Consider the following 65,465-nt stretch of genomic DNA (forward strand, 5'->3'; position numbering starts at 1 on the left):
ACGCCGGTTGCCCAGCATCGCTCTCGGTTCCGCAAGCTCGGCGTGTCGCGAACCTCTTCTTCGCAGAGCCTTAGTAGAATGGTCCGGCCCTCTCTCTCCAAGCAAGCTAGTGCCGCTTCGGGCATCTCTCAGCTAGGAACCCCTTCGCCACCGCCTGCTCCGGCCCAATCTCTGAACCCCGAGTTCTTGAGCCCTGAGCAGGCCATCGCCGGCGCCGGCGCCGACACGGCCGATATTGAAAGCGACGACATTCACTTTTTGGATTTCCAGTTGCCCCTCAAGATGAAAGAGGCCGACAAATGGGAGGCCAAGCACAGCCCGACGCTGTTCGTCCGCGCTAAATTCGTGACCTACCCGGCTCTGCGACAACAGTTCTGGCGCTCCCTGTTGCGACAGTACGACACGGATGAGAGCGGCCGTATCAGCAAGGTTGAGCTCACGACCATGCTGGACACTCTCGGCTCGACACTGCGCGAGTCGACAATTGACAGCTTCTTCCAGCGGTTCCCCCACAAGGCCAACGATGAATCCGGCGAGGACGTGTATGATTTGACAATGGATGAGGCTGTCATCTGCTTGGAAGACCAACTGGAGGCTAAGAGCCGTCCACAAATTAACCTTGCAGACAAGGTCAAGGGGGTCCTCGCCGATGCGGACAAGGCGGGCAAGAACCTTCTTCACCTACCGACTGCAGAGGGAAAGGAGAACAACCCACAAGTCTCGGCCCAGAACCAGGGCAGCGCGGGCTTCTCCTCCGAATCGACCATCATCGTCCCTGAACTCACCAAGTCGGGCGAGGAAGGAGATATCTTTACACAGGACGACCTCGCCGAAGACCGCAGTGGCGAGGAACACGTGGTTGAGATCAGAGAGTGTCCCATCTGCCATCAGCCGCGACTTCACAAGCGCAAGGATACCGACATCATCACGCACATTGCCACGTGCGCCAGCCAGGACTGGCGCCAAGTGAACAATTTGGTGATGGGAGGGTTCGTTACCTCAAGCCAGGCACAACGCAAGTGGTACTCTAAGGTCCTCACCAAGATCTCGTACGGAGGCTACAAGCTCGGTGCCAATTCGGCCAACATTCTCGTGCAGGATCGGATCACAGGTCAGATTAATGAAGAGAAAATGAGCGTGTATGTGAGGCTGGGCATTCGTCTCCTGTACAAGGGGTTGAAGTCTGGGAACATGGAGACCAAGAGAAGTAGGCGCCCCGCTCCTCGAAGCTGCCGTCAATCATGTGCTGATGTGTAAACAGTTCGGAAAATGCTGAAGAGCATGAGCGTCAAGCAAGGCAAGAAATTCGACGACCCTGCCTCCAAGGCGGAGATTCCCAAGTTCATCCAGTTCCATCGACTAGACATGTCGGAGGTCCTCCGGCCCCTCGAAGACTTCAAGAACTTCAATGAGTTTTTCTACCGAGCGCTCAAGCCCGGCGCCCGCCCCTGTTCTGCTCCGGACCATCCTGGTATCGTTGTCTCGCCAGCCGACTGCCGTAGCGTCGTGTTCAACAGCGTGGATCACGCCACTACCGTATGGATCAAGGGTCGCGAGTTTTCCGTCAAGAGACTCCTGGGCGACGCGTATCCAGAGGATGCGAAGCGGTACGAAAACGGCGCGCTGGGCATTTTCCGTCTTGCGCCACAGGACTACCACCGCTTCCACATCCCTGTAGACGGACGATTGGACAAGCCGAAGCTGATTGCGGGCGAATACTATACGGTCAACCCCATGGCCATTCGTTCGGCCCTCGACGTGTATGGCGAGAATGTGCGAGTTGTCTGCCCCATTGACAGTCTCAAGCACGGCCGCGTCATGGTCATCTGTGTCGGAGCCATGATGGTGGGCAGCACGGTGATTACGCGCAACGAAGGCGACGAGGTCAAGCGCGCAGAAGAGCTCGGTTACTTCAAGTTTGGCGGCAGCACCATTGTGCTTCTCTTTGAGGAGGGCAAGATGCGATTCGACGACGATCTGACGGACAACTCGGCTGGCGCGCTCGAGACCTTGGTAAGTGCTTCCCGGCCGAAGTGCACAAGTGCACGAGTTGTGGACTGCCAACTAACACGTTACGCCAGGTTCGCGCGGGCATGTCCATCGGTCACTCGCCCGACGAGGCGCAGTGGACTCCTGATATGCGCAAGAATGACGAGGACATCACGGATGCCGAGAAGAAGGAGGCTAAGCGGCGCATCCAAGGCAGCATGGGAGAGGAATCATCGAGCGGAGATGAGACGCCGGCGGCACGGCCGGACGTGCAGACAATTGCGGCGTCCACAATGTAGAGCGGCGTGTGTGGCCGGCGACGGACGGCACGGCGCTGGTGCCCCCGCTTCCTCCACATCTCACGGTCCCGGTATCGCGGTTGGCGGTGACGATGATTTGGAACGGTTCATAGACGGGGAGGGGATACATAAAGAAAGGAAGGAGAGAGAGCGAGAACGAGAGAGGACAAACGTGTTTCGACCTGGGGCGTTGGGGGCTGAGTGGCCAGCTAAGGATCTGTCTTGCTTGGTTTTTTTGTCTACGCAATGAGCGTGGCTCTCAACTAGTCGACAGGGAGCGAAGCGAATAACACATGAGGGAAGGGGGCCAAACGGCCGACTGGATTTCGAGCGCGAAAGCAGCGAGTCAACAGAATACAATGACGATGCATCACCGCGTTTGTTGGACAGATGGTTGAGTAAGCATGTGGCCAGCCTGCAAGGCCCTCGTGCTCATGGTGTGATGCGGCGAGAAGATGAGGTGCGGCCCCACACGGGGCTGCGCTGAGACGGAGTTGCGCCATCGCACGCCATCGAGACGCCCGACTATCCGGCACACTGTACGGAGACGTGGCTCACGGGCTGTGGAGATGACATGACGGAGGGCAGCAAAATTGGAGCAACTGCAGTAGGAGTAATTAATTCAATTCATAAGGGTATGGCCTGATGTTGTGCCCCGATGTTGTGCCCCCGAATTTGGTTCGGAGCAACGTGTAGCTTAGGTCAAGGGGAGCGAGAGCGCAGCTACCGAGCTCTCCTCGCGGCCTGCCCGCCTTGGTACTGTGTCCTCGGCGCGACAAGTTCCAGCCGCCGCTCTGCCACATGGTTGTCAGGTGGTCAGGCGCCACATGTGTTGATGGTGTGGGGAGAACCAGAATGTCCATCCCCGCGCCCCCATTTTCGTGAAGCCCATTCTGGTCGCGTTTGGGGGATGAGGGAGGTAATGGGGAACAAGAAAAGACAAAGAGCATACATATCCTGAGCGCCTGCGTTTCCCGAGCCCCTCGATTCCATCGATCCGTGTGCTTGTGATTACCCCCGCCATGATACGCCAACGCCGTTGTATTGCACACGATTTGGAAACATGAATTAAAAAAAAAAAATCGTCAGACGCCAAAGGTTCAAAAACGAAATGCCCTGTCTGCCCTCCCGTCGGAGGACCGAGCTGCTGTGCCCCCGCCTTGGTGTTTTGCAAGACGGAAAAAAGGCCGGCCTCCTTGGTATCAGACGAAGACTGCTCATTTGCCGGCGCTACGCCAGGAGGTGACGCTCGAGGAGCGGGTCATGATGGGGGAGTCGCTCCTGTCGCTGTCCATGCTGCGCTTCTCGCGCGAGGGCGAGGGCGAGGGCGAGGGGAAGTAGGCGGCGGCGGGTTGGAGGGTGGGGGAGGTCGGGTCGGGGGAGCCGTGGCGGGTTTGGCGCCAGGAGGAGGCAATCTGCTTGCAGAGGTGGGAGGACATGGTGTAGGAGGGCGACATGTTGGCTGTTGTGATGTTGGGAAAGCGGGCGTGGCTCTGTAGTGTAGCTATTGTGCTGTTGTGGGAGCTGGATGTTGGTTGTGTGGGTAGGTGGGAGCTCAGGCGTGTAAGTGGCAGGTGGAGTGGTGGGGTTCGACGATGGCAGAAGAAGGAGGACTTGAAGTTGTGTTCTCTGGGAGCAATGATCTGTACGCAAGGACGGGTGGTTATGACGAAAGACCGAGATCGAGAAACGGAAACAAGAACGAAACCAGGACAGCAGCGCGGGAGTCCTTTAAAGAATGCAAGAACAGGGCCACCGGCTGTTTGGGGCCAGCAGGAGGGGAGTCGCGCACCCACCTGGATGGCGTCAAAAGGGATGGAAACCGTACGGTCCAGAAGGCAGCCTCGAGCATGGTGGGGTCGCACCCCGCTTCCAGGGCTGATGGCCAATGAGCCTCACGGCATAGGGATGACCATGCGGGAGCGACCGTGCCATTTGCTTTCTGTGGCTGTGCTGAATCGCACCACCAACGCGCGAGGCCCTCTCGCTGCCTGCCCTTTTGCTCAACAGCTGGCCTGGAACCTGTGCTTCCGGGTGGATGCATTCTCACACCATCTTCAGCGTCTGGCTTGTACGACGTGTCCTTCGCGGGGGGGGGGGGGGGGGGGGGGCTTGCCGTTTTTATGTACTTCTTGGGGCTGATGGAAGTCGGGGTGGAATAAGGCACATACCGCTCGAGCAGCAGGCAGATGGTGTCTCTAGCGCACCAGCCACAGCTTGATCAGCAGGGCGCGTCCAGTGACTGATGGCCCCTGTCCCCGCGTCCGAGGCAGAGGCAGCTACTGGTACCCAGGTAGGTACCTACGTAGGTACCTACGTAGTAAAGCAGGCAGCTCATCTCCCTAAATCTAGGTACTGACCTCCTCATCGTCTGGCGCTGACTGGCCCTCACTGTTGATCACCAATCCACCCATCAACTCGAAACAGGCGAGCCGATCCCCTTCTCCCTGTTTCGCTTTGCCGCCTCAGACAGGCACCCTGCCGCCTCAGCAAGGTGCCTGTCTGACTGATTGACGTCACAGGGCTGACTCACGGTCGCCATCATTCTTGTCAAGGTACTCGGTCCAAGGCCCGGCGAGAATGCTTCTTCTTGCTCTAGTTCCCATGGATATCGATCTGAGGCGGAGCTGGCCGACAGAACGTAGAGCAACAGAAGAGCCAACCCATACGACACGAACAGCAGTGCAGCGATCTGGTGCTCACAGGACTCGGCAGCATCTCTGTCTGACCCTAGTGCCAGGCCCTGTAGCTCCCAAGGTTCACTGATCACCAAGGGTTTTGGGCGATATCCGGGGCCAGGTCCGCGAACCTCTGCTTCGACCCCTGGCTCGCGCCGCTGTCGGGTGCTACCCGACGACCAGTTTCCACTTCTGGCCCATACCTTGGCCTCCTCTACAGTACATCCTGTGCAGTGCAGGCAGCTCCTTCGTGCTTCGCGTGCGCTTCTGTCGTGACATTCATGGCCCTTTGGAAACGAATAGTACGGCATACCCTCGGTATCACATCACAGCCCACGTTTTGTCACGAACGCAATCGGTCTCATCATCTGTCATGACCGCTGAGACCAGATACACTCCCTCTCGCGTGGGGTGCGTATTTCCAAGAAGCGAGTGCCTCTTGCGAGCCATCGATTCACATACCACTGAACGCAACACAGTTGTCAGAAAACCTTTGGTGCCCATGGCAAAGTCCTGACTGCAACCGTGTAGTGCTTTCCCGGCCCAATGGATCCTTCGAAGGCACCGGGACGACCCGGTCTTCACGGACCAAGAGTAGTGCTTATCGCTGCAGAGTATTGCGTGATAGCGGAGATGCACCGCGCAGAGGCCGTTGGGTGGTTCGACGTGCCATACGAAGAGGCCGGGCATCACAGAATTCGTGCCTCATAGAGCCGAAACGTCATGTTCAGACTCCACAGAGACCTGCGAGGTCTGGTCAATCACTTATGGCAGGCCGGCCGACCGGTGTATAAAACCCCGTAGGACCTACATACCATGTTGCTCCGGCGAGACCTGACCTCGTGCTTTGCTTGCGAATAGCGGCTTGAGAATATACATCCTGGTGTCGCTGATTGACTTCCACTCATTGTCGTATTTCTGTCACTATGGCTAGCGAAAAGGGTGTGCAGCCCGAGGTGACAAGAGAGACCAAACTGTCCAAAGAGACGGCCGAGACGCACCCTCAAAAGGGAAAATCAGTCGAAGAACGAAACGCCGATGTCACCCTGCGGCTCCTCGAAGAACATGGCGACAAATTCGGACCCTTGACGCCCGAGGCGGAGAAGAAGCTTCGCAGGAAGCTGTACCTCCGTGTCATGCTTCTCCTGTCTGCTGTCAACATTATGCTTTTTGTGAGATCACGCCGACTCTTTTGGTTCGGTCCCGATGTTATGACTGCCAGCTTGCTGACAAGCCCTGGTCCAGGTGGACAAGTCAACGCTCGGCTATGCTGCCATTTTGGGTCTATTTGAAGAGACAGGCATTCGTCAAACCGAGTACAACAATCTGAACACCATGTTCTATGTCGGTAAGGGGGAAAGGAACAAGCACACACGCCCTGGCTACGCTAACGGACGAGTTAGGCTACCTGGCATTTCAGTGGCCGGGTCACTACCTGATGCAGCGACTGCCGTTTGGCAAGTATGTTGCGACCACCGTCTTCTGCTGGTCTGTCATCATTTTCCTGCACTGTGTGGCTACGCGCTATGCCGGCCTCATTGTCATGCGGCTCGCACTCGGAGCGGCTGAGGCCGTCATTGTGCCGGCTATGGAGATCACAATTGGCATGTTCTTCAATCGACATGAGCAGTCCTTCCTACAGCCCGTTCTGTGGATCACTTGTCAAGCGGCGCCATGGTCACGGGCTTCATCTCGTACGGCCTGCTGTGGGCGACGGGGCCGGTGCTCCCGTGGAAGCTCCTCCACATCGTCACGGGCGGTCTCACACTCCTCCTCGCCGTGTGGGTGTGGATCGACTACCCGAGCAACCCGGCCGAGGCGCGATGGTTGACGCTCGAAGAGAAGGTGCAGGTGATCCGGCGGGTGCACGCGGCGCAGCAGAGCTCGATCGAGCAGAAGCGGTTCAAGCGAGAGCAGTTTGTCGAGACGCTACGGGACCCCGTGTCGTGGCTTTTCGCACTGCAGTCGTTCACGCTCATGTTCTCAAACAATCTCAACTACGGGCAGAAGAACCTCATCACGACGTCGATCGGTGTCAGCCCACTGGGGTCGACGCTCGTGGCGGCGGCGGGCGGGGGGTTCGGCGTGGCGTGCTGCGTCGTGGCGACGTTTGCGCTGCGGCGGTGGCCGCGGAACCTGGCGCTGCACGGGACCGTGTGGTGCATGCCGGCGGTGGCCGGCGGCGTGGCCATGGTGACGGTGGACTGGGAGCAGAAGATTGGGCTCCTGGGGTGTCTCATCCTCGCGGCGTCGACGTACGGGGTCACGTACATCATCGCGCTCGGGTGGACGACGTCGACGGCGGCTGGGTACACGAAGAAGCTGACGCGCAACGTCATGTTCATGCTCGGCTACAGCGTCGGCAACCTCGTGTCGCCGCAGATCTGGGTGGCCGGCAATGGGCCGCGGTTCTACGGCGCCTGGGCGTCCATGATCTCGGTCAGCTGGGTGGGCACGCCGATCATCTTGTGGATCATCCGGTTCATCTTGGCGCGGCGCAACGCCGAGCGGCTCGAGTACATTGCGGGCCTCAACGATGACGAGCGCGAGGGCTTTGTCGAGACGGTGGGCGAGGACGGCGAGGTGGTCCGCACCAAGGTCAGTCTGGCTGTGCTGGACTTGACGGACCTGCAGAACAAGCAGTTCATCTATCCCCTGTGAGGTATAGGGTATCCCCTACAAAGAGGGTATCCCCTACAAAGAGGGTATCCCCTACAAAGGTTGGAGGATATTGGTCGGTAGAGTGCCACCAGTGAGTTGCTGCTTGATGACCTGGGAAGTGTGTAATCTTGTCTTAGCTCACCGCCAGTAAATGCCTGTCTACCAGGATGCTCGGGCGTCGGTAGTCTCGCATCATCTACCTTGGTCGTGATGTGTGCTCGGAACTCGAAATCTCCCAGAAAATCTCCGAGGCGCTAGATCTTCCTCAAGTGACCGAGAAGGCGCGGATGTCTACTATCATGTCACGTGGACATGGATGTTCCCCCTGCTGCCATGGTCGCTGCTGCCGTGGTCGCTGCTGCCATGGTCGTTGCTGCCATGGTCGTTGCTGCCAAGGTCGTTGCTGCCAAGGTAGAGGTGGCAGGTCTCCGCACGTGACCCGCCCAGGCCACTGGCTGCAGCAGGCACCACCCTGGTTCTCCTGCCCTGTACATGTACAATATGGGGGCAGTAAGGCGCTTTCTTGGTGATCTGCCCATGCGATGGCGGACGATTGCCGGCAGATGACACTACTTCCTTCAACATCACCAACACTCAACGAGCCATTGTGCTGGGCCACCCTCCATTGCGACTTCGTCACAACGCATGCAAGATCGCGATGGCTCATCTTGGTTCTTGGAACACACATCGTCCAGAATGACCTCTCTTCCGGGTTGCAGCGGTGCCCTGTCCCCGGCGTGCATCATGAAACGCCGTGGACCGACCACGAGCCGCATCGCGACCCCCTGACCACCATCCAGGTCCCTCGAGCCCCTTCGACGCCCCCTCTACGCGGGTCGTTGCATGAACTCGACGGCCATTCCGAGCATCACATGGCGCGAGAGCCCACAACTCACTGCTCGCTGCCCGCTGCTCACTGTACACAGCCCACAGCCCACAGCCCGCACTCCTCAGCCCGCCGCGGCCAACAGCCCACGAAGCAGCCCCCCTTGAGGCTCAGAAGACAAGAACGAGGGCTGTTTCCGAGTCAGCGCATGAATGATCTCCAATTTGTCACCCATCCGGGCGCCGACGCCTGTGCATGATGCTTCTGACTTTGCTTGTTGCGGTTCCCTCCGACCCTCATTAGCTAGCTGGCTCCCTTGCTTGCCTCGCCTTTGTCCCCGTCCTTGGTTGAGACTGTCCTCTGTCTAGGTGCTGATGTGGCACGCGTGTCCAGTGTCCATACAAACAGATCATCGCCCGCCGCGATGTTACGGTCGATCCATATGTGATGCAGCCGTCGTCCCGTGGCCTTGGGTCTTCGGCCCAGACCAAGACGGACGGAGGATCACCACGAGGGTATACCGCCGAGCACTCAGGAATCTGACATCAAAAATCCACGACTGGGGCTCAGTAGCGTCCCATGAAACCAGCCCGTGTTGCGATGCCTGCGATTCGAATCCTGCTCCAACTCCGAAGCAGGGGACTGCCGGCCGCCGTCATCACCACCGACTTTCTTTTTCCTTGCGGCAATCTGCAACTTTATGGGGGAACGTCCCCGTGCGGGTCAATCCCGCCCTAAGAAGCGAAGAAGAAGAAATAGCCCACTCTAGCAACCCCTTTCCTTTGTGACCGCGCCTCTGCCTGGCCTTGCTAGCTGGCCTGATCCATCTCGAAAGCGACACCACTTCCGAGGCCCGTGGGCTTTGCAAGGACCATCTAGGCCCCTTTGCTCATCTGAAGGTTGCGATAGCCCGTGCCTCCCGATCTCAACGCCATCCCATCTCTGCCATCCACCCGCTCTGTATAGCCGCCAACTCTCAGGTCGCTGTTGGGCCAGCCCCTCCCCCCCCCCTTCAAGAGCTCGGTACTGTCCTCCCGACGACACCAATATCCCTGACGCATTGCATCATGGCTTAGCACCCCGGCACTATGCTCCCCTAAGTGTCACGGCCAAGCCTAGTAGACCCCATCTCCATGATCTGCCATGGCCATGCAATATCCCGTCCATTAAGGGGACGTTTTTTTTTTAACGCCGCATCCTCCATAAGATGAAAGGACCATGGCTATTCTCAGACGCGTTCCGACCGCCCCTCGTGGGCATACAAGACTCATGTCGACCCCTGCCTCTCATTCTTACAGCGAGCCGTATCCCCTCCCTGTTCCGTTCTCTTTCTTTCGTTCTGTGTATCAGTTGAAACCGGAGAGTCTCATCTTCTCCGTGTGGTTGTTGCAACCCTCTCGTTTGGTTCCATGCAACGAGATATTCACTCCTTCGCAACAACCCATTCATGCCGTCTTACCCTCGCCTGTCATTCAACCTGGAGTAATTCGAAATGGAGCCTGCCAAAGTGTCGCGAGACGAGGGCGACGTGAGCCCAAGAAACCAGTCACCCGCAGCCCTGGAACATATGAGCACTCTAACAAGGTCAGTCTCTCGTCCCGAGCCAAGTGAACTTCTTCCCATCCGCCTCATACTCACACATGTAACAGCAGCAGTGGTAGCGGGCCACAGACCAGCACAATCAGCAGGCCGACAACTAGTAATGTGAGCAGGCGGCGACAGAGCAGCCTCAGCCGGCCAGGCACCAGTGCCACACGGGCGACAAACAGACAGACCATTCAGTGGCCTTTCATGCATGGAGGAGTGCCCGAAGATGCAGAAGAGACCGGCCTCGGTTCGCCTTCGTCACAGCAACCCTTGACATCCAATCGGGCCCGGCGCGCGACGTGGCAGCACGCGAAACGAGAATCAACCGCCACTCTTCTGGATTTCGTGCCGGACTACATCATCAACTACTTGCGCGGCGAGACGCCCGAGACCTTGGCGCGCAAGAGAGAAAAGCAGAACACGCCCGATCCCGAGGATGTTGCAGCCGCCTTGAAACAGCGCTTCGGACCTGATGGCTTCTTCGACAATGGCTCCACTGTGAGCCGGCTGGACTCCGTTGCTTCGCATGACGACGTTGAGCAGATGCTGGGCCACGAAGGAGGCTGGAGCGTGCGGTCAGCACGCGGCTTTTGGGCCTCCTTGGACGGTTGGAGGGGCGGCATTGCCGTCCACGTCGCCATCGCCGGTGTCATTCTTCTCACGACGATCATCTTCTTCGTCATTGCGATGGCTTTGGAGCACGGCGGCAAGAGTCGCATCTTTGAAGGATCCTGCGATGCAGCTCAGCACCTCAACTTTGGCTTGCACGTCGCCATCAACTTCTTCATTGTAGCCCTCCTGTTTGGCGCCAACTACACCTTTCAAGTGCTGAGCAGCCCGACTCGCGCTGAAGTCGAGCTCGCTCATGCTGGGCAGAAGTGGCTCGACATTGGCATCCCGTCTTTGAGGAACTTCAAGTTCATCTCAAAACGACGCGCCGCCTTGGCTGCCATCCTCCTCGTGGCAGCCATCTCTACCCAAGTAATGTGAGTTGCAACATCGTCGGCTTGTTTCTGCGCCAACCCACTCATTGCTTGCCAGATATAATGCAGTAATCTTCACCACAAAATTTGTACCGGCACATAATATTCTCATCGTCACCGAGTCCTTCTCAAATGGCGCCACCTTCAGTGATGCTGCGGACAGCAACGCCGTGGGCCTGCAGTGGCTGGAAATTCAGGCTCTCCAAGAATTGGCGTCGAACGGCCGCCTTACACGCCTCAACGTCGCAGACTGCCTCGAGCAATTCAGCGGCCCGTACCAGACAGACTTCAGCGCAGTGCTGCTCGTCGCCGACAACGACTCGCAGAGGAGCTCCCTGCTTCAAACCGCGTTACCTTCATCGCCCTTGACGGACCTTGTCAATGCCCGGAACCCCGCGAGCGTCACGTTTGGTGCTGACAAGATAACGTCTTGCCTGGCTAGACCAGCAGACGTGACAGCGACTGTCTGCGCTGTTGACACAAACGACGCTGTCCTTGGCGCCATCATCTTGCCAGTCTTTGTCATCATTGCCGCTTCAGTCGCGATTCTGGCCATTCAATTTTTCTCTCCTCTCGTGACTCTCGGCGACGCCTTGGGCTCCTTCCTAACCCTCGAGGACAAGACGGTTCGGGGGGCCTGCTTGTTAACCAAAGCCGACGTCCAGCAGGGGCGCTGGGCATCCATCATCCACCAGGCGCAATACTACATGCCCACAAACCACATGTGGGCTCGTTCCGTAAGCCTCCGGCGCTGGGCCATCTGGGCCGTGATCTGGGCAGCGCTGGTTGCGTTCGTTAGTGCTTTATTGGGCATTGCCCTGCAGTCCGGCGATGGCTTCGCCAATCCCATGTCTGGTCTGTTCTCAGATGCGAAGGCCTCTCACTTTCTCGTCAACCCGAACACCGCACACGCTGCTCTCGCCATCCTTTCATCACTGCCCCAGCTCCTGCTTGCGTGCACGTACTTGTCGACCAACGCGCTGCTGTCGATGTATTACCTCTCTAATGAGCTTTCTCTCTACGCTGTGCCGGGCGCGTCTCTGCCCCTGCGCGTCTCCTCTCGTCACCCTGTCGGTGCCCAGACTTCATCTCTATACCTCAGCCTGCCCCGCCCCATCTCCTGGCTGCTCCTGGCACTATGGGTGTGCCTCTCTCTGTTCCTCTCACAGTCCCTCCACCCCGTCGTCCTCTCCTTCCGCCCTACCACAAGTGGTGCTTCGAACCTTACCCCGGACCGCTTGATCCTGGCACCTGACCCGACATCCCTCGCCATTGTACTTGTCCTTCTCCTCGTTGTGGCCGCTCTCGTGCTGATCCTCGGCCTGCGGCGCGCGGACAGTAGGTCCACAACGGGGGAGGACGGCAAGCCGATGGGCAACCCGCTTGTTCTGCGGGCTGGGAGCTGCTCGGCCGTGCTGGCGGCGCGGTGCAGGCGACTTGCGTCGGACCGGGATGCCGCGGCGGGTATGCTCGGATGGGGCGTCATCCGCGAGGGCAGGGGCGAAGGGGATTTCGGGACGACGGGGTTCTCGTCTATCGGTGTTTGGAGGGTTGATCTGGAGAAGGGATACGCTTGATTGTCTTTTTTCTTCACGGGTCATTGTTCTTCTCCTCTTCTCTTCTCTTGTATTCTTTCTTTCGTTTCCCTTATTCTCCTCTTCTGTTGATACTTTATTCTTCTCAAGTTTTTACAGTTGGACATATGGTTAGATGGGGACAGGTTGGGTGGACAGTATAAAACAGAGACGGCGGGAATCACGGAAGGGATGGCTGGATGATACCTCGGCGGGGAAAGAGGACGGATAATGCCTCTGGAGTTTTGTTCTGGTTCTGGAATTCTTGCTATACCCGACGCGCGTTGATGATACTCATAATGTATGATTTAGTCAAGAGACGAAAGACCATGTTGCCTGCTGCAAAGCCCACTTATTCATTGTCCGGTTTGGCTTCCTCTTTGCACGCATGCCCGTCGAGTTGCTTCGAAATGTAGCAGCATGTATGAGGTGTGTGGGGATGATTCTCACTGACAGTCCCAGGACAACCGCACTCCAGTTTGCTAGGTGAGCATATTCTCATGCTTCATCACGACAGCAGAACGTGGCTGGTTCCAAACGCAGCGCTCACCCCTTGAAGTCGCATTTCATCATGTTATACATTCAGTAACGACTGATTGGCACTCTCGACCCTCTCCCTTGAAGAGGACGCCAAAACGCCGTGGGGATGCGGCAAACTCCAAACAAGTACTCTTCTCATGTCTTTCTCTTCAAAACTCAGATGGAAAAGGAAAGCAAGAAAACCCCGTACGCCATCGCAACCCCGCTCGTACAGCTCGTGCCATGATACCAAAAATGAATGAAGATAATGATAAAAACGGAACGCGAAAGAAAATCAAGGAGGAGGCGCGAGGTATCAAGCATCGTCAACGACGGCGCTCTCGTCCCCCTGCGCGGGCTTGACGGCCCCGTTCGTCACCGACGACACCTGCACGTTCCCCCTCGCCTTCTCCTGGCTCTCGACGAAGCGCTCCCAGTACTCTGGGTCCACGCGGCGCAGGGCCTCGGAGATCTCCACCCTGTCCTCGCGAAAGAGGCGAATGATGCCCTTTTCCTTGGCCTTGCGGCTGAGCGCGGGGTCATCAAGCTCCTCGACCATGTCCAGCATGGACGCCTCGTGCTTTGGCTCAAAGCTGAGCTCGTCTGGGCTGTTGAGGAGGCCGTAATGCTCGGGCTTGATGATGCCGGAGCGGAATTTGTGACCCGCGCGGAGTATGCGACCCTCCTCATCGGCAAGCGCGCGGGACGTGTGCGACATGATTGAATTGCTGCGCGACACGCTGGGCCGCACTTGGAGGTCGAGGTCGTCCTCAGGATCCGACGGGATGGCGATTTGCTCTGGGTCGAGCTCGGACGACAACGACGTGCCAAGTTGATCGGACTTGGCCGACGCGGCGTCGGCCACTGCCTGTTCGGTCGATTCGTCGACGCGTGTGTCCGGAAATTCGTCCTCGAACCGCTTGATAATATTGGCCAGCGTTGTGTCCAGGAACATCAGCTTGCGGTAATTCTCCTCGTCGCTCGCGTTGTTCTTGGCCCGCGCAATGGCTGGCTGCAGGCGCACCCTGATCTTTCGGGCACTCGCGAGTAGGTGCTTTGACATGACCTTGGCCTTGCCGTGAGGCAGCCTCGGCTGGGGAATGGCGGGTAGCGTGATGCCGCCCTCAACCTCTCTGATGAGCTCGCCAGACTGCCTCCTCGATTCGTCGCCCCTGTTCTTGAGGCAACAGGTCAAAGCCTTCACCACGCCTGTACCACCAATAACGTAGTCGTCATCAGGAGCAGACTCGTCGTCGGACGCAACTTCGTATTGATTGAGAACGTCGTGGCCGACAAGATGGGCAAGGACATCGGGATATGGCGGATCCTGTCCAGCCGGTGCATCCTGACCGTCCGAGAGGGCTTGAACGGCAGAGCTGATTTCCGCAATGGGGAAGCGCTGCAAGTTACGCAAGCAATACGCCACAACCTGCTTAGCCATCGCCTTGACGATCTCGCCCGATCGTTCGCTGGGGACGTCAATGTCGACACAGACCATTGTGTTCGACACTCGGGTGGCAGCCAGGAGAGATGCATAGAGGGCGCATGCTTCTTCCTGAGACTCCTCAGTCTGGGCGTCGGCCAAATTGACGAGATCAGGGTTCTCGAGGAAGCTAATGTGAGCGAGATTTTGCACTTCGGGTAGGATCTCAGCTAGTGCAATGGCCTGCTCAGATGACATCGCCACGTCTGCTAGATGAATCCTCCTGAGGTTTTCGAGCTTGGGGAGGTACCTGATCATGTTAGCTAAACGAAAGGTTCAAGGTAGAACATGACTTACTTTCGCAGTAGGCTGATGGCACTCGGCTCCGTTCTGCACAAGTCCTGATTGTGTGAAAGGTCGATGAAACGGAAATTGTCCAGAGGAACGAGCTTGGGTAGGATCTTGCACAAAGTCCCCGCGCGTAGATTGCATTCTGCCAGACTAAGACCCCAAAGTGGAGAGTCTGATGAAATAGCATTGGCAAACACTTCGAGGTTCTCCCGCAGGTCATTGCCGCCGAGGTCAAGGCCTACACAGTTGCCGCTGGTGACCCACCTCGCAACATGTTCCAAGCCCTTGTCGTCGATATTGTTATGAGCAAGGCCCAATCGCTTCACCCCACACTCAATGACGCCATCAATGATGGTGCCGAGTTCCTCTGATGTCGGTTCAATGCCTCCAATGTGTAGCAGCTCCAAGGTTGAGCCTGCGAGGCGCTGTCCCACAGCCTTAGAGAACAAGGAAGCCAGCGTGATCTCTTCAGGCTGGTGATGGAGATGAGGCAAGTGAAGAGGCCGATGACCAGGATGGGTCTTGGGCGACACGGGTCGTGGTAGAGGGACCATAGACAGATCCAGGTGCCTCAGCGTCCGGCAAAGATAGATGAACAGACAGGTATGCTTCCAGCCATCGACGCCCAGCTTGTTGTTCTTCAGTACCAGCCGTTCAACAACGCCACCTTGTCGAGTGAGACCTTCAGGGTGAGTAACCTGTTTTCGTCTCCTGCTCTCTGGCCGCCTGGCAGCGAGTAGTCCAGCGAGAATAACCCGTAAGCCCTCATCTGAGAGTCCGCAGTTTTCAAGAATTACTTCCTTGACGGGGACCACGGCGAGGTAATCGCCAAGGGTGATTAGGTCGGGCAGCTGCATCCAGTAACCAGTCAAGTCTAGTTTCTCCACCACACCAACGTCGGACGAAAGGTTGGCGGGGTCAATGAGCTGTTCGGTAATCCTCTTTAGGATCGGCGTCTCCCGAAGTTGGCAGCATCGCCTGTATATCCTAACGGGGTTCGTGGTTGGGTACGCCGTGGTTTTAGGCGCCTCGACAGGAGGAGGGGCCGCCGGGGAGACTTCGCCGGAGGAATCGCTGTCATCGAGATGGATTTCCATGGGGACGGTTCCATTTGCCTCGGCCAGCTTTCGTTTCTTCTCTTTGCGAGCCTTGCGCTCCTCCTCGCTCTTCTTCTTCTTCTCTTTTTTCCTAGCCTCACGCTCCTTGTCGGCGAGCGTAGGAGCGTTGGCCGCGACATCCTGTTTCTGTTGCTGCTGAGCTACTTCGCTGCCTTCCTCTTCAGGCTCTTTCGGCACCTGCTCTCCAGTAGCCTTAACGACGCCTTCTTGCTCCTTCTGTTCCTCGATCGTTTTCGGGTTCTTAAGCGCCTCACCCTCGCCCTTTTCCGTCAGCTTTCGCTTCGTGGACTTGTCGGCAGGGACCGTCGACTTGACACCATTTTCCGCATCGGTGTACTTGGGCATGGGTGCAATTTCGACGTCAACACTGAAAGCGACCCTCCGGAGCTTGGCCTGGTGAAGCGCAGCAATGGCACAGCGCTCCCGATTTCGGTCGACGTTTAGAATCTTCCTTTCGACCAGGCCGTGATTGCCCCTCTGGCTGTTGTGGAGAGCGCCGCCGGAGGAAGACAGACGGCGGAAGACGCCGAGGAAACTGGACTGGCCGCGGCTAGGGGGAGCTGGTGTGTAGGGCAGGTCGCCATCGGGCTTGGTCGCGTGCTGAAGGACGGCATTTCTGCTGGGCACCGCTTTGGGCGGGGCTGGTGTGGTGTCCTTGGGCGGGGTGGTCTGGGGCTGCTGGGCGATCGGACTGCTACTGGGGGCGGTGGTGCTTGGATTTGGGGACGAGGAGAATTTGGAGGATATGCTGGAGAACCACGAGTTCCTGCGATGCGGGGGTGTGCCGTTGGGCCCAGGCTTCTCGCTCGATTCGGTTCTTCTCACGCCAGGTCGAGTCGTGGGGATGGGCTTTGGCAAGGCGCCATTCTCAGCAACATTGTGGCCGTTGGTGCTACTACCGTTGGTGGCAGCGACGGGAGAACTGGGTGTAGTCGGTGACGGAGCGTCAGAACCCACGGACGCTGGAGAGGATCGTGGGGTTTCCCGAGACTGTTGCTGTGTGAGCGGACGGGTCGTGGTGTTTTTTGCACCTTTATCTGGAATTGATGAATGGTGCAATTAGTAAATTGGACTAATAGAAGATGACGGTCGTCCCCCAAAGATGTGTGAGATACGAGGAGGCCGCAAGAGAGGTGGGAGTCACCTTTTGGAGAGCCGTGGGTCATCCAGCTGACGTCGACGCCGTGAACATGCTCCATCTTGGGAGGGTTGCGGAGACCCTGGCACAGCACGCCCGGCGGTGAGGGGGGGCGAAGCAGCAACGCTGGCTGTAGGGGAGACGAGCCCGAAAGTCGCAAGAGCCTGGAGGGGGACTGAGGTCGAGGATGTTGGCGACGTCGGGTGAGGTGAGTTGCAGGTTCAGTTGTCCATGGTTCGCAGTGTAGTGGGGATTCCGACAGGCTGAGGGAGGCAGCAGAGTGGTCGTTGGTAGAAAGTTGAGGCAGATAGATTCCTAGGTGGTGGATGGCAAAAGGTTATTCGAGGACGGGGCTGGCGAGCGGGCGGGCAGGTTGAGCTGGATGCGGCGGCGTCGGCGGCGGCGACAGCGGGCGAGGCGGGAAGCACGAACAGGCAAGGTAGGTAAGGTAGGTAGTGAAAGGTCCCCTCAATGTAATTGTAAGCACCTTGGAACTGGCCGGCCCCAGGTCACGCAGGGTCTAGCGGGTGGCTAAGAGTGACAAGCAATGAGGCAATACGTGATGCTGGTTCGGCAAAGAGGTGGGGAAGCCACTTGCTAACGCAAGGTGGGCAAGGCTAATGTACCCTGACCAGGTAGGTACCTCTACTAAGTACCTAGGCACCTACCTACGTAAGTACCGTACCTATGTGTGGACGTGCTTCGGTAGAGCTAATGGGGCGCACAATCGTGGCATGCGTCCGTCACAAACTATGCAATCGGCTGCCCAGGACGAGAGGGAAGAGAGGGAAGAGAGGGAAAAACGAGCAAGCGAGAGCACACCAAACTCTCTTGCCCATCATCACTACCTACCGACATCATGGTTTTCGACGGCAGGACCATATCCTCATCCCTACGCACGCGCGCGCGGTACTTTACCGGGAACAAAATCTTAGCTCTTGACGCTCGCCCACGTCCCTGGTCCTCCCCGCAAACGGTGGGATGAATCTGCCCTGAAGAAGCCCGGACTAGCCAGCAGTCTGGCCAGCCCGGTCTCAGCAGCACCACCGGGGATCCGGGTGGCCACTGACGCAGCAATGCCCCCACCACGTCAGGCCTCAGCGTGCCGCTAACTACTCCGTTACCTCACCTTGGGTACCTCGCCTTGTGCTCGCTGCACAGCCCCTGTAGCCCGCATCACACTGCACTCACATCCACTGCTCTCGCTGCGCCTTAGAATGGACTGCCCAAAAACAGGTCCATCGCCGATGGCCTCGGTCGCTGGGGCCCCCAAAGATGCTGATTGCTTACTGAGGTGTCTACCTCCTCTGTCTAAGGTACCTGACTCCCTCGACCTACCCTTGCTACCCAATTTGTCAGGTAGGTACATGTTGCGACTGTACTATTGCTTGCCCGGTCACCAACGTCAGAATGCCCACCCGGCGCTCCGCTCCACGATGGATGCCAGTGTGCGTGTTTGGTCACGTTCCTCTGTGGGGAGGATTTTCCACGCCCATATGGCCTGACGGATTTTTCGACCACACCATGACGACAGAACTCGAATACCCCCCGTCCCCCCCCCCCCCCCCCCCCCCCAACCTGCGTGATACTCAGGATTGGAACATACATGTACCAATCGCCGCGTTCGCCGATGACAGTCAATTGACAACCGAACTTGTCCGAAGATTCGGCCTGTCGGCAATTCGTCCCTCTTGAGCCTTGGCCGCCGACCATGCAAATGCCACCTTACCTTGCAAACCCTATGTGTCCCGGTGCCAGTGCGCCTCCGGACGAGGAAAAATCCCCGACCTTGAATGCCGTGCGGGCTGCTCAAAGGGACGCCGCGGCGGGGAGGGCCAGCAAGATTCCAGATGCCGCTGGAAAAACGTATCCAACAGCCCTGGTCAGGATGAAAGCGCTGGCCAGCACCTTTCCCGCCATGCCCCCTCGAACAATCTGACTCCGTCAGGGTTCCCATAAACTTACATAAATGACTCTAATTTACCCACCCTCTTCGGCGGGAACAACGCCGTGGTCTGCCTGCCGAAACCGAAGCCTGCTCGGCTTCAAAGTCTCGCAATTCCATCTATATACGCTGACGTGATTACCGAAGGGTCCACCACCAAACCCGATCAAGACGCCCGTGTCATTGTGGCGGATAGTCACACGGTCGCCTCAAGATACGGACCTGTTTGATTCATCATGTTGATGTACGCCCACTTCATCACACGACACTCACGGCCAGCCAGGACTGGGGCACAGGTGCTTGAAAGGGGGAATCATCAATCATTTGTCGCAACGTCCTTTTGACTATGAACCTGCCAGGAATCCTTATAACTCCAGTACGACCCGTATCATGTCGAGACGTCATTGCTTTTTGCAGCCGCCCTGCCAGTCCTACACTAGGACAAGCGGGCCACTGCCCCGTACCACCGCCATGCACCCAGCAGACCGAGTGCCAGAGGTTTACTCGTCGCGGAGGGCGACGATCCTCTCGCGCACGCGCTTCTCCTTCTCCTCCTTGGTGAGGCGGGCAGTCTTGTACTTGAGGGACTCGGCCTTCCACTCCTCCTTGGTCTTCTTGGAGCCCTCGACCTTCTTCCAGGGGTCCTCACGGATGGCGGCGTGGGCCTCGGTGTACATGTCCTCAACGCCGTCAGCCTCGACGTCGTCATCGACGTACTGCTGGAACTGGGACTTGTAGCGCTCCTCATCGTCATCGGCGAGGGTCTCCATGTACTCGGCAACGTGGCCACCGAAGATGTAACGCTTGAGGGTCTCAGCGTCCAGCTCCTTGGACTCAATGTCGTAGCCGGGGAAACGCTTCTCGTTGTGGGGGATGAGAATGCCACCGTCGGAGGCGCCCTTCATGGCGCCGAAGACACGGGCACCGGTGGAGGTGCGGGCAAGGCCGACGTCGAGGAAGGCCTTGAAGGGACGGCGCTCGCCATCGTCGGTCTCGGCGGCCTCAGTGAGGGTGAACTCGCCATCGGCCTCCTCAACACCGGTGAACTCCTTGTCGAGGCCGAGCTTGCTAAGAGTGCGGCGGGCGAGGAGGAGACCGGTGGCGTAAGCGGCGGACCAGTTGGTCAGACCGTGCTTGATGCCGAAAGCGGGGAGCTCGTGGGCGTAAGCGGCGCTGAAGACCTTGTCGCCAGAGATCTCAGAGGTGACGATCTGGCAGATGATGTCCTTGTTTGTGAAGCGGACGACCATGCGGTACTTGGGCGCATTGTACTTGTTCTTGGCCTGGGTGATGAGGCGCTTACGAGCGTAGTAGTCGGTCTTGCCCTGCTGCCTGCGCTTGTACTTGGTCTGGAAGCGACTGTGCTACATGTTAGCATTGACCGGCGACAAGGAATTGGGATGAGTCGAGTTCCAAAAGGTGCGTGCTTACCTGTAGTACGCGTTGTTCTTCACCAGCTTGTGGAACGTCTGCGCAAAGAGAACCCCCGAGTCAGCAATTTGCGCTTCAGATTGTACCCTCGATCCGAAGCATCTTGCAAAGACTCTCTATCAAGGCATTTCTGCCGGGTACTGAGGACGATTGACTCTTGTTTGTGTCGTGGCCTGGGATAGGCAACGACATCAAGTCGCAGTGGCATTCAACTTACCATTTTGACTGTAGGTTGGCTGGCAGGCGCTCAGCAAACAGGTCAGTAGGTGATGGGTGGGTTGAGGAGGTGAAGGTCGAAAAAAGTTCGCGATCTCGAATTCCTGAAAGAGAGCCGATCCAAATTCTGTGGGCACTGGTGAATTTCTGTAGTCGCCATGCCCTATCTGCCCCGCCATAAGTCTCAAAGTGGCTGGCGTCAGGGACCCAGGCGAGGGTGGGAAGCCTGGTGGGGGACGAGAGACCAGGTTGGCCACGAGTCACGTGTGGGTATGCTTCAGTAAGGGACGCGATCGGCAAGGATACGGATATCCACCCGACGCGGAACCCCAGGCCTCTCCATCCGCTCTCTGCGGGGAGCTGTGCCGAGGTTCGCGGGACTCGGTCACCGGCGTCAATGCCTCGCGGTGTCCTCCTTTGCTCGCTGAAATATTCGTCCTCGCTGAACCTGATGCAGTCTCTCGACCAGCTTGATTCAATCCAGGTTGATTCTATTCTCGACGTTGTCGCCGACATGGTGGACTCTAAGCAGCCCAAAGTCATCCTGTTTGATATTGGCGGCGTGTGTGTAAGTTGACGGCTGCCGTTCTGTCATTCTCATGAGGTCTCATATTCGGCAGGTTGTTTCTCCCTTCCAGTCAATCCTGGACTACGAGCTGGGTCTCGGCATCCCGCCAGGATGGGTCAACACCTCCATCTCGAAGACGAAGCCAAACGGATTCTGGCACCGGCTGGAAACGGGATCCATCCCCATGGACGACGCATTCTTCAGGGGCTTCAATCAAGACCTGAGTGATCCTACTAGGTGGGAGCAGTTCTACAGTGAGCAACAGGCCAAGGATCCTAGTTTGCCCAAGGAGACCCCCCCGGTACCATCTATCGATGGGGAGAAGCTGTTCCACGAGATGATGATCAACTCCATCCCACCAGATCCCTGGATGTTCCCTGCCTTGAAGAAACTTAAGGAGAGCGGGCGTTATGTACTCGCGGCACTCAGTAATACGGTCATTTTCCCGCGCGGGCACCCTCTCTGGAAAGAAGACTTCCTTGACGACCCCGTCCGTGGTCTGTTTGACGTCTTTGTTTCCTCGGCGCATGTAGGACTGCGAAAGCCGGACCCAAAAGCATACCAGCTTGCTCTCGATACGGTCAGCGAGTTTGTCGCCAAGAATGCTGATACGGAGAGGGGACGAAGGTGCGGATGGGCCGACGGCGTCACTGCGGGCGACGTCTTGTTTCTTGACGACATCGGCGAGAATCTGAAAGGTGGAAAGCAAAAAGGCTTTAGGACGATCAAGGTCCATCTGGGCCGGGCTTACGAAGCCGTCAAAGAGCTGGAGAAGATCACGGGCCTGACACTGGATGGTGGCCACCCCAAGATTCCGGTCAAGCCTCGAGTGAATGGAAAGAAGGCCAAGCTTTGACGAGAAGTCCTCTCCTAAGCTGTCAGAATTTGGCCTTCCAGGGCGTTGTATTCAAGGGGGGCATGCTCAGCATCGTCATGAAATGTCACCGTAGTAAGCGAAGCCTGTCGGACGTAAAGAACATTTCGAAGTGAAATTGTCCGCATCATATAGGTGATCTACTAGGATAGTAGATATGTCTAGCTAGAACCAGCCGTCATTGTACTCATGAACAAGCAAACCATGTACACGCTGGTCAGTGGCGTATCGCGTCTCAGAGCTCCCCGCCCCCTTACCCCCTGCTACAGAGGCATCATCGACGCCATCGGACACCAGACCTGAAGGCCAACGACCTACGGCTCCTGAATCCGACAAGAGGGCAGACTGTTATGGCTGGCCTTGATTCGGGGAATGCCTGGGTCGATAACGAATATTTCTCCCCAATGATTATAACTTTCAAACTGCCAGCTGCAGTCCTAAATGCGTTTCGCGCTCCAACCATCTCTTCATTAATTGTATCTCCAGGAATCGAAATCTCAATCATGACGCACCGAAGAAGCGGACCAAGCCAAGCCCCCATTACGTTGCCGGAGTCTCGTCAGCATTCTTTCGCAGTGGCCGTAAACTCCGCAGGCGCCTCTATGCGCTCTGAGGCGGAGGAGCGGCACTGCTTTCAGCATCGAAGAAGAGCTTCTGCGCGTTGGCACTTTCTACCTTTGCTGGGCCCGGCTTCTCCAAGCCGGACACGCCACTGTCCGTCTCGCCGAAATGAATACCAAGGAGATTTGCGTCCTTGTTGGAGCCTCCCACATTCTTCTTGTCCTCCTCGGGTGTCTCGTCCAGGTTCATTAGTGCAGGTGGTCGGTGACGCATGGCCCTTGCTTTCGCAAGTGATATGGTCTTCTGCTGATATGTCGTGGTTATAGGTTGAGTATCGTCCCGGTCGATGGTAGCCTTGACGAGAGCTGCCATCCATAGTCGTCCCTGCTGCAGATTAGGGACTGCAAAATAGTGAACTGTGGGCTTGGTGAAGTTGACCGCGCGGGTCAGTCCTGTGCGCGGGGGTACGAGCTTGAAAATAAACATCGAGTCGTCTCCCTTGTCCAGGGCGACCTCTGGTTGCGCGAGAGTGCTGGCGGCAGGTGCTGCGGCAGAGCCTGCCCCAGTCAGAGTCGCGTGAAGACCTGTCAGCTTCTCATTGTCTGCAGGCAGAACACGGTGGAAAGAGATATCGATCAAGCCCTTCTCTTGCTGGTCATCTTCTGAATAGTAGTAGGCCAGACGTCTTCCTTTCAGGACAAAAAGTCGAGGCTTCCAAGTCGTCATCAGATTCGAGCTCTTCTTTTTCATCCATGCGCTGTAATCTGCGTCTTTCATGGCCTCTTTCGGTCCAATCTTCTGCAGTCCTCGTTGATAGGCGCTGTTTCCTTCTTTCCTTTCCTGCGACTGGATTTACTAGCGGCTGTTGTCGTGGTGCTAGGGCTCATTTTCCCATTCCCAGGCGAATCCAGGTCGAAGCTCGGCCCTGCAGACGGCGTGCTGGATCCCGTCGGTGCAGGAGAAGGTAAAGGCGAATCCTTGACGGTGGTATCGACAGGTGATGTGATTCGTGCGCGCTCCCCAGAGGAGATGTCCGAAGTCGCTCTCAAGCCGCCAATCTTGACTGTGGGCTTGTTGACAAGCGAAGCCAACCAGTCAGAGTTTACGTTTTGCCTACTGGCAGGCGACCCCGACACAACAGGCAAGTCTCTGGACGCGCTATCAAGCTTGGTGACAACGGGTGACGGTGCTTCCCAGATCGAGGGTACACGTGGGATAGATCGAGTTGTGCTGGTAGACGTGGCACGCTTATGAGGGCCTGATTGGAGACCGTAGTACTTTTGTGCAGCTGCAGATGGTGCACCTTCGCGAGGAGCATCAATGCTCCCATACCGCGAGTGTCTTGATATCGCTGTTGCACTTCGCACACGCTGCTCGTCAGCGTAGCTGTTCTTCTTCGAATGAGCACCGCTGTCGCGTTTCCTCAGCACATTGCGCCGCCGGCCATCCACTTCATTCCCACTGAAGTATCCGCGATCCAGGTCAGGCGCAGTTTCCTGCACATTAAGTCCAGACTGATGCATTGCGTCCTGTAATCCGGCAGAAGAGAGGGGGCGGGGCGATGAAAAGGCATTCCCGAGAGACCAGTTCCTGTCAAATGAGGGTTGCTTCTTGTGTGTAGTAGTAGTAGGAACTTGAGGGAATGTTCCGCTTGTTTCCAGTTTCGGGTTTATTATGTTGGCCGCGGGGGTTGTGCCGGTCCCGAGATAATCGGTGGAAGAGTGACGTCGCGAGTGATGTAAGTCTCTAACAGAGGCGGCAGACGGCCGTTTGATGTGAGATGGTCGGGGGGGGCTGTCTCCTAGCGCCGTCGAGGAAATGGGCGAAACGAGCCCGGCTGCTTCCATCCGGGGTGTTTGTGTGATGGATAGGCGTCTCGTTTGTATCGACATGGTCCTGTCGTCGCCCGGTGGTAATCTGTGCATGGAGTTGGTCATGGTGCTTGTCCTACTTCGGGTCCGTCTACCATCCGAGCCAGCATCGCTGCCGTACGTCTGCGTCGTCCTTTTAGTGGCAATGCCCTGCCCATTGCACTCATCCTGCAGTGCTTTGATCTTCTGCCATGTCTTCAGCCGCCGTCCCACGGACCCCAGGTCAAATGCTTTGATGAAAAGAGAACTCTGGTCCATGCCCAAAAGGACATCGCCAGTAATCTCCTGATCGCGAAACACTTCACAGTGATGCTTCTCAACACCCGCCGTGAACAGATGCTCCGCGACTTGGTCAGGCGACCATGCCTCGACTTCGAGCCTGGAGTGAGCCCCCTCCTCTTCTTCATCTGTCTCTTCACCCTGGATGTAGGAGAGCCGATGATCGAGTTGGGTGCTGTATTCGCTGCCCGAATCGTTGGTGGCGGCACGTAGACCACCTGAGCTTGGCGGAGATCGTAAATCGGTTATGTGTTCGTCAATAACATTCAATGTCTCGTGGAGAACGTGGCTGTCCGGGCCAGCCTCGAGACTGTTGAGCGAGCCAAAACTGGGTCCGGAGATTGATGGCTGAGGCTGGCTTGGGACGTCGTCTTTTTTGGCTGCATTCAGGGGAAGCGTTATGGGAGTTGCAGCGTCCGTACTTGAAGGAGACGCAACAGGTGGTGTGGCCGGAACGAGCGCGCTTTGAGCAGGGTCGACTGTGTTAGAACTCCCTATATTTTGCGATGGCTCAGCTGGTGATTCGACCGCTTTGGCGCTGGGTACATGGTTGAGAGGGGCATTCGCGTGTTGGATTTTCGGTGCAGGTCGTGTGTATACTAGAAGGAGTAGGGTCAGTCGAGAGGCGGATTTGGAGCCAAGGTGGTTTCGCATACCTTCGGGGAAGAGCCCGCTGTTGCCATTCGCAAGGTGTTTGCCCAGAAACCAGCCGTCACCAAATTCATCGTCTCTTTCGATCAGCTCGACACGGTCACCTTTGACAAGACTTAGCTCGTCCGAGCTCCTCGCAAGGAAGTCATCTGCAGAAAATTAGAAGCAATCCAGGCATGCGTGCGAGGATACGACAACGGTAGATCACCGCGGAGAAAGCACGGAGGATCAACATCGTCAACCGGACTTACGAATGACAAGAAGGGTGTCGCCAACATCTGGCTTGGGATGACCCTCGTTTGGTGGTCTCGCAGCCATCACGTCCCGCGATGGCAGTCGCAGCTTGACAGGAGCTGGAGGCGCTGGTGAAAGACAATGAGGCTCGACGAAATCACATCCGGACTACGGGAACAGCCAGCGGGTGGTGTGCGCAATAGAGGGCCGAATGGAGGAGGCGGAATCTCAAACGTGGTCGTCGAGTTACGCCGGATAGGGCAAGAGAATGGGGTCGTAGTTCGAGCTCTGGCGGCAATGACAATGGGACTCGCACCCAGAAATTGTGTCGTCAGGGAGTCGTCGCCTGTCTCGTTGGCTAATGGCTGCCTCGTTGCCGAGGTGGTGGCGAGGTGGTTGAGGAGTGGCACAAAAAGTCGCCGTGAAAGCTGCAAGGTGGAGGGACGGAGGTTGGAGGCTGGAGTATGGAGTACTGATCAATGGCGTCGCATCAAGATATGATTGGAGGGGATCGTCGAGAACAGGAACGAGCGTGGAGGATGGCTATTGGGCATGGGTGAATGGCGCAAAAGAACCTGGTGGCCAGACGAGGCAGGTCGGAGGGTCGGCGCTCAATTGTTCGACGGGGGGTTGGACAAGGTACGGTTAGGTAGGTCGGTTTCTGTGTTAAGGATAAGGAGCAGAGCCACTACGAATGGGTGGGATCCCAGCGGTGGGGTGAGATTGTCCCGGGTAGTTGATCGGCAGGGAGGAGGGGAAGGTAACAATGATGCAGAGGAAGGGCCTTGAGGAAAAAACGTGGATAGGAATCTGTCACGACTGTCAGCTCGTCAGGGTTGAGTTCTGACTCGGATGCATCTGAGTGTGGATTGATGGACTGATTGGTGAGCGGCCGAGACAGCAGATGAAGATGGCGGAGGAGAGGAAAAGGGAAAGGCGTGTTGAACCTCGCGCCGCCTGAAGCCAAACAGAGTGGAGTCAAAAATGACGAATGGTCTGGCCAGGTACCGGACCCGCCACAGGGGGCGCGAAGGGTACTTCCGCTGCATTGTCGAAGGGCAGATTACATGTACTTCCGTCTGGATTCTAGGTAGGCAAATGCACATGGGCACCAGAGTGCAGTGACGCTCAAGCGATGCAGGATTGTTATGTTCTGCGTGTTGACGGGTCGTCTGGACCAAGAGATCCAGGGGGGAACCAGAGCAAATATCGCTAGGTAGGCAGAGTATCTCGTCAGAAGACGAGGTCAGATGGTGCCGCAGACCGCAGCTCAAAACTCGATGAGTTACATGAATGCCGCATCCTCATTGCAGTGAAGGGATTTCCGACAACGCCAGCCATGCACACACCAGCATCCCCCCTTATTGACCTGAAAGCCTGCCCCAACAGTTGGCTGGGTTGCTAGACCCACTACTGCCTCAGGGTGCCCCATCTGTGGAAAGGGGCAGCAGCCCAACACAGATATTCTGAGCCTCACATCTGACTTGCCCAAGCCTGAGTCTTGCTGATGTGGCAATCCATTAGGTACCGTGCTTCAACGGGTAGCTATCTGGATTCAATTGTCTCTGGAAATCACAGGTTTCCCACTGCATCTACGTATGTACCCAACAGTCAGAGTGAACTCATGAAAAGATGGTACATGCCTTTGATCACTGTGCACTGCATCTGAGATACCACCGTGATGAAGAGTAGCAGACGGGTTGTGTTGGCGTTGATAGGGCCTATTCTTACGGAACACGGCTCTTTTGCCGACTAAGTAGCTCTTTTGAAGCCAAGTCTATTCATCACGACGAATTCAGCTCCAATGTCCTTTTCCTTTGATATGTCGCTTGCCGCGATGTGATGTCCGTTAGAATTCAGGGCTGACAAGCATATGCACTAGGATACTGTAGCAGCAGCAGCAGCCAGCAGGCCCCGCCTGTCAGGACAAGCCTGTGGCCGTGCATCCTAGTGGAGGTCTTTCAAGATGAAGTAGCACTTATTAGGTACCTACCTAGCCAGGTGTCTGAGAGGGGACTAGGTATCCTCACCAAGCGGTCTAGCCCTTTCTGTTCAAGAGACCCTGCTTTGCCTACCTAAGGTAATTAATTACCTTACCTCCAAGTTGCCTGCCTTTCAACTACACTAGCGGATCTGCTCCATTTTAGTCCATTACCACGCTCCACCCAGACTTCATTTTGTCCATCTTCAGTCGCACCCCAAGCGCACTTCACCATACGAATAGCGAGAACATCAGACGGCTTGTAGTCACTTCAAGGAGAACCGAAGAACTCCGTCAAAGCGTTGGGACCACAAGCTGCTTCCCGATCAATGTTCTCCGTCGCATCACCATCCTTGCGACACGGCGCTTTATTACGCAGCCCGGGGTAGTAACGTGTATTACAGCGAGCCTCCGACATCTTTCCTCCCGCTTCTTGCCTTCCGCCGCATCGGACATCATCGGCCTGCCTCATGGTTAGTTCTCCCCTGTACTGATACTGCCTCTTGCTTATGACGATGTTGACAGTTGTCCCCTAGCAGACTCGCGAGGCTCTACAGCATTTCGACAGGCGTCTATTTAACAAAGATCTCTCGCTCCCATCTTGTGCTCGAACATGCCTCCGCCAGGGCGTCAAGGTATGAACCTCAGTGACGCCCAGGTTACGGCCTCGAATCGAGCTGTCAACGCCTTTCTCGGTGATCCTCGGCCAGCATGGATAACCCCCAAAATTGGGCATACCCAAGCCCAACCACCGCAACCTGCCCATGGCAGTGGTCGGCAACCTCCAGCGACATCTAGACCACAAGGCCCTCCCCCGTCAAACATCGAACGAGACCCGTTTTCTAGAATAGCTCAGCAGAAGGGCACTGCGGCAGGACCAAAAAACGCCACGTAAGTGCTCTCTGCCCTCCTGTTACTTCGGTAGGCAAGGACAGGCTACACGATTGCGAAGAAGCCGAAGCTGATCATCGACAGTGAGGAATCAGAAACAGCCCTTCCATCGCCGTCCCCCACAGACGAGCCAAGTCCTTCATCTACGACTCCCCTGGCGGCAAGTCCTGCCCCGGGTCTTTCTACATTTGAGCGGCCAGCGAGCTTCAGAGTTGTGGCGGCTTCTGCTCCTGAACCCACTCCGTCGCACACTCTCCGACAACACCCTCCCCGGCTTGCAGAACCCGGCCAGTTGCCAACACCCACAAATGCGAACATCTCGCGCCCCTGGGAGACTCCCACTCCCGCGAGTCGCGAGGGCGCTCAAAGCTTGCCTATTCCAGCAATAGTACCAAGCCAGTCTGCGACAACGGCCCAACTGAGAACTGGAGGCGCCCCGCTCGTTCACCAGCCTACCACTTTCAGCTCCAGCTCAAATCCAGGCTCAACTTACAATGTGCAGCCAGTCCAACCACGGGCCAACATCATTATGGACTGGGCTTGGATGCGTCAAACTCTTAGCGCACGGATACAGCAGGTCAAAAGCCAATTCTTGGAAGTCAATGACTCTATTGTCCTGCCGCGATCCCGGATTCTCATGTCTGCATTGGCGTCCGGGGACGTTTTCTTCTTAATTCTGCATCAAATTTTCTGTGCCTGGTCCCTTGACACAACCTCTGTTCATCATTTGACCACTATCTTGCCCGCGACGATGGACAACGCCCTTTTCCTCTTGCAGACTGTACTGAAGCCCAACACCAGCATGCCTGCAGACCATCTCCGTTGGTTCGCGTCTTTCCCATGCGCGTTTCCCTCCCAGTGGCCAAGTGCGCATCTTGCCCCGATTGGCATCTTCTTGAGGAATTTCTCCCGGATGTGGCAAACCGACTTGCTACCGCGTGTTACGAACAGGGGATTCCCTATACGGATAATGGAGCTTCGAAACGAGCTTGCCCTTGCATCGCCTTCGCTTGAAACTGTTCTTTTCACTGTGGCAAGACGACACTTGGGCGTCCCGGACGGGCGCATAGCTCAACAAATGTCTGCAGTGTTTGCCCAGGATCAAAACAATTACAATCATGAGAGTTGTGCCACCGGTCAACAAGACCTCTCCGCTGTCATTGTTGATGCGTATAGGAGCCTACTGCGACAGTCTCGGGTCGAAGTGCAGAATCAGGGCAAGCAAGCACAAGTTCCACTCAACGCAGGTTCAAGTCCAGGCTCAGCGAATAATACAAATGGGCGGAGGCAGCAGCAGCAGCAGCAGCAGTCGCCGCCCCTTCCATCGGCACAACATCATCTTCAGTCCCACCAAAGCCAGAATTTGCACCTTCAAAGGCAACAAGAACGTTCACAGCTGATACCCAATATTGCGCATCCCCTCGCGACCATGCAGCCTGCAACGGGCGGAAATATTATACATCCGTCTCCTTTAGGCAATTCCCGTGCAGGCTCATTTCAGATGCCTTCAGCGACCGATATAAGCCAACCCTCACACCACGAATACATCTCCCCATACCCAAGGCATCAGGGCCAGTCCGTGCAAGGCTATGTCTCTGGTAGCGGACCCTACCACGTCGACCAGCAGCACGAAGTGTCTCCCCTAGCTCGCCAACTGTCTCTGAATTCGACAACTCAAGGGCCCCTATCTCGATCAGCAAGACCAGGCCAAGCGAGCCTGCATAGTTCTGGCATTGTTCAGCCTTCTGCACGACCGAGGCTAACTACCAATCACCCTTCAGCTCTTGCACCCGCGACTTCCGAAGTAATGAGACCCAACAGTCTGTTACCGCCCCGGGGCGTGACGCTAGGTATCGACCGGATGGCGATGTCGCCCTATGACAAAAAGTCGATCGATATGGCTCTCCATCAGGTTGATGTGGCCAGCCCGCGGCGTGTCCCAAGACAGCTACCCCCTGAACAGTCGGTATCTACGCAGGAAAAACATTACCAATGCATAGGGGAGATTGTCAGTGGGCCCTTGGCCATCAAGCCTGATCAGTCCATTCACCAGCTTGACTTTGAGGTCTCTGACGACGAACTGAAGCGCCTGAGCACGTATAGCATGTCTCCGGGCGAACGACAGGTTCTGTGCGACTATTTTGACGGTTCGCTTCGGTTTCGGCTTCGTGTCTGCGAGGTCGATCTCAATAGCCGAGGGTCGTTGTCGGAAGCAGCGTGGTCGACATTGTCGACACAGTGGCCAGGCCATATCTACGTCATGTGCAACAGTCAGGCAGTCAAGATTCGGCGCAAACTGCACAACGGCCAGGACCAGCCAGCCGAGCTGACGAGGCTGATTCGAGCAGGGCGGAACGTGCTGAAGCTGTCCGTATCGAACGTGACGCCCAAGGCAGGGCATGCCACGATGGTGGCGGTGGAAAAGGTGGTGACGCTCACCCACAGCCGCATCATGGCCATGGTCTCTGAGCGAGGGGTACTTCCCGCGGAAGCGACGAGGCGCATTGTGCGAGAGCGACTGACACCGGTGGGCCAGAACGGTGGTGACGATGACGACGTGCCCATCATCTTCAGTAATCTCAGCATCGACTTGGCAGACCCCTTCACGGCCACCATGTTCAAGATTCCGGTGCGGGGCTCCTCGTGCACGCACCTAGAGTGTTTTGACCTCGAGGTCTGGCTCGGTACGAGGCTCGGCAAGTCAACATCGGTTCACTCGCTCAAGTGCGGCTGTGGGCTATGCAGACGCAGCAGGGCACTGGGCGCGGAGCCGTCGCTGACGGACAAGTGGAAATGTCCACTGTGCGACAAGGACGCCCGACCAGGCAGCCTACGAGTTGACGGATTCATGGTGGAAGTGCGAGAAGCTCTTGTGCGCCGGGGTCTGACACGCACCAAGAGTATCAACGTCGGACCGGACGGAACATGGAGTCCCAAGGCGGAGCAGCCGGATAGCGAGGACGAGGAAGATGTAGAAGCAGATTCGCAACGGCCGCCAAAGCGGGCCAAGACGGGTCACCAGACGGAGGTTCGGGGGGCGGTCGAGGTGATTGTCTTGGACTGAAATAGCCATTTCCATTTTTGGGTCAGTCTCTCCTGTGCCACGCCTGGACGTGGCAGGGCGAAAGGGATTTTTTTTTTTTCGTTTTCTGGCTTTTGCTTTTCCAGCTTGTTCTCTCCTTTCTTTTTCTCCCGCTCTCTCCCTGTCTCCTTCCCACTTGAAAACAAGGTTTGCGATGATACCACGTGGCTTAGGCGTTTAGGAGGAAGAGAATGTCGGTCGTCTGACGACGATTTTGATAGCGGGCGGCAAGGTAGTCGTGGCATGGGCTGCGTAAATGTTGCAGCGGCGAATGGATGTGAGCCCGGGCCTGACTGGGAAGGACTTTCGATGGCCTCCTTGCCCTGCTAGATAGCTGATATGTGGTACCTACCTAGGTATCTAGGTGGTTAGGATAATAGTTAGGCATGGCTTACACTACTTTGTGCTCCTCTTGAAGACGGCCTTTGCGACTGCCTACCTACCTACCTAACTTGGGCAGGTACCTATGTAAGGTAGGTAGGTAGGTCAGCTCTGTACTGTCCCTCGGTGCCTGTGGTAGCTCGGCGGCAGGTGGCTGCCGCACTGCACCTGGATGCGGCATGCACGTACGACACAGGAAAGGAGGGACGAGGCGGACAGGCGGCAATGACATCTGCCCCACGAGCGCCACCAAAACGAAGCAGAGCGTGGCCCGTGAGAGACACTGATGAGGTGTGCAGGCACCTTGGCACCTACCTACGTCTTGGCAAGGTACGTGAGCAGGTGCGCAGGGCAGGTGGGCGGGCAATTGGGCAAGTGGGCACGTTAGGTAGGTACCGAAGTGGGTTGCCCCATGCACAGCCTGCCTTGGTGTTCAGTGACCACCTTCATCCTGGCGACGAAGGGACGTCAGTTTGTCCCACTGTATGTCTGCCAATTTGTCAAGTCTGCTTGTCTGCCTGTCTGCCTGTCTGCCTGTCTGCCTGTCTGCCTGTCTGCCTGTCTGCCTGTCTGTCTCATCGCGCATCGTCAGTCCGCCAACTGCTTCGCCTCGGATCACCCCAACAGACAAGGTATTGGAGTACGTGGCCCAGTGCGCGTACCGCGCGGCTGGTCTCTGTTCTGGTGCTCGGGGGACAGGCACGAAACAAGAAAGACGCCTGGACCCGGACTTCTACTATTCGCTTGTCAGTAGCTGTATCCATTCTCGATCATCTTCCATCGAATCAATTCATCAAGCCGCGTTCCGCAAATCCCTCGCTCGCCACGTCTCTTGTCTCGACAAGCCTCGCTCGAACCAGCCACAGTCACCACCAAGCAGCCCCGAGCCACCTCTGCTCCTCGTCGCTCACTTAGGACCATCTCACAGCTTCGCGGTCTCACTCAAAGTCCCACAGTCCTACGGCTTAACAGTCACAGTCCCACGGCTTTACAGTCACAGTCCTACGGCTTTAAGTCTCACAGTCTCACGGCCCCACGGTTCCACCACGTACCTACAAGTAACCCCCCGACGCCTCACATCCACCCCCGGCCGCCCTCCTGACGTGACCTGGCCGCTGCTCTCGGGTGCAACCCGCCACCATGTCGATTCGCATAGCCTTGGACGATCAACCCGAGTTCTACACCAACCTTGACTCCATCGATGGCCGCATCATTCTGTCCTTGAGCCGCCCCGAGAGCGTCGGCGGCATCATTGTCAAGCTCGAAGGAGAGTCCAAAACGGCTCTCGCCATTCCCGGCGGCTTCGATGACTACGGCACCCCGCAACCGCCCCGGCTTCCCGGCAGCGGCCCCCCTGGCAACGTCCTGAGCGAGAACCACAAGATTCTGTACAAGGTTCAACAGGTCTTCCCTACCTATGAGGACGATGTCGCCAACGGCTCCGTCGGCGGCAACTTTGTCCTCCCCAGCGGCCAGCATGAGTTTCCCTTCAAGTTCAAGCTGCCCCTCAACAACGCCTGCAGCGACCCCGTCGCCATGTCCAAGATCGGAGGCCTCGGCGGCCTCGGCGGCTTTGGCGCCGGGGGTGGCATCTTTGGCATCGGTGGCATGCGTGTTATGGACGGCAGCAAGCAGCTGTTCATGCCTCACGTCACCAAGACACTGCCCCCCTCCTTCACAGGCATGCCCATGGCTGCTGAGGTGCGTTACTACGTCAAGGTGACCATTCAGCGGCCGGGCCTGCTCAAGGAGAACTGGCGCTACCAGATCGGCTTCAAGTTCATGCCCATCGAGCCCCCTCGCCCTCCCCGCACCACCCAGGAAGCCTTTGCGCGCCGCCCCTTCACCTTCAAGCCGCGCATTTCCACGCCAGCCGTTGCACCTCCTTTACAGAAGAAGCGTAGCTCCTTCTTCATGACAGCCAAAGACAAGGAGAGGGAAAGGGAGAAGGAGAAGGAAGAAGCCTCGAGTAAAGCGTTCGCCGAGGCCGCCCCGCCTTCGATCGAGCTGTCTGCTCGTCTTCCTCATCCCCCCATCCTCACCTGCAACCAGCCCGTTCCGCTGCGGCTCATCGCGAAGAAGCTGGTGCCCTCGAACGAACAGGTGTATCTGACCTCTCTGCAAATCGAACTAGTGGGCACCATGACCTTGCGAGCTCACGACTTGAACTACAAGCACCCAAGCCGCTGGACCATTGTGCATCAGGTCAACCTCAACACGCCGCTGCTGCAGAATCCAGCGACGGACGAGGTGGGCGTCGAGTCTGTCGTGCCCGATGATGTCTGGCGGCACGTCCCTCTGCCCAACACGGTTGCGCCTTCCTTCGCCACGTGCAACCTCCAGCGGACCTACGAGCTCGAGCTCAAGGTGGGCTTGAGCTGGGGCGCGCCCACACGCAACGGAGGCCTGCTGGCCCGCAAAGAGCCGCCGCCGCAGACCATCTACCTGCCGCTGACGTTTGCCAAGGTCCAGGTCTACTCCAACATTGCTCCGCCGCCGGGGCTGCTGCAGTCCCTGCAGGAGCAGCAGAACAAACCAGCCGCGGCGACTCTGAGCCGGCCCCCAAGGTTACCGCCGCGAACGAACACGGCGGGCATGGCTTCGTCGGCTTCGACGCACACAATGGCGCATCCGCACCAGGCGCCGCCGCAGCCACAGCATGACCCGCTGTATCCGCCACAGCTCAGCAACGACGGTGCACCGCCGCCGGACGACGCGCCTCCGAGCTACGACGAGGCCATGGCGGACACGGCAGGTGCGCCGTTTGAGGGGACGGCCCAGGCGCGACCGGCGTTTAGCGGTGTCACGAATGAGAACGCGCCCAGTGATGTGCCGACCAAGAGCTAGGGAGGGAAGGGGGGCGAATGAGTTAGCGCGAGGGACGATACTGTAACGAACTGCACGATGAATGGCATGATGGGGGCATAGATACCAGGAGCGGACGGGCGGTGTCACAGGCTAGAGAGGCGTTGCGGTTACTTAATGGTCATTGGCTCCGTTTGAATCTAGATGAAGGGCACACGATAATCGATGTCTATATTCCGCTCCCTTCTCACTTTCTGCAGGCTTTTCATGTATGCCTGGAGACAGCGTACACGGATTTTTTTCTTTTCGTTTAACCAAGACCACGATGTGTCCGTTTGAATTTCCGTTTGACACCAATTAGAGGCCCTCCTTGGCCAGCATGTCAGCAATGTCGAGATACAAGGCGACGGCGTTGAAGGGCCGGCGCTGCCCGGTCCAGATGCGCCTCGTCTCCCAGCGCAGGCGGTTCGTCCAGTTGATGAGGTCGAGATGGCTCACGCCGCGGAGGGTGCCGCGGTAGTCCCCCCAGCGGCTGCTCTGGACGCTGACGAGGCCGTCGTTGGGGCCCTCGTCGCGCGTGACGACCCGCCAGCTGTGGCGGAAGGGGCTCAGCAGGCCGGGCAGGTCGGTGGCGGCGCCGAAGCTAAAGTAGCGCGTGTCCGGGTCGTCGGGGGTGGCCGGGTTGAAGTCGTCGCGCAGGTAGGCCGTCGTCAGCTGGTCGAAGGCGCCGGTGCCGAGGCCGACGGTGCCCATGACGCCGTACCAGTCGGACAGGCGGGCGGCGTGCAGCATAAAGTCGGCAAAGGCGCTGCCGTGGTGGGGCGTCGAGATGGTGACGAGGCTCGCGACGCGGACGCCGGCGGGCCGCAGGCGCGCGATCATGTAGCGCGCGTCGAGGCCGCCCATCGAGTGGGCGATGATGTTGACGGGGCGGCCGCGGGGGGCGCCGGCCTCGATGGCGACGGCGAGGGCCTCGGCGCGCTGCTCGATGGAGCCCGTCGGCGGCACGGACGGCGTGATGATGGGCAGCGAGGGCGCCAGCGTCTGCAGGGCGTCGGTGATGCCGTGCCAGTAGTGTATCGCCGGCAGGAACTGGAGGGGCGCGCGGATCTCGGAGAAGCCCAGGAGCCCGTGGGCCAGGACGAGCGCGTTCTTGGGCGACTCTGCCTTGCGGTCAGCTTGGGACAAGGGGGCGTCGGCGAACCTTCAAAGGGAGAGGGTCGAGGGGTACCATAGTGATCTCTGACTTGGGCGTAATCGTCCAGGATCTCCCTTCCGAGCTCCTTGAACCTCGGGTCATGGTGGTCCTTCCATGGCTGTGGCGAGGTGTGCAGAGTCCTCGACCGCGTTGCTCGAGACGCTGCGACGGGTGCTGGTGACGCCCGGAAAGCCAGGCGCGCCCTCGATATCATGATACGACTGCGGACATGGAGATTGGGGGCATGATCGTCGTCTAGTCTAGGTGCTCGCTGTGCATCATTGGATTTCGGTCACAGGCAAAGATTGACACCGAGGCATGTGGGCAAGTAGGCAAAATAGCAAGCGCCAGCGCGTCTCGTTCTTGACGTCACCGAATCCAGCCGTCTGTGGCGGGTCTGTGGCGGGGTCTGTCATACTGCCGGGCTACTGCCTGGTGGTACGTTCGTATGGTACTAAGGTGCCTTTCCCTTAGCTGGTGTCTACCTAAGGTACCTAGGTACTTAGTAGCTCATCAGGCCTCGCTCCAACAACACCTCGAAGGCTGAAGACGATTGCATAAAATGACTTGTCTGCCGCTGAGAAAGACTTACATTGATCCGTCGTGCTTTTCAAGTGCTGCTCCCTGCTGCCAGCTCATGGGCGTCGTTCAATCTGGCACACACGCAAGTCGGATACTGTGAGACGCTTTGGAGTTTGGACTGTGGACTTCTCGCGCAAGCGCAAGAATTCTGAGTATACGATGCTGGCTCGCTGGCCTTGACTACGAAACCTTGTAAATGCGCAACTCGGTTTGGTACTACCTGGCTAGTCTGATGGCGGCTTCACGATCAACGGCATTGGACGACGTCGGGGCAACGGCCACACAATGTCCCTTTACGCCGCCCAATGGAGCACAAATTGGATGATTGCAACGTTGGGTTTGGGTATAGAGGTTCGAAAGCTCCCATGTTACCCTCTTCTCCTCTACAGTATGTATGCATCGGCCGCGACAGACCTCTATTCCAGCAAAGCCATGCAATTCAAGGTGCTAATGGTGAATCTTGTATCCTGGCAGCCTGGATTGCCTAGTCCGACGACACACGGCATATACGCCAGCAGGAGACACATTTCATCGCGACCCCGAGTATTCCGGGACGCCCTCGAGCCCCCCTCGAATCTGCCTTGCGTCAATCTGTAGACAGCGAGCACACGTGCACAGGACACTCACAGCCATCCGAACCTGGCAGACATCCGGACGCTTTTGACCGACGTGATCCATTCTCACGCCTCACGGGGGAAGATCCCCTCGCACCATGTTGGTCACATCTGCACTTGGTCCTTTGACTTTGCGGCCCCCACTTACATGAGGGGTTGGGTCTGGGTCTGGGTCTGGAGCTTCGGCATACGATGCTGATCCTCGTTCGAGATGTGGTGTTTTCTGCAACCTCGACACCCCGTCTTGCCCAAGATCCGCAGCATCACAGGCGAGCGAATGGCGCGGGAGGGCGGCCGCCAACGAGGCCATGCCAGAGAAGCATCACTTTTCAAGTGCCAAGTAGAAACCCAGGTGCGCATCTCCGGCACATGCCTTCACGAGCATAATCGCGACGCTGGGCTAGGCACCGCGACGCTGGGCTAGGCACCGTCGGACAAGGATCTGTTCGTGATTTGTCCCTAGGCAACAGGCGAATAGTCAGAGGGCGTGAGTTGGTCCACCCCTGGACGAGCGCATCTTGCGCACCTGTCAATGTCTGTCATTGTGACCATCAACCACGAGACGACTGCGTAGGGTGACATTTGTGCAAGGGTCGTCGAGCACGTTATGCACGTTTGGTCTTTGAACCCGACTCGAGACGTGCTGAACCTGCCGAGGGCGCGTCTGTCGAGATGCTAAGCCCTTGGCAGCTCCGTGTAGCCGCGGCAGCGTAGAGGAGTAGCGCGACGGCCGAGCCCCCCGGGGCTAGTCTCAGCCACAGGAACAGGCACCACGGAACCAGAGAGACGCGGAAGACGGGAGGAAGTCTGGGCGTTGAATGGCGGAGAAAAGGCTGAGGGCGAAGCAAAGGCTGAAGGGCGAAGAAGAGGCTGACTGAGTGACTGCCTCCTTGCTGTGGGTGCAGCCTGCTGTGGGTGCAGCCTCGCCCTCGACATTCGTTGCCTCAAGGCCTCAAGTGCTCTTCCTTCGTGCTGCTGCTGCCCTTTGACGACCTCCCGACCTAAACACATGGTACTTACCTAGGTACCCAAGGTGTCCTTGTCATCTGTCCCCCTCCAGAGTCCGAAGTAGGTGCGCCTCTAGCTTCTCCTCGTTCCGCATGCAGTTATTCTCTCGTCTACGTTTTCCGCGTCTTGTGCCTCTTTTCCTTCCGCCTTCTCCATCCGGCCCGTCTCCATACTTACTGTCTTCTGTCTGTTGGCGCCAACGTCAATTCCTGACTCGAGCGGTCATGGAGAGCCAGCCTCCCGCAGCCCCCCCCCCTTCTGGCCCCATCGACATGCTCATTTCGAGTTATCTGCATCATGCAACCATCGGCATTTCCATCACACGATCGTGTGCTCGAACCATGATGGGTACAGATGGACACTAGATGGAACACAGATGGGGAAAGATGAGCGAAGAAGAGGGGAAGCCGGCCGTCCAGAACAGGTGACAACAGAACAATGCATTGTACTGACCACCAACCGCGCACCTCATGTGGACCGCCACCTCTTGCTTATCGTGCGCATATGCCTGAGAGGCGGGGGGGTGTGGGAAAGATGGAGAAGACGCATCTGCCGCCATCGACTTTCTTCAGTCCAGGAACCGTTCCGCCCGCCCCTCCCGAAGATCTCTGCCCTACCTGCCCTCCTTGGCACAACGGCCTGCCTGACGAAAGCTGTTCATCATTGTGAGCAATCAAGGCAAGCAGGCAAGCAGGCAAGTAGGCAAGCTCGGCAGCCAACAGGCAAGCAACCCTAGCTGCATGCATGCCATCACCAACGACGACTGGTGCGCGATGATACGGAATCTGCCGCCCCTGCAACTCGGCCAGTGGGGGGGAGGGAGCAGAGAGCCTAGAAGAGAGGGCCTCAAGGGCCTGGAGAAGAGGAACCTGGCAATGAGAGCCTGCGGGGCGGTGGCACAGACGCGTGATAGCCTTTGCCGCACACACCACACTACTCAACTCATTGGACCAGAGGGACGCCAGAAGCGCCGACAGCAGACTAAGGTCGCGTTCATTGCTACCCTGTCATATGCGCCGTTGTGGCTAAAGGGTGCTCCCGCCAGTCGGCCTTCCATCATTGGTGCTTTCTCGCGGCCGTATGGGGTTGTCGCCGGGGGGGAAAGCCTGAAGAGAGACAGTCTGAGTCTGGTCTGCAGACAGTCTGAGCCTGGTCTGCAGATCGCTACTCTCCTTCGGCATAGCCCAACCGGTCTGTCGGGTCCGCAACACGCCAGCTCCTCCGCCCGAAGACCTCTCCACAAGCCGTTGTGCCCCCCCCCCCCTTCGTCGGACGGCCCTCCGACAATTCCTTCCCGTGTGAGCCGATCTGAAAGGTGGTGGTGGCGGTGGGGGCCAAACAGCCTTCCTCTAGTCCATGCCGAATCTGCCTGAAATCTAGAAAGGTTTTCCTGTCATTGGGAGGGTGCCGTGGGTGTTTGCGTCTCTACGAATCATTCAACCGGTCCAACTAGGGGGGAGGGATTGGCTCCCCCCCCCTCCCTTTTCTCGTGCTCCTCATTCTCCGGCCAAAAAAACTACCTACTTGGGTAGATGGGCATGGTTGGTCGCAGCAAGTTAGCTGCTTGCTGACCTGGTGTTGGCACACAACACGACACAACACAACACACCCCGACACGGCAGACAACATGCGCGCAAGTGGACATTGCTGCCTCGGGATCGGGGTAAGGGGGTGCAGGGCGAGTGGGACTCTGCACCTGTGAGGCCTTTGTGCGCCCCCAAAAACATCCATGGTATATCCAACGCACCATTACTTTGTAGAACCGGACAGTCGGGGCATGCTGGCTGTCAACGTGTTGGTCTCGCCTGCGTTACCCTCCTCCTTGTCAGTTCTCGCCCTCGCACCTTACCCTCGCCCTCGCCCTCAACTTGCGTCTCGCCCCTCCACTGCTCCTCGAATCCCTTCGAATCAAGGTATATAGCCCCAGGCCTGCCGAGCTCGCCCTCTTGTCCTTGCCCTTCCCCTTCCCCTTCCACCAAGCCTGCTCAGCTAGGTCCATGATGAGATCAACTCATCGCTGCCTGCCCAGCGAGACCAAGTCATGGCAGGTGACTGTACCACAGACACCTGTCCAGTGAGCCAAGGCTTTCTCAACTACCGTCCTACCCGACCAGGCAACGCCGTCTTCCTCGCTGCTTTCGCCCTGCTCGTACCCGTGACCCTGGCCCTCGGCTATCGATTCAAGACGCCCATTTTCGCTTCCATACTGACGACCGGCCTGCTTCTAGAAGTCCTCGGCTTTGCTGGACGACTGCTTCTCTTTGACAACGTCGCCAACAAGACCTACTTTGCCCTGTTCCTTCTCGGCACCGTCCTCGGCTCGACGTTCATTGCCGCCTCCATCTTCATCATCCTGCCGCACGCCCTCTCGGTTTACGGTGCAAGGGCCAGCTCTGTCCAGCCGAAGCACATTGCTCTCGTGTTATCTGCTGTAGCTCTTGTTGCTGCCATTGTTGAGATCATCGGAACTGTCTGCGTTGCCTTTGCTGTCTTGGAGGTGAGTCTTTTGTCCTGCCAGACCCGAGGCTTTCCTGCCCACCAATTTCTAACTAAGTCAGGCCCCGCAGAACGCCAACATCCTCGTGACGGGCCTTGCCATACAGACTGCTGGTTTGGTGGTCTTCGTTGCTGTCCATTCCTGGTTCACCATCAACCTGAACGGCGAACGTAGCAGGCTAGACCCAAAGCACGCCACCGTGTACCGGTCAGCACGCTTCAAGCGTTTCCTCCTGGGTATGTAGTAATCCACAAGTGCACTCGATGATATGGGTTGACTGAAAAATATCTCCAGTCACGCAAGCTGCGACAGTACTGCTTCTCGGCCACACGATCTACCGAATCGTGGAAACAGCCAGTGGCCTCGACGGGCCTCTCGCACAGAGCGAGGCTGCTTGTATGGTAGTCAACGGTGCACTTCCATTCATAGTCTGTGCCCTCCTCGCAATCTTCCACCCCGGCGTGGCCTTTGGCAAAGCTTGGGGTCCCACGTCACCTTGTTTGCGCAAGCGTTACACCCGCCCAGCACCTCTCCGTTCGCCAGTAGCGACCTTCGAATACAGCCGAAGCCCCGATCAAACAGCCTTTGACAAGATGACGACTCCCACGTCGGCAACCATGCCGCTGCAGAATGCCACCATGGCAACCACAGTCAAGCAAAACCCCGTCACGCAAACCACCACGCAACAGCCTCTGTCTGTCGGGATGACGCAGAAGAACAGTCCGACGTTCTGGAAGGAGCAGCAGAGACGCCACTCGCAGAGGCTCAGCTCGACCTTCCTCAGACAGTCGCCCAAGACGAGCCCTACCTTTGAGACGAACCAGATGCAACAGCCCAGGCCGAGCCCGACAGCCCAGCACGGCTCTCGGCCACACTCTCAGTCGCTGTCGGGTCACAGGACGAGTCTCAAGTCAGAACAAGCCGCAACGCGGGGCAAGTTGGTGGACAGCGAGACGCTCTGGTAATTCAGGGTACCGAACGAGGTAGACATGGTTCGACTTTTTATTCGGTCGTGCTGATTTTCTCACTCTTCTCTCCTTTATTTCTGATACCTGGCTTCGTTTTGTTTGTTTTTGGTGTTATAGGAAGTGGCGTCCTCCTCCTTATTTTAGATGAGATTCATCAAAGTTGAACCATTCGGGCTTCGGATGCAAGACCGATAGTACCTTTTTTTCTTCCTTTTTCTTGCCATCAGTGGAAGCAGGAATTTGATGGAGCAGTCGGGAACGGCTTTACCTTTCTGGCCTTGTGAGCCAAAACAGCCACTCTTTAAGGTAGTCAGGCAGGGCCTGTCAGCTCAGACCCCTTTGTTCCCAAACGGACAGACTGTCATTCCTCGCATCGCGAGACATGTTCATCCTCCAGAGGAGGGGCGTCCGTTCCCAAAGAAATTGATCACACACTCCGCCAATGTTCTGCTCCCCCACCCATGTGCCGATGATGCCTCGTACATAAAATCGCGCCCATCCACACCACTCGATTCCACGTTGTCGGTCATGCCAGCCACAGTTGCTCCATGTCCGTTTGCAGCCACCAATAGCCATTCTTACAACAAAGAAGGGAACACCAGGGTGAAGAAAAGAAAGAAAGAAAGGAGAACAAACGAACGAACAAAAAACGCTTACACAAATGGCAGAAGCACCTGCTCAGCCCCCCGTCTTGCCTCTGCCGTTCAAGCTGTCGAGGTCAGAGAAGAGAATCATCCTCTCGTCCATCAACGGCAGTCTGCTGCGGTCCCACGCCGCCCTCGAGCTGGCGAGGGCCCTGACGGCGCCCGACGGCGCCCGCGCCCCCGACCAGCGACGCGGCCGCGACGCGTACCTCGACGCCCTGGCGCACGCCAGCGAGGCCCACAGGGACGCCGTCGAGTTTCACCGCTGGCAGCAGGCGGCGCGCGCGCAGGGTGTACCGCGGCCACTGCTTCCGCGGCTCGGCGCGTGGCGGCGCGCGCACGCGTGCTACGTGCGCGGCGCCAGCGTGCGCGGCGGCGCCTGGGCGGCCGTGGGACATTGAGGGCCTGACGCGGGAGTGTCAGGACAAGATGGGGGAGGAAGCGGCGGCGGCGGCGGCGGCGGTTGGGACTGGCAGATGGCCGGACGAGGGGCCCAAGACGGTGAGCTTCAGCCCTGTTGAGGAGCACCTTCTCGATCAGGCGTCGGCGGGGGTGCCGGCCAAGATCGCGGATGTGACGTCCGAGGGCGATGGTCCGCTCGCTGGTGAGTCGTGCTGGATCCGGAACGCCGAGGGACGCATCGTTGCCTACCGCTGGGAGAAGCCACAGCTGAGGAGGGTCGAGGGGACGGCGTACCTCAAGTGGTGGGAGGAGGCGGTCAAGCCCATTGAACTTGACGAGAACGACATTTGGTTTACCAAGTGAGCTTGGCATAAGCCGACTACGCACGAAAAGCAGCGCCGTTCAGTGGGAAGCTGGACTTCTACGAGGTATGCATTTCATAACATAGAGCACTCCCACATTGCTGTTATTAAAAAATAGAAAAGTCGATCCGTAAGAGACACGGGGTGAGCTATGCTAATTCTCGTCTTTGTCTTCGCAGAGTAGTCGGGCTGGCTCAACAATGTTGCCGCCACCTCCTTTGTCGTGCCTTGAGCCTCGACGCCGGCCTCTTTCTTTGAGGGTACGGTCATCAATGCTTGGCTTCAGAAGTAGGTGCTTCGCTAGTCGTCGTGTCGTCTTTTGATAAACAGCAGCATGCGATGGCCTGTCTAGGAGGTTTTTTTCCCACCCTGGCCACCTCTTGCTTTTATCGGACTCAAACTTCAAACCACGGCTTTCATCTTCACTAATAAGAAGGAAGGTTTGTCACAAAATGGCAGATGACCACAATACCGTTGAGGGTGACAAAAGTCCACCTCACAGTCAACAGCAGAGCGAGCACTCAGAGAAGAAAGAAGACACGGTCGACTATGGAAAAGTGAGACCGTTCCCGAGCCGAGATCATAGAGAACTGCGCAAGCGTGTTTGGGTCAAGCCCAGACCCATGAGCGATGACGAGAAGAAGCGCATCATAGCCAATTACGAGGCAGACTTTCACGACTTCGAAAAGGATGCGGAGGAGGCGGGCATTTTGGAGGAGGGCGGATCGAACGAAGGGTCATGGGATGTCGACGAAGATAATCCACACGGAATAGCCACCAAACGTGTGCACTTCCTTCGGGCAGATCTCGAGGCAGGTCTCTCTCCAGAGGAGAAGGCGCTCGCACGAAGGCAACAGCTCGAGCAACAGACAGGCGAAGAGGTTTCCGACGATGGCTGGTTTGCCATTTGGTCGCACGAGACGGCCAACGACGGCATGATCGAGCGCCTCCGCCGGTGGGCTGCCGGCCGAGACTCGGTGCCCGTGGCGTACTTTAACGCCTTTATACAGAAAACATATGCTGCAACATATGACGCCATCACCGAAGAGGATCGTCTCCGGGCGCAGAAGCTGTCCATGCAGATTGACTACGACGCGCGGCTCGAGCAAGATCAGAAGGACTATGATACCCGGGTTGCCCGCTCGCGTGCGGATGCGATGGCTGCTGCAGAGGTAGCGCTCCTGACTAAAATGATACAAGACACACTTGAACAGATTTTGGAAGAGTCGAGACTACAAGACGAACCACCGTCTGTGGCCTTTGCCAAGGCACACGCTGAAGCAAGCAAGGCCCTCACAGACCGTACGCGGGCGGAAGAGGCTGTGGACGAGACCACAAACCGACATATCCCCCCCAACTCTCAGATGATGGGGGAGAAGGACGGTCACCTGCGCACTGCCATGAATAGTCTGCATGCTCACCTTGGTAGTCAGCCCTCAAACGCGGCATCTCTTTATAGACTTGTTGACGCCCTGCTCACTTCATCGGGTGGACGACAAGAATCTCGACAGGGCTTGTTTGATACCCAGGAACGGCTGCGACAGAACGCAGATGAACGGGCGAAGAATGCCTTGAGGGTGCAGAACTTGGGGTTCCAACACTTTATTGAGCTCGAACAGCAACTTCATCATGCTACAGCAACGGTCGCACAGGTCCAGAAAGACCTTCGAGACCGCGATGATGAGCGGAAGAACCTGTGGCTCGTCGTTCACTCGATGGAAAACTCAATGATGAAGCAAGCCGTTGTCAGCATCAACAAGTATCGAAGGCTCGTCGCGCAGCGAGTCCGAAACAATCTTTCCGAACAAAGCCACAGACTTCTTACCGAGGCCAACAAGCTTGAGCGCTCAATCTACTCGTTTGAACAGCTCAGTGAGGTGTTGCAAAACACCACCCTGCCGCCCCCGGCCGATATCGCAACCCGCATCACCGACGAGCTCACACGCATCGCCTCGCTCTTTGAGAGCGCACCGGACAGCATCCGCAGCCTGGCATCAGGCCTCCTGGACCAGGAGATTGAGGAAGAATCAAAGTCCAGCGAGCGGTCGGCCGAGGCAGACACTCAGGCGAAGCTGCAGGTTCTCGAGGACGAGGTCAAGCAGCTAAGTGATGACAAGAGGCGGCTCGAGGCACAAATGCTGAGTATCAAGGACACGACAGACATCTCGGCGCTCCTCGACGCGCAGGACGCCGACAGGAGGCGGGCCGACGAGTGCCAGCGCGAGGCGCAAGAGCTACACTCGCAACTGCGCGAGTCGAGGCTGCAGGGTATCGCGACCGCACGTGAGGTACAGACACGTATCAGCGCCATGCAGAGGAGCCTCAACCGGGCGCACGCCCCAAGCAAGGTGCTTGAGCGGCAGGCGGAGCAGGCGAGAGAGGAATGTCGAACGGCGGAGCTGAGGGCGGAGATTGCAGAGGCCAAGGTCAAGGACCTCATGGCGACGCTGCAAGAGGTGAGCGGCGACTGTATGAAGATTTTACCCCAGTCCGAGACGGAGACCACGTCACCCACGGCCACGGCCACGGCAGCGGAGGTGAGCGATGACAAATGCACGAGGGAGAATCACAGGGGCCAGATCGAGAGGCTCACGAGCGAGCTGGAGAAGCTGAAGACGAAAAAGGAGGGCGCCGCGTCCAAGGCCTCGTTTGCGGCACGCCGCGAGCTCGAGAATGAGTTGCGAATCAAGACACTAGACGTGGAGAGAGCGAAGGCGGAGCTCATCGAGGTCAGGGAGTCGATGGCGGTTCAGGTGCTTGCGGGGGTGGACGAGAGGACGAGTGGCATCTGTAAAGAATTGGTCGCGAGCAGAATAGCGGCGAACATGAGCAACGACGAGGTGGGGGAGGAGGTACGGAGCGCCCTGGAGAGGTCGCTTGACGCGCACAAGGTGTTCAACACGAAGCTCCTCGACAGCAATTGTGAGCTGCGTAGGCTGCTGAGCGAACACAACCAGGCGTACGCCAGACTGCAGCTGGCGCGATCAGGTGAAGCACTGTCAGGCGAGGATTTCAGAGGAAAGCTCGTGGAGCTTCAGCAGGAGGTGGCGGCGATCCTGGGGCGCGGCGAGGACGATGTCGAGGCACCGGCGACGACGACGTGGGGTCAGGGGCAGCGGCAGTCGGTGATGCGCATCCAGCAGGTATTTGCCGGGAGGCCGTCGGCGGAGGAGGCAGCGGCGGGCCTTATGAGCCGTCCACAGATCGAGGCGTACTGGAAGTACCTGTCATTTCAGCGGCAGCGGGCGCAGGCCGTTAGTGCGCTACGACACGCAGACTGGCACGGGGCACAGGCGAGGCTCGACAAGCTGGACAAGTGGTTCGAGGGAGCTGGCCCGTGGCACCAGTTCTATCGGGAGTCTGAGATTCAGGGGTCGCTAGCATTCGTGCGCGCTTTCTGCCTAGCTCGGACTTCTGGCGACATGCGGAAGAGCGGCGATGTAGGCTGGACAGTCGTACGGGACGCTTCAAAGCAGGAGCTGGAACGTGCCAGGAATATTTGCTATAGCGATGGTGGTGATGGTGTCGACGAGAGTGATATTTTGTCAGGAGAAGAGACACGATACGTGCAAGTGTGGCGGAATTTTGGGACACGCGCTGAGCACGAGTTGGATGCGTTGTTCTTGAGGGGGAATGATGGGAATGAAGGGGCCGAGGGCGATGAATAGGAAGGAGAATTACTGCTTGGAAGAACGAATGCTCGAAAATCAGCTTAAGGACTGTGCCGTTGTTGAGATGAGGTCGTAGACAGCGGGGTAGGAACCATGGATTGTGCCTCTCGAGCCTAGGTAGGGAGGCAGGCACCACCTGTGCATGTGCAGTACAGGCATACGGAAGGCGGGCACCTGCCCACTCACGATGATGCCCCTTTCCCCTCGTCTCCCTCGATTCTTTCCCTTGGCTTCAACTTTGCTGTGCCTTCTCTGTTCGATCGATGCCACCACTGCTACCTATGTTGAGCAGTCGCATCCGCCCGGTCCGAGCGTTCTTGTTACTACTGCTGCCTGCTGGGCAGCCTTCCAAGTGGGCAAACCATCGCCAAGGTAGGTACCGAAGGTAGCTGCAACTGTGGACAACGGCTGCTTTTTGAGTTGACCCATTTAACTTTGCAATGGCTACTCACAATTGTCACTGCTATCGGCTGAGCAACTGTCTGGCCTTCCTCAGTTATTGTCCCGGTGAGATACCAGTACCTGAGGTAGGTAGGTACCTACCCACCTGGCATCTCAAGATAAGATTCTACAGTAGTCCCTCGCTAGCTGCACTGACATGATGACATGGGACGAAGGGAGCATTGACGATTCTCGTGTCTAACCTGTCTAACGGCTTGGCACAGACAAGGGTCTCCTATCCACACACGACCAACAGCCATCAACAGGCGCTTCACAGCCAGACACCTCGGTCGAACGAAATATCGAGTCCCGAGAGTTTGGTACGGGGAGCAGATGATTCATTTTATTGCTGCAACATCTGCAGCACGCTTCGCCTCGATTCTTGCGCGGCAACTCCGCCCACTCCATCTGGCTTACAGTAGCCCGTTCTGGTCCTTTCTCCTCGACGCTCATCGTCCGACTTCTTACGCCCATGGACTCCTGAAATCAGAGTAGCATGGTCACATCCCAGAAGGGCCCAACATGTGCCCTGCACCTCATTTTCCTATGAGAGGCTCGCCTCCCGCAGCACCAGTGTCGGCTTGGCAAGCTGCTGGATAACTGCCCTCTGCCAGTCGCCGTTTGCTCGGTGGAGGACCATCCCCCCCCCCTCACCTTGACGCAAGACGGAGCAAAGACCGAGTACTCTTCTCGCTGACTTGGCGATCTTCTCTCCCCTCCACTCTTTTTCTTCCACCCAGCGCCCCTGGAGATAGCGGCCTCAAGCACCAACAACCACCATGAAGGTGCCCTTTCTTCAACAGCAGGCTCAACTCGAGAAAGGCCATTCTCGAACCACCTCGCAACCCGGGTCCTTACCGTTTATCACGGATCTCAAGGCAAAGCTGCTTCCCCTGACCCAACACAGCTACAGCATACCGAACCCTCTGGCGAGAGCCCTCAAGCTCGTCGCCGCCGTCCTCGTCTTCGTGGTCTTGTGCTTGAATCTACCTTCGAGGCGACCCTACGCGACAGACTTGGTCCTTGAGACGGCCGACCTGCGTAATGGCGCCCTTGTCTCTGTCAAGCCGGTCAGGCCGTCACATGCCGCTGACGACCTGGCCAAGTCCGTCAACGAAAGTACCCGCGACGCCCCCCCTACTACGACCCACGTCATGAACTGCAACACCGACGTGGGCAGGCTCCGCGAAATCGGGGCCGCCCACGATCTCGGGGACCAGATCGAGTACCTCAAGCACTACGTTCGCTTCACGCGCAAACCCATCGAGCGGCGGTCCTATACCATGCTGCAACAGAGCCTGCTGCCCGACAGTAGCGAAGTAGGCCAGAGCTTCCGCACGCTACGACTTTCCGAGAGCAACGTCCACGAGGCTGAATGTCGCAAGCCTCTCGACCTTGAGGTTCCCCAGTCACCCTTCCCCGCCAATGTCGATCTCTCCGACTACATCTTCGCCCTCACCACGACTTTCAAGCGCCTCAAGCACCCCAAAACGATCGAAGAGTGGGCCTACTGGCTGACAGATGGCAACGGCAGGACGAACGGCGGCAAACTCCTCGTTCGGCTCACCGACGCCTCCGACGTGGAGCTCAGAGATGTGACCCAGTGCCTCGCTGATGTGGGCATCGACGCCGAAGTGAGCGCTTGCGACAGTCGCATAGAGAAGGAGATGCCGTGCGCTATGTCGGCCTGGTCCCTCTGCTATATTCCCACAAGATATCGTCCACGAAACAGTGGTTCGTCTTGTGCGACGCCGATACCTTCTTCTCAGCCATGAACAGCCTCGTTGCGAAATTCAAACAGTACGACCCCACAATGTCGCTCTACATCGGAACCTTGTCCGAGGATGCCGGCGCCGTCAAGCTCCATGGTTCCCAGGGCCTTCGGCGGCGGCGGCGTCTTCCTCAGCCGGCCTCTGGCCAAGATTATATCAAGTGTCCATGATACGTGCAATACGCGGGTCAAATTGAAGGAGTCCAACTCGGGCTGGGGTCCTCAGGGAGATATCCTCCTCCGCAAGTGCATCTATGAGAATACCAACGTGCGCTTGACTCAACTCGATGACCTCTGGCAGCTCGATCTCTCGGGAGACGCGGCAGGCTTTTATGAGGGCGGTCTCAAACCCTTCAGTATCCATCATTTCAAGGGTCACAAGAATTGGTGGCACGCCTCGTTCCCGCTCAATACGACCAAGATTGCCCGCACTTGCGGCGGGGACTGCTCGTACCAACGTTTCGTCACCGCCGATAACTTTATCATCTCCAACGGCTACAGCATCGCGCAGTATCCCCAAGGCATCGACTTCGACCTCAACCAGATCGAGGGCACATTCCGCTCAGACATCAAAGTAGACGGAAAGAAAAACGGGTGGGGCTTTGACTACACCTTCGGCCCCCAGCGACCGCCACTCAGCAATACGGGTAAAAAGATGGCCTGGGACATTTACGATTCGCAGTACCTTGAGGACGGGTCCGTCTCACAGGTCTATGTCCGGAAGAAGGACGACGAGCGATGGACGACGAAGGACGGAAAGCCCATGAAAGCCCTTGATGGTATCATTGAGCTTATATGGATCCCAGCATGAAGTTGGGAAATGGGAGAAAAGTGAATACCTGCAGCTGAATCATCTGCGGAAAGAAGAACAAATGAGTAAAAAGACAAAAGGGGGGACCGAGTGCCGAGGCCACAGCGCTTTCACCATCGCGCTGCTGGGTACAGGATACGAGGAACGCGGGTTGACCAAACCTTCGGACATCAGGCGAGCACAAGTTCGTGTCGTTCACCTCTCATGCGCATGCAATCCCCCTTGAGTGATGCGTTTATACGCGATGAGGTGATTGATGGTGGATGGGCTGTTTCCTGCGGTTTGGGTGTTAAATCATTTTACCTACGTCGATGCACCTCATCCCACGTATTCTGCCTCACCTCGCATTAGGGTAGTGAAAAGGAGCTCATAAAACGAGGGCCGCTGCTGCCCCCCTGCTGAACAGACCTTAACTGTGAGAGGCTACATGTACAATCCAGGCCGGCGAAATATCGTCTTGGCTTTTCGCGAATCGGGGCTGCGGCACAGCTTCGTGACCGCTCATCTGCTGCGCCCAAGATACAAATTGAGGGTGCTGCCCCGTGCACTCGCATCAGATAATCGAGTCGATTGCCTGTATCATGCAAGGGTGCTTAAAATTCCCTACACCTCACAGCCTCGAAGCGGGTTTTCCGCCGACATTAGCAGATGGCAAGGGTCGAGCGACCACCAGGAGACGACAGGCTGCAGGCTGCGGACTGCAGACTGCAGATGAAGAATGCGTGCGAACTGCATCCCCAAAAAGGGGGTTCTGCAGTTCGTTCGCTGCACTGGATTTGCATATAGTCTGCCCAGGTTCGCCGATGTCGCAATTCCTTCTGTTCACCCAATAGTCCGGTGCTCATCAGTCGTCAATTCCATCGAGAGCAGCAACAATGCCGAGTCCGCGGGCGAATATGACGGTCGGCGCCTTACTGGCCCTGGGCGGTGCGGGCGTGGCGTCCAGGAGCTGCGTGTCCCGTTGCGTGAGCACGATCTTGATCTCCGGCCAGGAGATCGATCGCGGTGATTAGGATGATTGCTAACCTTGCGTGGCTTGTAGTGCTTGGATTTGAAGAACGCCCCTAGTCTCGAGGGTAAGGTCTACTTTCCCGACTCCGAGGCATACGAGGCTCGTCTCCAGACGTACTGGTCTGTCTCAGCGGCCCTCGAACCGTGGTGTATGGTGCAGCCGTCGACGGCCGAAGAAGTCTCGGTAGCGATCAGGACGATCGTGGCAGGTGACTGTCCCTTTGGCATCCGAGGTGGCGGACACGGCGCGCACGCGCTCTCCAATGGCGTCGAGCACGGCATCACGATCGACTTTGGTACGTTGAAGCTGCCCGTTTATCTTGACCACAAGTACCGTGTCTTCGAGAGGAGTCTTTCTGATCGATTCGGTTGTCATCAGGCCAGATGAACGGCACGACCTGGAATCCCGAAACCAGACTTGCATCAGTCCAGCCCGGAAGTCATTGGCAGACCGTGTACGATGAGCTTGCACCCTACGGCGTTGCAGTGACGGGCGGCCGAGCGGGCACCGTGGGCACCGGCGGTTTCATCAGCGGCGGCGGCAATTCTTTCCACTCGGCGTCGCATGGCATGGGTTGCGATACGGTGGCCAACTTTGAGGTTGTGCTCGCGGACGGCTCCATTGTCAACGCCAACGCGACCAGCAACCCGGACCTCTGGCAGGCGCTCAAGGGCAGCAGCGGGAACCTGGGGCTCATCACACGCTTCGATATGTACCCGATCGAGTTCCCGGATCCTGAGCGGCCGGTGGTCTGGGGCGGCAACCTGTACTACGACCTCAAGTCGGGCCCGGCCCTCGTCGACGCGCTGGTGCAGTTTACCGACAATGTGCACAAGGACGAGAACAGCTCGTCAATTGTGTACTGGGCACACCTACCCCAGATTCTCGGAGGCACCATCCTCAATGCTGCTGTGGAGAACACGCTGGGTGAGGTCAAGCCGGCAGCGTTCGAGGTGTATTACGACGTCGAGGGTCTTCACGACGACACGACCAAGGTCGATACGCTCTCCGCGGTGACCAATGCATTGGGGGCTGGACAGCCGGCAGGGTTCCGGTAAGTGGCGAGGTGGCCTGCCGTTGGAGGTCTCGAGACAGTCGAGACGATGTGTTGGCTGACACGTGTACCAGAAATGCCTGGTTCACAGCATCCTTCAAGAACGACGCACGACCGATGAACTACGCCGCGGAGAAGTTCCACGAGCTGAATGCAGCGATCGAGAAGATAGCACCGGCGTCGGTATCGAACTTCAACACGCTGTGCATGCTGCAGCCGATCACCAAATCCATCGTCGACAAGGGCGTCGCCAATGGAGGCAACATTCTGGGTTTGGAGAGCTACGTCGACGAGGGCAATGGCATCATGTTCCTCGTGACGCTGGCGATCAACGGGGCGGAAGCCGAGGCGCTGGCGTTGCCCCTGGTGGCAGCCTACCTCGAGGACATTGACGCGTACTCCGAGTCGTTGGGGTTGAAATGGGACTGGAAGTACCTCAACTATGCTCACAGCAGCCAGGAAGTCATCGAGACATTTGGCAAGGAGGCCGTCGAGAAGCTGCAGCGTGCATCTGCGAAGTACGATCCGCAAGGTGTGTTCCAGAAGCTGCGTGTGTCGGGCTTTAAGATCCCGTCGAAGTAGTAGCGACAGATTTGTGTCGTGTCTATGGAGGGGCAAGAGCGAAGACGCGCGCAGGTAGCTGATATGCCACTTGGCTTTGGTGGTTGGCCCAAACGGCAGGCGTCTCCCTTTGTTTGTTTGTTTTCCCTCCCAAGCTCAGAGCGGCGGCCACGTCCAGGTCGTGCCTAGGTACCTAGGTACCTACAGTACCTCAGGTACTTTGCCAGCAAACACACTCCACAGATTCACCTAGTCGCTGTCGTTTCCCGTGGCCTGATCTGTGACGTGAATGTGTCTGGGTTCGCCACACACTGACGCTCGTCCGCAATTGCCTCCGAAACCGATGCGATTACTGGCGACGTTGATGTAAGCCACGATAAGGCGCGCAACATCTACAAGAAGAAACAAAAATGCAGGTACGGATGCGGGGTAACAGCTACATCCCGCCATGCCCAAAATGTGCTCCAAGACATGTATGTGTCTTGCCTCAGATCTTGTGTTGCCCCTCAGGTGTCCGCTGGGACGTCGAGAGGCCGCCGAGAATTGTTCGGCGGAAGGGCTTCTTCCATGTGAGATGTTGACCTTGTCGTCACGCAAGCCTGGCCCTTGCTCTCCCTCTGGTCCTGTCTCCAACCCAGTTTCCACGTCCGAGTTGGGCATGCAAGCATGTCAATCGAGCCGACCGGTGCAACTCTTCACCTATCTCCACACGCATCTTACTTGACGGCGATGCTCCGAATATTTGCTGCACTGCCGCGCTTAACGCCGGGCCACAGACTTGAAGCCCCAGCAGTTCTTCAAACATTAATCATGTCGGTCGCCATGGCTTCTCCTCCCACGATAAACCTCATTGGTCCTCTGCGTCACGTCACCTACGCCTCCCACGACCAACAGTTTATGCGTTTCAGAGTCGTTCTCCCACACTACGATTCCCCTCCCCCCCCCGCGCCAGCGCGGATTGATAGTTGTCCCGCGCTCGGCATGCGGCCCACGAGTTGAGTCACTTGGTCATTGCGAATCCTCTGGCCCTCATATCAGATCTCGGCCGACCAGGGCCAGCCCATGCAACGCGATCTGCGTCCACGGCACCTTTAGATCCTGGACGGCCCTTCTTCGTCGTGCTAGGCATGGATGGCGACGACATGGGCAGTCCGGTGTCATGAACCTGAGCAGTCAAACTGATGACCCATGTCGGTTGTGAGTTGGGGTTTTTTTTTTCTTCGTTTGGATTGCAACGCCAGTCACTGCCATCCCTTCGTTGCCACCATCGCGGCTGCTTTGTGGGGAAGAGCCAAGGTTGAACCCGCATGGATGTTCGGTACTGCTTCCCCGGCTTTCCTGAACACGGCTGGTTATCTTGAATTTACCCATAGTATTCAGCAACCCCCGGCAGCGCACCCTACCAAGCAACCACCCATCCATCGGCCGCCGTGACGAGAACCGATCACGCTGCTTTGTCAAGCTGAGCAAGCAGAGACTCGGCCCGTTCGAGCAGTCGTACCGTACTCCTTGCTCCGTACCCATCACCACGCGGACACGCAACCCGACCTCAAACATGGCTCTGCCGCTCCCGTCCTCAACTTTGACCCGTCACTACGAGTCAGCGTGCCACAAACCCCAGGCTTGACCCGCGGCGGACCGCGAGCTTGATTGGACGCCGTGCGGTTACTGGCAGATGACGACGTGCCTTTCATATGCCCATCGGTAGTGCACAGCCTGCTCCTCGCCTTGGTGCAGTCATCCGTCGAGTTTCGACCATGCGAGAGTGTTTCTTGACATTTCGACACGGTCGACTCTCTTGTCAGCAAGAAAGCTTCACTCTTGCAGCGGAAACAGGCCCTCCTGGACCCAGAACGACAATTGTTGAGGAAAACATGTGCCCTCGCCGCATGTGTTACTGTGTGAAGAAAATTCATGACCACGTACATCGGGTCGGGAGACGAGGGCCGATATCGACATCCACGAGGCAGAGAGACGCCATGAGCATCAGCTGCGGCGCGATGGCAAGACAGCAACGAGTATTGCAAGAGATGAACCAACTCGATCACGTCGGCACATATCAAACATGCTGACTCGACCTGGTGTAAGTGGGATGGCTTCGTGATACCCTGAATGAGCTGCAACTGGTGCGTTGCGATGCACGGGATCTGCTTTCTGAATCGGCTTACACAAAAGAACAAGCCACAGGCACCCTGCCTGCTGGCCGTGAGAAATAAATGACCAAGGCCATGTCGCATCCTCTTGTCTGGGTCGGTCGGAATTCCGGGAAACATGAACCAACCTCATATGTGGCTGGCCCCGTCGCGCGCAGCAGCCGAGGCCATTTTCGACAGACCGGATGGAACTTGCTGCTGCAGCTGCTGCTGCTGCTGCTGGCCACTCTTCCCTGCCCAAGGGTACCTTCTCAAGCCGGCAGCTGCCCTACTACTTCTCGCATTCTATACTGCCTACCTCCTGTACCTCCCTAGGTACCTGGACACGATGGCTTGCCGATGCTTGTCGATACTTGCTTGTCGGCCATGCGAGGTCATAAAGACAAGTTTAAAACCCTAGCCTCCCACCTTTGAGCCTTCAAAATGCACTCTCATTCCGAATGCTAAGTGCTCGCTGCTTCTTTACCAAAGCCCAGACCTGGCCCGTTCACGAGCTCATAGTCCTATACGCTTCCCAAGACAACACTCTTCATCCCCTGCCTTCACCTTTCGCAGCTCAGCATCTATCTATAGCTCCTTGTCATCAACTATCTTCACCGGAAGCTGAAATTCGTATACAGCTCCGACATGGCAGGCCACGGAGCGGCCAGTGGCCCGTCCCAACTACCTGAACTGTTTGCGGCTCGCTTGGCTCTAAACAAACTTGCCGTCACTTACTTTGCCGCCGCTTTGGTGTCCCTCATGGCTATATTCATCGGCTTTCACTTCACTCGCGTATTGGCTCACAAGTCGGGTCTTGCGCCTCGGCTCTCTATCCTCGCCACCCCCTTTCTTATCGCCTCAAGGTACGTGTCTCTCCTTTCCTGCTGAGCTGGAATGGGAAGCAACATGTCTGACGAATGCCTTTGATCTAGAATCCTCCGAAGAAGGCTCCTCGCCAAAGCTCCATTCTTACCTTCCGTCGGCCATGCTGGACTTGCCTTGATCTATGTGGCACTCAATATTGTCCTGACATTTAAACCCCTGATGAATCACCCTGCCTTGGCACTCCTATCCAATATTGCCTCGCGGACGGGATGGTATGTGAAGCCTACCCCACCGCCCACCACGACCCTACCTGACCTGACGTTTTAGGCTTGCACTCGCCAACATTTGCCTTGCTGTCTTTCTCGGTCTCAAGAATACGCCTCTAGGGTATCTGACGACCTGGTCCTACGAAAGACTGAATGTCATTCATCAGATTGTAGGTTACACCGCCATGGCTATGACAGCTGTGCATGGCATCGCCTACTCGGTCTACTTTATTCAGCGAGGAAACATGGCGCGACTCCGGGTCCAAGAGGAGATTTATGGCATAGTCGCAGGCTTCACCATGCTGACACTTGTCATCGTTGGCTTCACTATTCGACGGTGGTACTACGAGCTGTTCTACCTCGTGCATGTCTCCTTCTTTGTCGTCACCATGGTTTTTATTGGTCTTCACCAGCCTGAGACGCACAAACATATTCTCATCGCCACAGGCGTCGGCGCCGGCATGTGGGCGCTCGACCGTCTTCTCCGCATTCTCAGGGTCAGTCTTTACAGTTTCAACAACCAGGCCACCATACATCCGCTGCCGCACGGAGGCACCCGCATTGTGCTACGGAAGCCTCCTATTGGTGCGAGGTCTGGCGAGCACTGCTTCCTGTGGGTTCCCAGCATCAGGTCAATCGAGATGCACCCATTCACGATTGCGGCGGCAGACCCCCTGGAGTTTGTCGTGGCTTCCTATGACGGCTTCACCCGTGACCTTCACAAGTACGCCATCCAAAACCCGGGTGCCAGTCTCAGGGCCTCTGTTGAAGGATCCTACGGCACTTTTCCCGACCCTACTTCCTATGACAAAGTGGTCTTGATAGCAGGTGGGAGCGGGGCAAGCTTCACCGTCGGCATGGCACTCAATATGATCAAGCACGCCAACGCTGGCTCTCGACAGAGCGTTGTGTTCATCTGGATGGTACAAGACAATGGTGAGTCAACCTAGACAAACTCCTGTTGATGCGGAAAGGACTGACGTGCTATACCAGCGCATCTGGAATGGTTCTCTGACCATCTTGCCACGATACGCCAGAGTCTCAACTCATCCATCTCCTTGTACGTGACCAGATCATCAAGGCACGAGACAGGGGCTGTCAATGACAATGCCCTTGCATCCGCCGCAACCGTGTACCGCAACCGTGCAGCGACATTTTCGTCCTCGGACAGCTCCCCTGACACCCCTGTCGACGACGAGAAGAGGCTTGCCGAGGACAGGCCGGGCCGCATCTTGACACGTCACATCTCCGACCCCGAAAAGTCGGAGCACGACTTGGAGCTGGAATCGCCCACGTCCCCTTGCGACACATCCGCTGCCGGCGTACCTCGATCACACCAGCAGTCTACCGGCAAGTTACACATCCACGGAATTCCCATTACATACGCGCGGCCTGACGTCTCGGCTTTGATCAAGCATGCCATTGCGCAGACGCCTAGCAGCCAACGGGTGCTGGTTATGGGCTGCGGCCCGGAGGGGCTGATGACGCAGGTGCGCAATACAACAGCCGAGTCAGTCAGGAGAAAGGGTCCTGCGGTAGAGCTTCACTGCGAGCAATTTGGATGGTGACAGGGCCGTGTTCTTCGTGTGGCTGCTTGGCGTCTGGTCTATAGCATATTCGAACCCAATGTTTGGCTTCCATAAGACTCCATCAGCAGGGCTTCCTCGGTGCTTGTCTTGTGAAAACGCGGCGCCATGTTTCCTAGAAGTTAGGCAAAGAGGAACCTGTCGCGGCACGGCAAGTTATCGACCGCAGCAAGCAAGTGGCTGATCCAGGGGAGATATTCTGTCCACGTGAACACCGTCTCCGCCACGCACTGGCAGAACGTGGTCTCCTTCGCAATCTCTGGCAAGTGTCAATGTCGATCGTCAGTCGCAAAAACTTCTCCCGAGAAAGCCCCTTCTGGTCTATGACCGAGTGCTCTCCTAGTGTACCTGCCATATGTGACGATCCCCCCTTCCCCTCGCCCTTTGCCCAGATGCGATCAAGGCAAGCTCCAAGCAGACAAATGGAGCATCGGGCCGAGCAACATGCCGGCCGCGAACAGGCCGACATGTGGCCTCGAAGTTAGCCCTCCACCCCCACGGGCTGCCACGATCGGTTCGGTGGTCCAAGTGAACACGGGGGCCTCGCTTAAGATTTGCAGTACCTGCCTGCCGCTGGTGTTGCGCCCCCCTGCCTCCCCCGCGTTTGTTCGGCTCGGTTCGTTCCGAGAATCCTCTTCAATCGCGGGTTGAACAGGACGACCATGTCGGATAGATGTGACGACAAGCTTCATCGTGGACATGACCAAATGTTTGTCTCGGCCGACGAGTCGTGCTGAATGAGCCCATCAACGTGCCGCGTTTCTTGAGGCCGCTGGGGAATGGCGTTGCTCAAAACGACTTTGTCGATTGCGGCCATCGCCGGCCAGTTGGGGCAGCAGAACGTCGAGGTTATGTCCTACCTGGTAGCGGCGCGGTCGAGTTGATCACAGTGCACCGCGCACGACTGTTTAGGCGCAGACTGGATCACGACGATTCGTTCAAATGCAAAACATCATGAAAGAGAGCAGTGCCCAAACCAAGTAAGTCAGTCATCTTGACAGCGTTGCTGTTGATAGTTTCTTCATCTGCTCTACTCTTCCCGTGGTAAAAGGATGGAAGGTATCAATGTTGAACGGATAAGCCCCAGCGCCAATTTGTTGAAGAAATGCCACTCCTTCGCCATAATGCATTCAAAAATCAACCCTTAGAATAAACCCTGGATCTCACCAGTCTCCACGTCAACGTCCACATTCAGGTAGCCAGGCGCGGTGGGCAGACCTGGAATGGTCTGAATGTCGGCAGCAAGCGCATACCTGTAACGTCGTCAGTACAATCATCTGCGGGGTATGTTGGAATTCGAGCACGACTTACAGGTAGCCGGCTCCGGCGGCCATTCGCACGTCGCGGATGGGCACTGTGAAGCCCGTCGGGGCACCCTTGAGCTCGGGATCGTGAGAAAGCGAATACTGGGTTTTGGCCACGCAAATGGGGAGGTTGCCGAAACCCTGCTTGGTGAACTGGTCGACCTTCTTCTGCGCCAGCTCGCTGAACTCGACCGCCGCAGCACCGTACATTTTTTTCCCGATGGCCTCGATGCGTTCCTGCACCGTGCCGTCAAGATCGTACAGCAGCTTGAAGTCCTTGGGCTTCTCACTCGCCGCGATGACACCCTTGCCCAGCTCGACGGCACCCTTGCCGCCCTCGGCCCAGTGGTTCGCAAGAATGGCATCCTCGGCGCCAGCCTTGATGGACTCTTCCCGGATGACGGCAATCTCAGCATCCGTATCAGTGGAGAATTTGTTGATGGCCACAACAACGGGAATGCCGTATGCTCGAGCGTTCTGGATGTGCTTGGCGAGGTTCACACAGCCAGCGCGCAAAATATCCACGTTCTCCTCCTTGTACACAGCGTTCAAAGGCGCACCTGGAGAAATAGGGGGGCCGCCACCGTGCACCTTGAGAGCACGAACTGTGGCCACGACGACGACGACATCGGGCACCAGTCCGGAGGCGCGGCACTTGATGTTGAAGAAGCGCTCACCGCCCATGGTGAAATCGAAACCTGCCTCGGTAACGACGAAGCCGGCCTTTTCGGCAGGGTCCTCGTCTGCTTCTGTGCCCACAAGCTTCAACGCCATCTTGTCAGCGAGCACAGAGCTGTTACCGATGCTGATGTTCGCGAAGGGCCCGGCGTGAACAAAGACTGGGGTGCCTTCCAGGGTCTGCATCAGGTTGGGCTTGATAGCGTCCCTCATGAGAGCCGTCAATGCGCCGCCAGCACCAATGTCGTCGCAAGTCACGGGATCACCGCTCCTGGAACTGGCGACGACCATGCGGCCAAGCCTTTCCCGAAGATCGCTCAGGCTCGTGCTGAGGGCCAGGATGGCCATGCACTCACTGGCGACAGAAATATCGAAGCCGGTCTCACGCGTCTGACCCTTCTCCGTCGCGGCTGTGCCAACAGTAATTCCACGCAGGTGGCGATCATTCACATCCAGAACACGGCGCCAAGTGATAGTCTCAGGGTCGATATCCAGACGCGCGAAGCGACTGATTTCTTCCTCTGTAAGATCATCAGGGTTGGTCTTGTCAATGCCAAGCTTCTTCAGGCGACGGAACATGACAGGCGCAAAGGTACGCTTGCCGTTCTTTGCGGGGACAAGGCGGCGGTACAGAGGTCCATCCTTCTGCGTGTTTTCATGGAAGATACGAGTCTCGATCGCAGCGGCGAGAAGGTTGTTCGCTGCTGTAATGGCATGGATATCACCTGTCAAGTGCAGGTTGAATTCATCCATCGGAATGACCTGGCTGTAGCCTCCGCCAGCAGCACCGCCCTTGATTCCGAACGTTGGGCCCTGGCTGGGCTGACGGACGTTTCCGAAAGTGACACGACCAAGGTGCGCGCCCAGAGCCTGGGCGAGACCCATTGTGGTGGTCGATTTGCCCTCGCCAAGAGGGGTTGGGGTGATACCAGTCACAACGACATACTTGCCGTTGCGACGGTGCTCCAGTCTCTTGAGCAGGTCGAGGTCCACCTTGGCCTTGTAGGCACCATAAGGCTCCAGCTCGTGCGAGGCAATGCCGACTTCCTTTGCGAGGCGGGTGATCTGTTTGGGGGTCTGGGCCCTGGAGACGTCAATGTCCGATGGCACCGGCTCCTTCAGATGGAGCGGCAGGGGTACAATCTTTCGCTGCCTCTGTCTCTCGAGGGATTGTGAGGCAGAGTCCACGACGTTTCTCAAAAGCATGGCAACGGTCATGGGCCCGACACCACCTGGCACAGGAGTAATATGCGACGCAACCTGCGAAGCAGATTCGAAGTCGACATCGCCAACTAGCCTCTGGCCAGACTTCTTCGTGTCGTCGGGGATGTAATTGGTGCCGACATCGATGACGACGGCACCCTTCTTCAGCCACTCGCCCTTGACGAAACCAGGTTGTCCAATGGCGGCAACAACAATGTCTGCTGCCTTGACGTGTTCCTCCAGGTTCGCGGTCCGAGAGTGACAGACGGTGACAGTCGCGTCAGCGTGGCGCAGGAGGTAGCTGACGGGGCTTCCGACAATATCACTCCGGCCAATGACCACGGCATTCTTGCCCTTCAAGTCGACGCCAGTCTGCTGGAGCAGAACCATGACACCCTTGGGAGTGCAAGGCACGAAGAGGGGCCGACCGCCCTTCTTGGCCAACTCGCCGATGTTGGTGGTGCCGAAACCGTCAACATCCTTTTCATCAGCAACGGCCGAAGTCACAGCGTATTCGTCAATGTGCTCAGGGACAGGCAGCTGAACCAGGATGCCGTGGACCTCAGGGTTGTTGTTCAGGCGGTAGATCTGATCGAGGAGCTCGGGCTCGGAGATGGTAGAGGGGAAGTGTAGCAATTCGCATTGAATGTTGGCCTAGCAAAATATGACATTGTCAGCGACTCATCTTAGCGACGATCGATGTGGCAAAAGGGTGGTGTACCTCTTCGGCAGCTTTCAATTTCATGCGAACATAGGTGGCTGCGGGGTGATAAGTTTCAATGGGGATTTCCAGCGCGGGGGAGGGGTAGACGAACAAGAGTCAGACCGGTCACCAACTGCACAGCAAACACACAGTTAGCCTCGCCAAATCATGTGCAAAAACATTTAACAGCGAATTCACGCCGAGGACTTGCCTTGGATAATCTTCAGCGAGGGCTGGAATCTGGGGTTGGCTTTCTGTCGCTCGAGAACCTCGGCAGCCAGATCCCCGCGGATCTTCTTCGCAATGGCTGTGCCATCGATCTTGTTGGCAGCCATGGTGCGTGCAGCTGTGGTAAAAGGCCGCGGGCGCCAGGGATAACGGTGAATGAACAGGGAAGAAACGCTCGAGACAAGTCGTAATCGCAGAGGCGAGAAACCGGGCGAAAGGGAGGTTGTGGTTTTGGCAATGGGCAAGAGTGACGACGAGCGGGAATCTGGGGTGGAGAGCGCTGAGGGTCCTAAGGCAAAGGCGGAGCCGCGCCTGTGATCGGTGAGAAGTCGGCCAAGCTCGGGATTCGTTGACGAATCGTGCATGGATGGATGACCGGATGGACCCCCCAATCTTGCCGGTGACCTGCCTGCTGCTGCGGGCTTTGCAATGGTGTGTGTCACCAACCACTCTCGACGGTGACCGACAGATAGAGAACGACGCATCCTGGGCGCTACGTCTGTCACAAATGGCATTGGCCTCACTTTGTGCGTCAGAGGCGTCTCGACAACATACGTTAGAGTGACTCAAGCCTCCTTGAATCGAGTGCCCTGGGTGACTTGTCGTGCGAGTCCCGGTCAGTGACTGACTTTTGAGATTACACTGCGAGTCACTCCGGCCCCGAGAGGAATAAGACCAGATCCTATTAAGTCAGGTATGTGAAGAAACAAAAAGTGACAAGAATGATTGGCTGGAGGTAGCTAGCAACTTGTCGTCAACCATGTGAGACTACTCTACCCGGCACGGAGAAAAGGGACCCTTGATCTGATGGACAGCAAGTATACAATATGAATACAGGGTGTAAGACAACAAAGTAGAAAAGTAATGGGAACACGCTTTCTAAGGCGTCATCATCTTTGAGACGTTATTGATAGACGGTGCGCGATGCCGGCTAGTCTGGGTCCTAGTTGGCTGGACAAGGCTATGGGCGTCGGACGGTCGTGGCAGTATCGCGGCCGCTTCTGATGTGATAAAACGACACTCGTATTGAAAGATTTCGAGTCAGTGCCGAAGAGGGGCGAGGGTAGTTATGGTCATAGCCGTCTGTCGAAAGCTCCTTGTCTCGCATCACACTTGGTTTGCCGCGTCAGGATGGATACCAGCAACCATGAAGATGGACAGGCGAATAGACAGCTGACTCAGCCGGCAAGTCACCACCCAATATAGCTAGGCGGTCAGCACGAGACACGGCAGAATCGACAATCGCGGGGAGGGGGGATTCCTTTGGCCCCACTAGAAACACAAACCCACAACCAGACGTGAAGACGCTGCTGTGCGGAGGCCAAAAATTCAGCAGCAACCAGCGACGAGCGACTTCAAATAGCGACCCCTTCCCGCGACTTGGCCACCCTTGAACCCGATATCGCAAACGAGACACCTAAGCCATCGAATCCAAGATTAATTCCGTCAATATGAGGCCCATTCTTCTCGCCGGCCACGAGCGTGCCCTCACGCAGATCAAGTACGCGACACCCCAAAGACACCATGTCATATCACCAATCCGAGCGCGAGCATGGCAGTGGTCATAAGGAGGGGCAGTCGGCTAACCCGCCCGATTAGGTACAACCTCGATGGCGACCTCATCTTCTCTGTCGCCAAGGATCAGCAGATCTGTGCTTGGTACGCACACAATGGTGAGCGTCTCGGCACTTACCACGGCCACGTCGGCGCCATCTGGACCGTCGATGTCGACCCTACCAGCACCATGATCGCCTCCGGTTCTGCCGACAACACCATGCGCCTTTGGGACGTCAAGTCTGGCAAGTGCCTCAAGACCTGGGAGTTCCCCACTGCTGTCAAGCGCGTCGAGTTCAACGAAGACGGCACCAAGCTGCTTGGTGTCACCGAGAAGCGCATGGGCTACCTCAGCAACATTGTCGTCGTCGACATCAACCCTGACGTGGAGGCCGAGCAGAGCGACGAGAAAGTCCTGACCATCGTCTGCGACGAGAGCAAGGCTACCGTCGCAGGCTGGAGCTTCCTGACCAAGTACATCATTGCTGGCCATGAGGATGGCTCCGTATCGCAGTTCGATGCCAAGACAGGCGATCTCCTTTACAACGCCCCCGTTCATGAGCTTAACACACCCGTGACGGACCTGCAATGGTCGCCTGACCGTACCTACTTCATCACTGCCAGCAAGGACAAGACTGCCAAGGTTCGTACATGATGCTTCCGCATCTGATCTACATTTCCCCCCCACCAACTAACTTTTTCGCCAGCTCATCACGACTAAGGACCTCGAGGTTCTGAAGACGTACCCCGCCGATACCCCCCTCAACAGTGCCGCCATTACCCCCAGGAAGGACTTTGTCATCCTCGGTGGTGGTCAGGCCGCTATGGATGTCACCACCACTTCCGCCAGGCAAGGAAAGTTTGAGGCTCGCTTCTACCACAAGATCTTCGAGGAGGAGGTTGGCCGTGTCCGTGGCCACTTCGGCCCTCTGGTAAGCCCCCTATCTCCCGCACCTGTCTCATCTTGACACCGCTGGCATGGGCATGTGCTGACTTTTCAACCAGAACACAGTTGCGGCGGACCCTACGGGTAAGGGCTACGCAAGTGGTGGTGAGGACGGCTATGTCCGCGTGCACCAGTTCGACAAGGGCTACTTTGACTTCATGTACGAGGTGGAGAGGCAGAGACTTTGAAAAGGGTGAAGTCTGTCTGTCTTCCACTCCCTCTTCGGGACTTGGCATAGTTCGGCGTTCTGGGAATCTCGAGATGTGGGATGGCCGGTTAGATTCAATGGGTTTGTAATTTAGGGCATTCACCACAAAAAGCCGGCCGAATGAGAGATGTTCAACTCGGAAGAGGATTGTCCCGCAGGTGATGTATTGACGACATCTGGACGCGACCGTGGATTATATATTCCTCCACTTGCACCAGCTTGCTAGGACCCTGCGTTCAGATGAACAGCGTATTGCGAGCGGGCCGACTCCAGCCCCAGCCAACCTGGGAGTATGGGATGCCGTTGCCGACTTGATCACGCCAGCAAGCCTGAGGATCAGGTGAGCTGACCTCGAAGTAATAAGACCATTGTTGGATCTCCCGTTAGAGGAGATGACTCACAGGACCCAAGAAGCCACTGTCCAGCAGCTCAATACAACCAAAAGTGGTCTCCATATGTGCAGGGGCTGTTATTGACTTTGCATGATAAAGCGAGCCAAATCGAAAATCAAGCCTTTTTCGAATTGTCGGCAGGATATCTGCCGTTCCACATTTCTCTAATCTGGACTGAAAGCTGCGCTCACATGTTCGTTCTTCGGTAAGATGCGCCCCGGTACGGTATGAGCACATGTCAGTCGCAAGGGACGGTAATGTGAATAGCGGTCGATGCCTGAAGGACGGCTGGCTTGAGCTCCCGCAGCCATGCGGACCCTTTATTTTAGCAGGCAAGTATCGTATACACGTGTCAGTCAACACAAGGGTCGGCGGGCCGGGTTCAGTTCACACCGCAATTGATGATGCATCACCACTGCTGCTGCACAAGGGACGAAAGTGGCGAGTGAGGCACGCTGGAGCATTTGGAGCTCATCATGGGTAAGTAGATACATAGAAAAGAAAGACACTCCTGGCGTCGTTCATGACAAACTATCGCCAGAAGGCCCCCCAAGCTGCGACGCCAACAGCACCCCCTATCGCTACCGGAAGATCAAAAACCCAACACCACAAATGCACATCATGGATCGTCCCAACGCCTGCCGCCACTCATGCTTACCGTGTTGATCCCCATGCTATGCTTTGACGCCTCTTGAATTGCGTACGCTACCCTTACGGAACCCCCGATCGCTTTGATAAGAGTTCCGCGTGCTCGTGCACGCATACTTTGCGTGAGCTCATAAACTGTACTTCAGATCTTGCACTCTTCAGGAGTGCCGACTTCGCTTACTTCCGCCGCCGAACATGTTCTTGTCGTGGCCGAGGCTGCCCAGATCGAATATCTCGCCAAGATTGATCTTCCTCTTTGATCCAGCGCCGCGCCCAA

The 65,465-nt window shown here is 57.1% G+C and overlaps 21 protein-coding genes across 21 annotated transcripts in view; 14 read left to right on the forward strand and 7 right to left on the reverse strand.

Moving 5' to 3' along the window:
• Positions 1-2,288, forward strand: part of VDAG_01502 (C2 domain-containing protein) — a gene marked incomplete at both ends in the record, with an annotated part of 3,763 nt that extends 1,475 nt beyond the window's left edge. The window contains 3 exons of the mRNA XM_009650388.1: positions 1-1,111; positions 1,262-2,013; positions 2,082-2,288. The exon at positions 1-1,111 is cut by the window's left edge and continues 1,032 nt beyond it. Coding sequence (XP_009648683.1) covers positions 1-1,111; positions 1,262-2,013; positions 2,082-2,288 — 2,070 coding nt within the window. The remainder of the gene's footprint in view (positions 1,112-1,261; positions 2,014-2,081) is intronic.
• A 1,217-nt stretch (positions 2,289-3,505) lies between these two features.
• VDAG_01503 (uncharacterized protein) lies at positions 3,506-4,332 on the reverse strand (the record flags this gene model as incomplete). The annotated part of the gene is made up of 2 exons (XM_009650389.1): positions 3,506-3,781; positions 3,997-4,332. 2 exons carry the CDS (start codon positions 4,330-4,332, stop codon positions 3,506-3,508), a joined length of 612 nt encoding a protein of 203 aa, XP_009648684.1.
• A 1,560-nt stretch (positions 4,333-5,892) lies between these two features.
• Positions 5,893-7,627, forward strand: VDAG_01504 (cysteine transporter; the record flags this gene model as incomplete). The annotated part of the gene is made up of 4 exons (XM_009650390.1): positions 5,893-6,138; positions 6,212-6,314; positions 6,370-6,574; positions 6,634-7,627. 4 exons carry the CDS (start codon positions 5,893-5,895, stop codon positions 7,625-7,627), a joined length of 1,548 nt encoding a protein of 515 aa, XP_009648685.1.
• A 312-nt stretch (positions 7,628-7,939) lies between these two features.
• On the forward strand, positions 7,940-8,712 carry VDAG_01505 (uncharacterized protein; the record flags this gene model as incomplete). Its single annotated transcript, XM_009650391.1, has 2 exons — positions 7,940-8,038; positions 8,323-8,712. The coding sequence occupies 2 exons, from the start codon at positions 7,940-7,942 to the stop codon at positions 8,710-8,712; spliced, it is 489 nt and encodes a 162-aa protein (XP_009648686.1).
• Positions 8,713-9,945: 1,233 nt separating this feature from the next.
• Positions 9,946-12,600, forward strand: VDAG_01506 (uncharacterized protein; the record flags this gene model as incomplete). The annotated part of the gene is made up of 4 exons (XM_009650392.1): positions 9,946-10,037; positions 10,103-10,157; positions 10,236-11,026; positions 11,082-12,600. The coding sequence occupies 4 exons, from the start codon at positions 9,946-9,948 to the stop codon at positions 12,598-12,600; spliced, it is 2,457 nt and encodes an 818-aa protein (XP_009648687.1).
• An 832-nt stretch (positions 12,601-13,432) lies between these two features.
• VDAG_01507 (uncharacterized protein) lies at positions 13,433-17,207 on the reverse strand (the record flags this gene model as incomplete). Its single annotated transcript, XM_009650393.1, has 3 exons — positions 13,433-14,849; positions 14,897-16,998; positions 17,124-17,207. The coding sequence occupies 3 exons, from the start codon at positions 17,205-17,207 to the stop codon at positions 13,433-13,435; spliced, it is 3,603 nt and encodes a 1,200-aa protein (XP_009648688.1).
• A 2,384-nt stretch (positions 17,208-19,591) lies between these two features.
• VDAG_01508 (60S ribosomal protein L5) lies at positions 19,592-20,790 on the reverse strand (the record flags this gene model as incomplete). The annotated part of the gene is made up of 3 exons (XM_009650394.1): positions 20,740-20,790; positions 20,523-20,560; positions 19,592-20,450 (listed from the first exon to the last, which is right to left on the reverse strand). Exons 1-3 carry the CDS (start codon positions 20,740-20,742, stop codon positions 19,592-19,594), a joined length of 900 nt encoding a protein of 299 aa, XP_009648689.1. The 5' UTR covers positions 20,743-20,790.
• A 300-nt stretch (positions 20,791-21,090) lies between these two features.
• VDAG_01509 (uncharacterized protein) lies at positions 21,091-22,797 on the forward strand. Its single transcript, XM_009650395.1, has 2 exons — positions 21,091-21,306; positions 21,359-22,797. The coding sequence occupies exons 1-2, from the start codon at positions 21,136-21,138 to the stop codon at positions 22,160-22,162; spliced, it is 975 nt and encodes a 324-aa protein (XP_009648690.1). The 5' UTR covers positions 21,091-21,135; the 3' UTR covers positions 22,163-22,797.
• Positions 22,781-25,860, reverse strand: VDAG_01510 (uncharacterized protein; the record flags this gene model as incomplete). The annotated part of the gene is made up of 4 exons (XM_009650396.1): positions 22,781-23,430; positions 23,598-25,490; positions 25,548-25,691; positions 25,794-25,860. 4 exons carry the CDS (start codon positions 25,858-25,860, stop codon positions 22,781-22,783), a joined length of 2,754 nt encoding a protein of 917 aa, XP_009648691.1.
• A 2,510-nt stretch (positions 25,861-28,370) lies between these two features.
• VDAG_01511 (MIZ zinc finger domain-containing protein) lies at positions 28,371-31,712 on the forward strand (the record flags this gene model as incomplete). Its single annotated transcript, XM_009650397.1, has 2 exons — positions 28,371-28,648; positions 28,733-31,712. The coding sequence occupies 2 exons, from the start codon at positions 28,371-28,373 to the stop codon at positions 31,710-31,712; spliced, it is 3,258 nt and encodes a 1,085-aa protein (XP_009648692.1).
• Positions 31,713-33,251: 1,539 nt separating this feature from the next.
• On the forward strand, positions 33,252-34,958 carry VDAG_01512 (arrestin; the record flags this gene model as incomplete). Its single annotated transcript, XM_009650398.1, has 1 exon — positions 33,252-34,958. One exon carries the CDS (start codon positions 33,252-33,254, stop codon positions 34,956-34,958), a length of 1,707 nt encoding a protein of 568 aa, XP_009648693.1.
• A 315-nt stretch (positions 34,959-35,273) lies between these two features.
• VDAG_01513 (lipase) lies at positions 35,274-36,328 on the reverse strand (the record flags this gene model as incomplete). The annotated part of the gene is made up of 2 exons (XM_009650399.1): positions 35,274-36,094; positions 36,121-36,328. The coding sequence occupies 2 exons, from the start codon at positions 36,326-36,328 to the stop codon at positions 35,274-35,276; spliced, it is 1,029 nt and encodes a 342-aa protein (XP_009648694.1).
• Positions 36,329-40,359: 4,031 nt separating this feature from the next.
• Positions 40,360-41,780, forward strand: VDAG_01514 (uncharacterized protein; the record flags this gene model as incomplete). Its single annotated transcript, XM_009650400.1, has 4 exons — positions 40,360-40,372; positions 40,433-40,815; positions 40,922-41,051; positions 41,110-41,780. The coding sequence occupies 4 exons, from the start codon at positions 40,360-40,362 to the stop codon at positions 41,778-41,780; spliced, it is 1,197 nt and encodes a 398-aa protein (XP_009648695.1).
• A 664-nt stretch (positions 41,781-42,444) lies between these two features.
• On the forward strand, positions 42,445-43,192 carry VDAG_01515 (uncharacterized protein; the record flags this gene model as incomplete). Its single annotated transcript, XM_009650401.1, has 2 exons — positions 42,445-42,792; positions 42,851-43,192. 2 exons carry the CDS (start codon positions 42,445-42,447, stop codon positions 43,190-43,192), a joined length of 690 nt encoding a protein of 229 aa, XP_009648696.1.
• Positions 43,193-43,643: 451 nt separating this feature from the next.
• On the forward strand, positions 43,644-46,859 carry VDAG_01516 (uncharacterized protein; the record flags this gene model as incomplete). The annotated part of the gene is made up of 1 exon (XM_009650402.1): positions 43,644-46,859. The coding sequence occupies one exon, from the start codon at positions 43,644-43,646 to the stop codon at positions 46,857-46,859; it is 3,216 nt and encodes a 1,071-aa protein (XP_009648697.1).
• Positions 46,860-48,082: 1,223 nt separating this feature from the next.
• VDAG_01517 (uncharacterized protein) lies at positions 48,083-49,885 on the forward strand (the record flags this gene model as incomplete). Its single annotated transcript, XM_009650403.1, has 3 exons — positions 48,083-48,937; positions 49,018-49,103; positions 49,180-49,885. 3 exons carry the CDS (start codon positions 48,083-48,085, stop codon positions 49,883-49,885), a joined length of 1,647 nt encoding a protein of 548 aa, XP_009648698.1.
• A 355-nt stretch (positions 49,886-50,240) lies between these two features.
• VDAG_01518 (FAD binding domain-containing protein) lies at positions 50,241-52,533 on the forward strand (the record flags this gene model as incomplete). Its single annotated transcript, XM_009650404.1, has 4 exons — positions 50,241-50,850; positions 50,928-51,192; positions 51,276-51,951; positions 52,026-52,533. Exons 1-4 carry the CDS (start codon positions 50,761-50,763, stop codon positions 52,531-52,533), a joined length of 1,539 nt encoding a protein of 512 aa, XP_009648699.1. The 5' UTR covers positions 50,241-50,760.
• Positions 52,534-55,292: 2,759 nt separating this feature from the next.
• On the forward strand, positions 55,293-57,306 carry VDAG_01519 (uncharacterized protein; the record flags this gene model as incomplete). The annotated part of the gene is made up of 4 exons (XM_009650405.1): positions 55,293-55,510; positions 55,580-55,744; positions 55,800-56,674; positions 56,732-57,306. 4 exons carry the CDS (start codon positions 55,293-55,295, stop codon positions 57,304-57,306), a joined length of 1,833 nt encoding a protein of 610 aa, XP_009648700.1.
• A 1,162-nt stretch (positions 57,307-58,468) lies between these two features.
• On the reverse strand, positions 58,469-61,547 carry VDAG_01520 (C-1-tetrahydrofolate synthase; the record flags this gene model as incomplete). Its single annotated transcript, XM_009650406.1, has 5 exons — positions 58,469-58,577; positions 58,636-61,163; positions 61,231-61,268; positions 61,321-61,345; positions 61,482-61,547. 5 exons carry the CDS (start codon positions 61,545-61,547, stop codon positions 58,469-58,471), a joined length of 2,766 nt encoding a protein of 921 aa, XP_009648701.1.
• Positions 61,548-62,891: 1,344 nt separating this feature from the next.
• VDAG_01521 (eukaryotic translation initiation factor 3 39 kDa subunit) lies at positions 62,892-64,302 on the forward strand (the record flags this gene model as incomplete). The annotated part of the gene is made up of 4 exons (XM_009650407.1): positions 62,892-62,941; positions 63,040-63,637; positions 63,702-63,926; positions 64,000-64,302. 4 exons carry the CDS (start codon positions 62,892-62,894, stop codon positions 64,126-64,128), a joined length of 1,002 nt encoding a protein of 333 aa, XP_009648702.1. The 3' UTR covers positions 64,129-64,302.
• Positions 64,303-64,980: 678 nt separating this feature from the next.
• The window catches only part of VDAG_01522 (uncharacterized protein), a 1,258-nt gene continuing 773 nt past the window's right edge, over positions 64,981-65,465 (reverse strand). Inside the window, exon 1 of the mRNA XM_009650408.1 lies at positions 64,981-65,465. This exon is cut by the window's right edge and continues 773 nt beyond it. Within this exon, the coding sequence (XP_009648703.1) occupies positions 65,347-65,465 (119 nt within the window). The 3' untranslated portion in view covers positions 64,981-65,346.

This window comes from Verticillium dahliae, genomic scaffold (genome assembly GCF_000150675.1).
Source record: "Verticillium dahliae VdLs.17 supercont1.2 genomic scaffold, whole genome shotgun sequence".
Taxonomy (NCBI): Eukaryota; Fungi; Ascomycota; class Sordariomycetes; order Glomerellales; family Plectosphaerellaceae; genus Verticillium; species Verticillium dahliae.

Coding starts and splice junctions, on each gene's coding strand:
- VDAG_01509 (XM_009650395.1), top strand. CDS start 21,136: ATGCCTCGCGGTGTCCTCCTTTGCTCGCTGAAATATTCGTCCTCGCTG. Junction 21,307..21,358: donor TTGATATTGGCGGCGTGTGT/GTAAGTTGACGG, acceptor CATATTCGGCAG/GTTGTTTCTCCCTTCCAGTC.